The sequence below is a fragment of the Triticum aestivum genome, chromosome 3D (genome assembly GCF_018294505.1).
Source record: "Triticum aestivum cultivar Chinese Spring chromosome 3D, IWGSC CS RefSeq v2.1, whole genome shotgun sequence".
Taxonomy (NCBI): domain Eukaryota; kingdom Viridiplantae; phylum Streptophyta; class Magnoliopsida; order Poales; family Poaceae; genus Triticum; species Triticum aestivum.
In genome coordinates this window covers 150,202,101-150,274,189 of record NC_057802.1, presented here as the reverse complement: position 1 = coordinate 150,274,189, position 72,089 = coordinate 150,202,101, and the positions used below count along the sequence as shown (strand labels likewise).

Below are 72,089 nucleotides of genomic sequence, written 5' to 3'. Positions count from 1 at the left end.
TGAGCCTTGCAAGCAATGTGACTAATGAGTTAGTCATGGGATGATGCATTACGGAATGAGTAAAGAGACTTGCCGGTAACGAGATTGAACTAGGTATGAGGATACCGACGATCGAATCTCGGGCAAGTAACATACCGATGGCAAAGGGAACAATGTATGTTATTATGCAGTTTGACCGATAAAGATCTTTGTAGAATTTGTAGGAGCCAATATGAGCATCCAGGTTCCGCTATTGGTTATTGACCGGAGATATGTCTCTATCATGTCTACATAGTTCTCAAACCCGTAGGGTCCACACGCTTAACGTTCGACGATGATTGTATTATGAGTTATGTGATTTAATTACCTAAGTTTGTTCGGAGTCCCGGATGAGATCATGGACATGACGAGGAGTCTCGAAATGGTCGAGACATAAAGATTGATATATTGGACGATGTTATTCGGACACCGGATGAATTCCGAGAGGTACCGGATAACTATCGGAGTGCTGGAGGGTTATCGCACCCCCCGGGGGAACTAGTGGCCTTCATGGGCCTTAGTGGGGAGAGAAAAGGGCCTCAAGGGGGCTGCCCCCCCTTGGGTCCGAATTGGACTAGGGGAAGTGGGCGGCGCCTCCCTTTCCTTCCCTTCCCCCTCTCCCTTCCTTCTTCCCCCTCTTCCTTAGGTGGAATCCTACTAGGACTTGGAGTCCTAGTAGGACTCCCCTCTCCTGGCGCGCCCTAGAGGGCCGGCCGGCCTCCCCCTCCCCTCCTTTATGTACGGGGGCAGGGGCACCCTAGAACACACCAAGTCTTCTCTTAGCCATGTGCGGTGCCCCCCTCCACAGTTACACACCTCGGTCATATCATCGTAGTGCTTAGACGAAGCCCTGCGCCGGTAACTTCATCATCACCGTCGGGGTGCCATCGTGCTGACAGAACTCTCCCTCGGACTCAACTGGATCAAGAGTTCGAGGGACGTCATCGAGCTGAATGTGTGCTAAATGCGGAGGTGCCGTACGTTTGGTGCTTGGATCGGTTAGATCGCGAAGACGTTCGACTACATCAACCGCGTTACTAAACGCTTCTGCTTTCGGTCTACGAGGGTACGTGGACACACTCTCCCCGCTCGTTGCTATGCATCTCCTAGATAGATCTTGCGTGATCGTAGGTAAATTTTTTGAAATACTGTGTTCCCCAACAGTAACAAATGACAATAAATTTCAGCACACTATATAAATGTTTCCTTACGAAATTCCACTTACCAAAGGCGCTTCACTCCCCGACAATGGCGCCAGAAAATAGCCTTGATGACCCGCAAGTATATGGGATCAATTTTAGCTCTTTTGGATAAGTAAGAGTGTCGAACCCAATGAGGAGCAGAAGGAAATGACAAGTGGTTTTCAGCAAGGTAATGTCTCCAAGTGCTGAAATTATAAGTAACAGAGTAGTTTGATAGCAAGATAATTTGTAACGAGCAAGTAACGATAGTAGTAACAAAAGTGCAGCAAGGTAGCCCAATCCTTTTGAGGCAAAGGACAAGCCAAAACGGTCTCTTATAATAAGCAAAGCGTTCTTGAGGGTACACGGGAATTTCATCTAGTCACTTTTACCATGTTGATTCGATTTGTGTTCGCTACTTTGATAATTTGATATGTGTGTGCACCGGTGCTTAGGTGCTGTTCTTAATTGAACAAGCCTCCTACTTATGATTAACCCTCTCGCAAGCATCCGAAACTACGAGAAAAGTATTAATAATAAATTCTAACCATAGCACTAAACTTTTGGATCCAATCGGTCCCTTACGGAATAGCGCATAAACTAGGGTTTAAGCTTCTGTCACTCTCGCCACCCATCATCTACTTACTACTCCACAATGCATTCCCTTAGGCCCAAATATGGTGAAGTGTCATGTAGTCGATGTTCACATGACCCCACTAAGGGAATCACAACATACATACTATCAAAATATCGAACACATATCAAGTTCACATGATTACTTGCTATGATTTCTCCCGTGACCTCAAGAACAAAAGTAACTACTCACAAATGATAATCATGCTCAAGATCAGAGGGGTATAAAATAGCATATTAGATATGAACATATAATCTTCCACCAAATAAACCATACAGTAATCAACTACAAGATGTAATCAACACTACTAGTCACCCACAAGCACCAATCTACAGTTCCGGTAACAAGATTGAACACAAGAGATGAACTAGGGTTTGAGATGAGATGGTGCTGTTGAAGATGTTGATGGAGATTGCCCTTCCAAAGATGGGAGAGTTGTTGGTGATGATGACGATGATTTCCCCCTGCGGGAGGGAAGTTCCCTCGGCGGAATCGCTCCGCCGGAGGGCAAAGTGCTCCTGCCCAAGTTCCGCCTCGAGACGGCGGCGCTCTGTCCCGAAAGTCCTCTCTTTATTTTTTTCTAGGTCAAAATGACTTATATACCAGAAGATGGGCACTGGAGGTGGGTGATACGTCTCCAACGTATCTACTTTTCCAAACACTTTTGCCCTTGTTTTGGACTCTAACTTGCATGATTTGAATGGAACTAACCCGGACTGACGATGTTTTCAGCAGAATAGCCATGGTGTTACTTTTGTGCAGAAATAAAAGTTCTCGGAATGACCTAAAACTTCACGGAGAATATTTTTGGAATTAATAAAAAATACTAGCGAAAGAATCAACACCATGGGGCCCACACCCTGTCCACGAGGGTGGAGGGCGCGCCCCTGCCTGTGGGCCCCCTGAGGATCCACCAACGTCAACTCCAACTCTATATATTCACGTTCGGAGAGAAAAAATTGGAGAGAAGGATTCATCGCGTTTTACGATACAGAGCCGCCACCAAGCCCTAATCTCTCTCGGGAGGGCTGATCTGGAGTCCGTTCGGGGCTCCGGAGAGGGGAATCCATCGCGGAAAAGAGGTTTCTTGGCTCCCCCCCAATGTTTTCAGGGTATAAGAGTATATATAGGCGAAAGAAGTATGTCGGTGGAGCTACGAGGGGCCCACGAGGGTGGGGGCGCGCCTACCCCCCTGGGCGCACCCTCCTACCTCGTGGCCGCCTCCTGGCTTCCTTGACCTCCACTCCAAGTCTCCTGGATTGCGTTTATTCCAAAAAAAGATCCTCGCGAAGGTTTCATTCCGTTTGGATTCTGTTTGATATTCCTTTTCTGTGAAACACTAAAATAGGCAAAAAAAACAGCAAATTGCATTGGGCCTTCGGTTAATAGGTTAGTCCCAAAAATAATACTCCGTCCATCCCAAAATAAGTGTCTCAAGCTTAGTACAACTATGTACTAGAGCTAGTACAAAGTTGAGTCATTTATGTTGAGACGGAGGAAGTATAAAAAGGTATATTAAAGCCCATTAAACATCCAAAACAGATAATATAATTGCATGGAACAGTCAAAAATTATAGATATGTTGGAGACGTATCACGCCACGCCGTCGTGCTGATGGAACTCTCTCTCGTCCTCAACTGGATCAAGAGATCGAGGGACGTCATCGAGCTGAACGTGTGCTGAACGCGGAGGTGCCGTACGTTCGGTGCTTGAATCGGTTGGATCGCGAAGACATTCGAGTACATCAACCGCGTTACTAAACACTTCCGCTTTTGGTGTACGAGGGTACATGGACACACTCTCCCCGCTCGTTGCTATGCATCTCCTAGATAGATCTTGCGTGATCGTAGGTAAAATTTTCGAAGTACTGCGTTCCCCAACAGATTTTCCACTTCACTCTGAAATTCTTTGAACTTTTGAAATGTTTCAGACTTATGTTAATTAAGTAGATATACCCATATCTGCTCAAATCATCTTTGAAGATCAGAAAATAACGATACCCGCCGCGAGCCTCAACACTCATCGGACCGCATACATCAGTATGTATTATTTCCAACAAGTCAGTTGCTCGCTCCATTGTTCCGGAGAACGGAGTCTTAGTCATCTTGCCCATGAGGCATGGTTCGGAAGCATCAAGTGATTCATAATCAAGTGATTCCAAAAGTCCATCAGCATGGAGTTTCTCCATGCCCTTTACACCAATATGACCTAAACGGCAGTACCACAAATAAGTTGCAGTATCATTATTAACTTTGCATCTTCTGGCTTCAATATTATGAATATGTGTACCACTACAATCGAGATTCAACAAAAATAGACCACTCATCAAGGGTGCATGACCATAAAAGATATTACTCATATAAATAGAACAATCATTATTCTCTGATTTAAAGGAATAACCGTCTCGCATTAAACAAGATCCAGATATAATGTTCATGCTCAGTGCTGGCACCAAATAACAATTATTTAGGTCTAAAACTAATCCCGACGGTAGATGTAGAGGTAGCGTGCTGACGGTGATCACATCGACTTTGGAACCATTTCCCACACGCATCGTCACCTTGTCCTTAGCCAATCTTCGTTTAATCCGTAGCCCCTGTTTCGAGTTGCAAATATGAGCAACAGAACCAGTATCAAATACCCAGGCGCTACTACGAGCATTAGTAAGGTACACATCAATAACATGTATATCAAATATACCTTTCACTTTACCATCCTTGTTATCCGCCAAATACTTGGGGCAGTTCCGCTTCCAGTGACCAGTCCCTTTGAAGTAGAAGCACTTAGTTTCAGGCTTAGGTCCAGACTTGGGCTTCTTCCCTTGAGCAGCAACTTGCTTGCTGTTCTTCTTGAAGTTACCCTTCTTCCCTTTGCCCTTTTTCTTGAAACTAGTGGTCTTGTTAACCATCAACACTTGATGCTCCTTCTTGATTTCTACCTTCGCAGCCTTTAGCATCGCGAAGAGCTCGGGAATTGTCTTTTCCATCCCTTGCATATTATAGTTCATCACGAAGCCTTTATAGCTTGGTGGCAGTGATTGAAGAACTCTGTCGATGACACTATCATCAGGAAGAGTAACTCCCAGTTGAGTCAAGTGGTTATGATAACCAGACATTTTGAGTATATGTTCACTAACAAAACTATTCTCCTCCATCTTGCAGCTATAGAACTTGTTGGAGATTTCGTATCTCCCAACTCGGGCATTTGCTTGAAATATTAACTTCAACTCCTGGAACATCTCATATGCTCCATGACGTTCAAAACGTCTTTGAAGTCCCGACTCTAAGACACAAAGCATGGCACACTGAACTATCGAGTAGTCATCAGCTTTGCTCTGCCACACGTTCATAACGTCCGGAGTTACTCCTGCAGCGGGCCTTGCACCTAGCGGTGCTTCCAGGACGTAATTCTTCTATGCAGCAATGACGATTATCCTCAAGTTACGGACCCATTCTGTGTAGTTGCTAACGTCATCTTTCAACTTAACTTTCTCTAGGAACGCATTAAAATTCAAGGGAATGGTAGCACGGGCCATTGATCTACAACAGCATAGACATGCAAACACTATCAAGTACTAAGTTCATGACAAATTAAAGTTCAATTAATCATATTACTAAAGAACTCCCACTTAGATAAACATTCCTCTAGTCAGCTAAATGATCACGTGATCCATATCAACTAAACCATGTCCGATCATCACGTGAGATGGAGTAGTTTTCAATGGTGAACATCTCTATGTTGATCATATCTACTATATGATTCACGTTCGACCTTTCGGTCTCAGTGTTCCGAGGCCATATATGCTAGGCTTGTCAAGTTTGACCCGAGTATTCTGCACATGCAAAACTGGCTTCCACCCATTGTATGTGAACGTAGAGCTTATCACACCCGATCATCACGTGGTGTCTCGGCACGACGAGCTGTAGCAACGGTGCATTCTCAGGGAGAACACTTATACCTTGAAATTTAGTGAGGGATCATCTTATAATGCTACCGCCGTACTAAGCAAAATAAGGTGCATAAAGGATAAACATCACATGAAATCAAAATATGTGACATGATATGACCATCATCATCTTGTGCCTTTGATCTCCATCTCCAAAGCACCGTCATGATCTCCATAGTCACCGGCTTGACACCTTGATCTCCATCGTAGCTTCATTGTCGTCTCGTCAACTATTGCTTCTACGACTATCGCTACCGCTTAGTGATAAAGTAAAGCAATTACATGGCGATTGCATTTCATACAATAAAGCGACAATCATAAGGCTCCTGCCAGTTGCCGATAACTTATACAAAGCATGATCATCTCATACAACAATTTATATCTCATCACGTCTTGACCATATCACATCACAACATGCCCTGCAAAAACAAGTTAGACATCCTCTACTTTGTTGTTGTAAGTTTTACGTGGCTGCTACGGGCTTTTAGCAAGAACCGTTCTTACCTACGCATCAAAACCACAACGATTTTTCATCAAGTGTGCTGTTTTAACCTTCAACAGGGACTGGACATAGTCAAACTCGATTCAACTAAAGTTGGAGAAATAGACACCCGCCAGCCACCTATGTGCGAAGCACGTCGGTAGAACCAGTCTCATGAACGCAGTCATGTAATGTCGGTCTGGGCCGCTTCATCCAACAATACCGCCGAATCAAAGTAAGACGTTGGTGGTAAGCAGTATGACTATTATCGCCCACAACTCTTTGTGTTCTATTCGTGCATATCATCTACGCATAGACCTGGCTCTGATACCACTGTTGGGGAGCGTAGTAATTCAAAAACATTCCTACGATCATGCAAGAGAGGGTCAAGGCAGAGGAGAGAGTGTGTCCACGTACCCTCGTAGACCGAAAGCGGAAGCGTTTAGTTAACGCGGTTGATGTAGTCGAACGTCTTCACGATCCAACCGATCCAAGTACCGAACGTACGGCACCTCCGTGTTCAGCACACGTTCAGCTCGATGACGTCCCTCGAGCTCTTGATCCAGTAGAGGGTCGAGGGAGAGTTCCGTCAGCACGACGGCGTGGCGATGGTGTTGGTGATGTGATCCGCATAGGGCTTCGCCTAAGCACTACGACGCTATGACTGGAGGAGTAAACTATGGAAGGGGGCACCACACACGGCTAAGAAACAACTGTTGTGCCTTTGGGGTGCCCCCCTGCCCACGTATATAAAGGAGGGGGGTAGGAGGAGGCCGGCCCAAGGGGGAGCGCCAAGAGGGGGAGTCCTACTAGGACTCCGTTCCTAGTAGGATTCCCCCCCCCCCTTTCCTTCCAACGGAGAGGGGGAAAGCGGAAAGGAGGGGGAAGGAGAAGGAAAGAGGGGGGCCGCGCCCCCTCCCCTTGTCCAATTCGGATTGGGCAAGGGGGGGCGCCACCTCCCGTGGCCTGCCTCCTCTCCTCCACTATGGCCCAATAGGCCCATTAACTTTCCCGGGGGGTTCCAGTAGCCTCCCGGTACTCGAAAAATCCCCAAACCTTATCAGAACCATTCCGGAGTCCGTATATAACCTTCCAATATATCAATCTTTACCTCTCAACCATTTCGAGACTCCTCGTCATGTCCGTGATCTCATCCGGGACTCCAAACAAACTTCGGTCACCAAAACACATAACTCATAATACAAATCGTCATCGAACGTTAAGCGTGCAAACCCTACAGGTTCGAGAACTATGTAGACATGACCGAGACACATCTCCGGTTAATAACCAATAGAGGAACCTGGATGCTCATATTGGCTCCTACATATTCTACGAAGATCTTTATCGGTCAAACCGCATAACAACATACGTCAATCCCTTTGTCATCGGTATGTTACTTGCCCGAAATTTAATCGTCGGTATCATCATACCTAGTTCAATCTCGTTACCGACAAGTCTCTTTACTCGTTCTGTAATGCATCATCCCGCAACAAACTCATTAGTCACATTGCTTGCAAGGCTTATAGTGATGTGCATTACTGAGAGGGCCTAGAGATACCTCTCTAATACACGGAGTGACAAATCCTAATCTCGAACTATGCCAACTCAACAAACACCTTTGGAGACACCTGTAGAGCATATTTATAATCACCCAGTTACGTTGTGATGTTTGATATCACACAAGGTGTTCCTTCGGTATTCGGGAGTGCATAATCTCATAGTCAGAGGAACATGTATAAGTCATGAAGAAAGCAATAGCAATAAAACTAAATGATCATTATGCTAAGCTAACGGATGGGTCTTGTCCATCACATCATTCTCTAATGATGAGATCCCGTTGATCAAATGACAACACATGTCTATGGTCAGGAAACTTAACCATCTTTGATTAACGAGCTAGTCAAGTAGAGGCATACTAGGGACACTCTGTTTGTCTATGTATTCACACATGTACCAAGTTTTCGGTTAATACAATTCTAGCATGAATAATAAACATTTATCATTATATAAGGAAATATAAATAACAACTTTATTATTGCCTCTAGGGCATATTTCCTTCAGTTGTTCAAAGAAAATCTTATCTATTTCATTTTTCTCATGCATATGTAAATCATTTCATGGTCTGGAAAATATTGTTCTAAAGGATCAGTAGGAGGGACAACAATAGAAGCAAGACCTATTATTTCATCCTTACTAGGCAATTCTTTTTCATGAAGCTTTCTACTAAACTTAGAAAAATTAAACTCATGAGACTCATCACCAAAGCTAACACCGACAATTTGTTTCTCACAATCTATCTTAGCATTAACGGTGTTCAAGAAAGGTCTACCAAAGATAATGGGACAAAAGTCATCTTGTGGGGAACCAAGAACAAGGAAATCGGTAGGGTATTTTATTTTCCCACACAAGACTTCAACATCTCTAACAATCCCAATTGGTGATATAGTGTCTCTATTAGCAAGTTTAATAGTAACATCTATGTCTTCTATCTCTGCGGGTGCTATGTCATTCATAATTTCTTGATATAAGGAATAAGGAATAGCACTCACACTAGCACATATGTCACATAGACCATGATAACAGTGATCTCCTATTTTAACTGAGACAACAGGCATGCCAACAATAGGTCTATGATTATCCTTTTTATCAGGTTTGGCAATTCTAGCAGCTTCTTCACAGAAGTAAATAACATGCCCATCTACGTTTTCTTCCAGGAGATCCTTAATCATAGCAACACTAGGTTCTACTTTAATTTGTTCATCAGGTTTAGGTGTTCTAATATAACTTTTGTTAACCACGGTTGAAACTTTAGCATGTTCCTTTATCCTAACAGGGAAAGGTGGTTTCTCAATATAAGCAGTAGAAACAACTGGATCAACATTATAAATTATGGTTTCCTCTTTAATTGGTATCGGTTCTTTAATTTCTTATTTAATAGGTGGGTGATATTGGAACCACTTCTCCTTAGGGAGATCAACATGAGTAGCAAATGATTCACAAAAGGAGGCTACTATCTCAGAGTCAAGTCCATATTTAGTGCTAAACTTTTGAAAAGCTTTGGTACTCATAAAAGACTTAACACAATCATACTTAAGCTTAATACCTGACTCTTTACCTTCGTCGAGTTCCCAATCTTTAGAGTTGCATTTAATTCTTTCCAAAAGATCCCACCGGAATTCAATAGTCTTCTTCATAAAAGAACTAGTACAAGAAGTATCAAGCATGGATTGATCATCACGACAAAGCCGAGCATAAAAGTTCTGGATAATAATTTCTCTTGAGAGCTCATGGTTTGGCCATGAATATAACATTGACTTAAGCCTCCCCCAAGCTAGAGCGATACTTTCTCCTTCACGAGGCCAAAAATTATATATATAATTCCGATCACGATGAACTAGATGCATAGGATATATTTTTTTGGTGAAACTCCAATTTCAATCGATTCGAATTCCAAGATCCAATTTATCATCGCATAGCCTATTCCATGCCAATGCTTTTCCCTTCAAAGATAAGGGGAAAACCTTTTTCATAACTTCATCTCTGGGCAAACCTGCAAGCTTAAACAATCCACAAATTTGTTCCACATATATCAAGTGCATATCAGGATATTCGGTTCCATCTCCTGCATAAGGATTCGCTAGGAGTTGTTCTATCATACCCAAAGGAATTTCATATTCAACATTTTCAGTAGGTGCAGTAGGTTGAGGCGTAGCTAATTGTGGTTCCGGTCGAGGTGAAGATACCCCGAACAAACCCCTCAAAGGATTGTTTTCCATAGTAACTAAAGGAAATATGCCCTGGAAGCAATAATAAAGTTGTTATTTATATTTCCTTATATCATGATAAATGTTTATTATTCACGCTAGAATTGTATTAACCGGAAACTTGGTACATGTGTGGATACATAGACAAACAGAGTGTCCCTAGTATGCCTCTACTTGACTAGCTCGTTAATCAAAGATGGTTAAGTTTCCTAGCCATAGACATGTGTTGTCATTTGATGAACGGGATCACATCATTAGAGAATGATGTGATGGACAAGACCCATCCGTTAGCTTAGCATAATGATCGTTTAGTTTTTATTGCTATTGCTTTCTTCGTGACTTATACAGGTTCCTCGGACTATAAGATTATGCAACTCCCGAATACCGGAAGAACGCCTTGTGTGCTATCAAACGTCACAACGTTACTGGGTGATTATAAAGATGCTCTACAGGTGTCTCCGATGGTGTTTGTTGAGTTAGCATAGATCGAGATTAGGATTTGTCACTCCATGTATTGGAGAGGTATCTCTGGGCCCTCTCGCTAATGCACATCATTATGAGCCTTGCAAGCAATGTGACTAATGAGTTAGTCATGGGATGATGCATTACGGAATGAGTAAAGAGACCTGCCGGTAACGAGATTGAACTAGGTATGAGGATACCGACGATCGAATCTCGGGCAAGTAACATACCGATGGCAAAGGGAACAATGTATGTTATTATGCAGGTTGACCGATAAAGATCTTTGTAGAATTTGTAGGAGCCAATATGAGCATCCAGGTTCCGCTATTGGTTATTGACCGGAGATATGTCTCGATCATGTCTACATAGTTCTCGAACCCGTAGGGTCCACACGCTTAACGTTCGACGACGATTGTATTATGAGTTATGTGATTTAATTACCTAAGTTTGTTCGGAGTCCCGGATGAGATCATGGACATGATGAGGAGTCTCGAAATGGTCGAGACATAAAGATTGATATATTGGACGATGTTATTCGGACACCGGATGAGTTCCGAGAGGTACCGGATAACTATCGGAGTGCTGGAGGGTTATCGGAACCCCCCGGGGGAACTAGTGGGCCTTCATGGGCCTTAGTGGGGAGAGAAAAGGGCCTCAAGGGGGCTGCCCCCCCCCTTGGGTCCGAATTGGACTAGGGGAAGTGAGCGGCGCCTCCCTTTCCTTCCCTTCCCCCTCTCCCTTCCTTCTTCCCCCTCTTCCTTAGGTGGAATCCTACTAGGACTTGGAGTCCTAGTAGGACTCCCCTCTCCTGGCGCGCCCTAGAGGGCCGGCCGGCCTCCCCCTCCCCTCCTTTATGTACGGGGGAAGGGGCACCCTAGAACACACCAAGTCTTCTCTTAGCCATGTGCGGTGCCCCCCTCCACAGTTACACACCTCGGTCATATCATCGTAGTGCTTAGACGAAGCCCTGCGCCGGTAACTTCATCATCACCGTCGGGGTGCCGTCGTGCTGACGGAACTCTCCCTCGGACTCAACTGGATCAAGAGTTCGAGGGACGTCATCGAGCTGAATGTGTGCTGAATGCGGAGGTGCCGTACGTTTGGTGCTTGGATCGGTTAGATCGCGAAGACGTTCGACTACATCAACCGCGTTACTAAACGCTTCTGCTTTCGGTCTACGAGAGTACGTGGACACACTCTCCCCGCTCGTTGCTATGCATCTCCTAGATAGATCTTGCGTGATCGTAGGTAAATTTTTTGAAATACTGTGTTCCCCAACAGTAACAAATGACAATAAATTTCAGCACACTATATAAATGTTTCCTTACGAAATTCCACTTACCAAAGGCGCTTCACTCCCCGACAATGGCGCCAGAAAATAGCCTTGATGACCCGCAAGTATATGGGATCAATTTTAGCTCTTTTGGATAAGTAAGAGTGTCGAACCCAACGAGGAGCAGAAAGAAATGACAAGTGGTTTTCAGCAAGGTAATGTCTCCAAGTGCTGAAATTATAAGTAACAGAGTAGTTTGATAGCAGGATAATTTGTAACGAGCAAGTAACGATAGTAGTAACAAAAGTGCAGCAAGGTAGCCCAATCCTTTTGAGGCAAAGGACAAGCCAAAATGGTCTCTTATAATAAGCAAAGCGTTCTTGAGGGTACACGGGAATTTCATCTAGTCACTTTTACCATGTTGATTCGATTTGTGTTCGCTACTTTGATAATTTGATATGTGTGTGCACCGGTGCTTAGGTGCTGTTCTTAATTGAACAAGCCTCCTACTTATGATTAACCCTCTCGCAAGCATCCGAAACTACGAGAAAAGTATTAAGAATAAATTCTAACCATAGCACTAAACTTTTGGATCCAATCGGTCCCTTACGGAATAGCGCATAAACTAGGGTTTAAGCTTCTGTCACTCTCGCAACCCATCATCTACTTACTACTCCACAATGCATTCCCTTAGGCCCAAATATGGTGAAGTGTCATGTAGTCGACGTTCACATGACCCCACCAAGGGAATCACAACATACATACTATCAAAATATCGAACACATATCAAGTTCACATGATTACTTGCAACATGATTTCTCCCGTGACCTCAGGAACAAAAGTAACTACTCACTAATGATAATCATGCTCAAGATCAGAGGGGTATAAAATAGCATATTAGATATGAACATATAATCTTCCACCAAATAAACCATACAGTAATCAACTACAAGATGTAATCAACACTACTAGTCACCCACAAGCACCAATCTACAGTTCCGGTAACAAGATTGAACACAAGAGATGAACTAGGGTTTGAGATGAGATGGTGCTGTTGAAGATGTTGATGGAGATTGCCCTTCCAAAGATGGGAGAGTTGTTGGTGATGATGACGATGATTTTCCCCTGCGGGAGGGAAGTTCCCTCGGCGGAATCGCTCCGCCGGAGGGCAAAGTGCTCCTGCCCAAGTTCCGCCTCGAGACGGCGGCGCTCTGTCCCGAAAGTCCTCTCTTTATTTTTTTCTAGGTCAAAATGACTTATATACCAGAAGATGGGCACTGGAGGTGGGTGATACGTCTCCAACGTATCTACTTTTCCAAACACTTTTGCCCTTGTTTTGGACTCTAACTTGCATGATTTGAATGGAACTAACCCGGACTGACGATGTTTTCAGCAGAATAGCCATGGTGTTATTTTTGTGCATAAATAAAAGTTCTCGGAATGACCTGAAACTTCACGGAGAATATTTTTGGAATTAATAAAAAATACTAGCGAAAGAATCAACACCATGGGGCCCACACCCTGTCCACGAGGGTGGAGGGTGCGCCCCCTGCCTCATGGGCCCCCTGAGGATCCACCAACGTCAACTCCAACTCTATATATTCACGTTCGGGGAGAAAAAAATTGGAGAGAAGGATTCATCGTGTTTTACGATACAGAGCCGCCGCCAAGCCCTACTCTCTCTCGGGAGGGCTGATCTGGAGTCCGTTCGGGGCTCCGGAGAGGGGAATCCGTCGCGGAAAAGAGGTTTCTTGGCTCCCCCCCCCCCCCCCCCGATGTTTTCAGGGTATAAGAGTATATATAGGCGAAAGAAGTATGTAGGTGGAGCTACGAGGGGCCCACGAGGGTGGGGGCGCGCCTACCCCCCTGGGCGCACCCTCCTACCTCGTGGCCGCCTCCTGGCTTCCTTGACCTCCACTCCAAGTCTCCTGGATTGCGTTTATTCCAAAAAAAGATCCTCGCGAAGGTTTCATTCCGTTTGGATTCTGTTTGATATTCCTTTTCTGTGAAACACTAAAATAGGCAAAAAAAACAGCAAATTGCATTGGGCCTTCGGTTAATAGGTTAGTCCCAAAAATAATACTCCGTCCATCCCAAAATAAGTGTCTCAAGCTTAGTACAACTATGTACTAGAGCTAGTACAAAGTTGAGTCATTTATGTTGAGACGGAGGAAGTATAAAAAGGTATATTAAAGCCCATTAAACATCCAAAACAGATAATATAATTGCATGGAACAATCAAAAATTATAGATATGTTGGAGACGTATCACGCCACGCCGTCGTGCTGATGGAACTCTCTCTCGTCCTCAACTGGATCAAGAGATCGAGGGACGTCATCGAGCTGAACGTGTGCTGAACGCGGAGGTGCCGTACGTTCGGTGCTTGAATCGGTTGGATCGCGAAGACATTCGAGTACATCAACCGCGTTACTAAACACTTCCGCTTTTGGTGTACGAGGGTACATGGACACACTCTCCCCGCTCGTTGCTATGCATCTCCTAGATAGATCTTGCGTGATCGTAGGTAAAAATTTTGAAGTACTGCGTTCCCCAACAGATTTTCCACTTCACTCTGAAATTCTTTGAACTTTTGAAATGTTTCAGACTTATGTTAATTAAGTAGATATACCCATATCTGCTCAAATCATCTTTGAAGATCAGAAAATAACGATACCCGCCGCGAGCCTCAACACTCATCGGACCGCATACATCAGTATGTATTATTTCCAACAAGTCAGTTGCTCGCTCCATTGTTCCGGAGAACGGAGTCTTAGTCATCTTGCCCATGAGGCATGGTTCGGAAGCATCAAGTGATTCATAATCAAGTGATTCCAAAAGTCCATCAGCATGGAGTTTCTCCATGCCCTTTACACCAATATGACCTAAACGGCAGTACCACAAATAAGTTGCAGTATCATTATTAACTTTGCATCTTCTGGCTTCAATATTATGAATATGTGTACCACTACAATCGAGATTCAACAAAAATAGACCACTCATCAAGGGTGCATGACCATAAAAGATATTACTCATATAAATAGAACAATCATTATTCTCTGATTTAAAGGAATAACCGTCTCGCATTAAACAAGATCCAGATATAATGTTCATGCTCAGCGCTGGCACCAAATAACAATTATTTAGGTCTAAAACTAACCCCGACGGTAGATGTAGAGGTAGCGTGCTGACGGTGATCACATCGACTTTGGAACCATTTCCCACACGCATCGTCACCTCGTCCTTAGCCAATCTTCGTTTAATCTGTAGCCCCTGTTTCGAGTTGCAAATATGAGCAACAGAACCAGTATCAAATACCCAGGCGCTACTACGAGCATTAGTAAGGTACACATCAATAACATGTATGTCAAATATACCTTTCACTTTACCATCCTTGTTATCCGCCAAATACTTGGGGCAGTTCCGCTTCCAGTGACCAGTCCCTTTGCAGTAGAAGCACTCAGTTTCAGGCTTAGGTCCAGACTTGGGCTTCTTCCCTTGAGCAGCAACTTGCTTGCTGTTCTTCTTGAAGTTACCCTTCTTCCCTTTGCCCTTTTTCTTGAAACTAGTGGTCTTGTTAACCATCAACACTTGATGCTCCTTCTTGATTTCTACCTTCGCAGCCTTTAGCATCGCGAAGAGCTCGGGAATTGTCTTTTCCATCCCTTGCATATTATAGTTCATCACGAAGCCTTTATAGCTTGGTGGCAGTGATTGAAGAACTCTGTCGATGACACTATCATCAGGAAGATTAACTCCCAGTTGAGTCAAGTGGTTATGATACCCAGACATTTTGAGTATATGTTCACTGACAAAACTATTCTCCTCCATCTTGCAGCTATAGAACTTGTTGGAGATTTCATATCTCCCAACTTGGGCATTTGCTTGAAATATTAAATTCAACTCCTGGAACATCTCATATGCTCCATGACGTTCAAAACGTCTTTGAAGTCCCGACTCTAAGACATAAAGCATGGCACACTGAACTATCGAGTAGTCATCAGCTTTGCTCTGCCAGACGTTCATAACGTCCGGAGTTGCTCCTGCAACGGGCCTTGCACCTAGCGGTGCTTCCAGGACGTAATTCTTCTGTGCAGCAATGACGATAATCCTCAAGTTACGGACCCATTCTGTGTAGTTGCTAACGTCATCTTTCAACTTAACTTTCTCTAGGAACGCATTAAAATTCAAGGGAATTGTAGCACGGGCCGTTGATCTACAACAGCATAGACATGCAAACACTATCAAGTACTAAGTTCATGACAAATTAAAGTTCAATTAATCATATTACTAAAGAACTCCCACTTAGATAGACATTCCTCTAGTAATCTAAATGATCACGTGATCCATATCAACTAAACCATGTCCGATCATCACGTGAGATGGAGTAGTTTTCAATGGTGAACATCTCTATGTTGATCATATCTACCATATGATTCACGCTCGACCTTTCGGTCTCAGTGTTCCGATGCCATATCTGCATATGCTAGGCTTGTCAAGTTTGACCCGAGTATTCTGCACATGCAAAACTGGCTTGCACCCATTGTATGTGAACGTAGAGCTTATCACACCCGATCATCACGTGGTGTCTCGGCACGACGAGCTGTAGCAACGGTGCATACTCAGGGAGAACACTTATACCTTGAAATTTAGTGAGGGATCATCTTATAATGCTACCGCCGTACTAAGCAAAATAAGGTGCATAAAGGATAAACATCACATGCAATCAAAATATGTGACATGATATGACCATCATCATCTTGTGCCTTTGATCTCCATCTCCAAAGCACCGTCATGATCTCCATAGTCACCGGCTTGACACCTTGATCTCCATCGTAGCTTCATTGTCGTCTCATCAACTATTGCTTCTACGACTATCGCTACCGCTTAGTGATAAAGTAAAGCAATTACATGGCGATTGCATTTCATACAATAAAGCGACAATCATAAGGCTCCTGCCAGTTGCCGATAACTTATAAAAACATGATCATCTCATACAACAATTTATATCTCATCACGTCTTGACCATATCACATCACAACATGCCCTGCAAAAACAAGTTAGACATCCTCTACTTTGTTGTTGTAAGTTTTACGTGGCTGCTATGGGCTTTTAGCAAGAACCGTTCTTACCTACGCATCAAAACCACAACGATTTTTCATCAAGTGTGTTGTTTTAACCTTCAACAGGGACCGGACGTAGTCAAACTCGATTCAACTAAAGTTGGAGAAACAGACACCCGCCAGCCACCTATGTGCGAAGCACGGCGGTAGAACCAGTCTCATGAACGCAGTCATGTAATGTCGGTCTGGGCCGCTTCATCCAACAATACCGCCGAATCAAAGTAAGACGTTGGTGGTAAGCAGTATGACTATTATCGCCCACAACTCTTTGTGTACTATTCGTGCATATCATCTACGCATAGACCTGGCTCTGATACCACTGTTGGGGAGCGTAGTAATTCAAAAACATTCCTACGATCATGCAAGAGAGGGTCAAGGCAGAGGAGAGAGTGTGTCCACGTACCCTCGTAGACCGAAAGCGGAAGCGTTTAGTTAACGCGGTTGATTTAGTCGAACGTCTTCACGATCCAACCGATCCAAGTACCAAACGTACGGCACCTCCGTGTTCAGCACACGTTCAGCTCGATGACGTCCCTCGAGCTCTTGATCCACTAGAGGGTCGAGGGAGAGTTCCGTCAGCACGACGGTGTGGCGATGGTGTTGGTGATGTGATCCGCATAGGGCTTCGCCTAAGCACTACGACGCTATGACTGGAGGAGTAAACTGTGGAAGGGGGCACCACACACGGCTAAGAAACAACTGTTGTGCCTTTGGGGTGCCCCCTGCCCACGTATATAAAGGAGGGGGGTAGGAGGAGGCCGGCCCAAGGGGGAGCGCTAAGAGGGGGAGTCCTACTAGGACTCCGTTCCTAGTAGGATCCCCCCCTTTCCTTCCAACGGAGAGGGGGAAAGCGGAAAGGAGGGAGAAGGAGAAGGAAAGAGGGGGGCCGCGCCCCCTCCCCTTGTCCAATACGGATTGGGCAAGGGGGGCGCCACCTCCCGTGGCCTGCCTCCTCTCCTCCACTATGGCCCAATAGGCCCATTAACTTTCCCGGGGGGTTCCGGTAGCCTCCCGGTACTCGAAAAATCCCCAAACCTTATCAGAACCATTCCGGAGTCCGTATATAACCTTCCAATATATCAATCTTTACCTCTCAACCATTTCGAGACTCCTCGTCATGTCCGTGATCTCATCCGGGACTCCAAACAAACTTCGGTCACCAAAACACATAACTCATAATACAAATTGTCATCGAACGTTAAGCGTGCAAACCCTACAGGTTCGAGAACTATGTAGACATGACCGAGACACATCTCCGGTTAATAACCAATAGTGGAACCTGGATGCTCATATTGGCTCCTACATATTCTATGAAGATCTTTATCGGTCAAACCGCATAACAACATACGTCAATCCCTTTGTCATCGGTATGTTACTTGCCCGAAATTTAATCGTCGGTATCATCATACCTAGTTCAATCTCGTTACTCGCAAGTCTCTTTACTCGTTCTGTAATGCATCATCCCGCAACAAACTCATTACTCACATTGCTTGCAAGGCTTGTAGTGATGTGCATTACTGAGAGGGCCTAGAGATACCTCTCTAATACACGGAGTGACAAATCCTAATCTCGATCTATGCCAACTCAACAAACACCTTTGGAGACACCTCTAGAGCATCTTTATAATCACCCAGTTACGTTGTGATGTTTGATATCACACAAGGTGTTCCTCCGGTATTCGGGAGTGCATAATCTCATAGTCAGAGGAACATGTATAAGTCATGAAGAAAGCAATAGCAATAAAACTAAATGATCATTATGCTAAGCTAATGGATGGGTCTTGTCCATCACATCATTCTCTAATGATGTGATCCCGTTGATCAAATGACAACACATGTCTATGGTCAGGAAACTTAACCATCTTTGATTAACGAGCTAGTCAAGTAGAGGCATACTAGGGACACTCTGTTTGTCTATGTATTCACACATGTACCAAGTTTTCGGTTAATACAATTCTAGCATGAATAATAAAAATTTATCATTATATAAGGAAATATAACTAACAACTTTATTATTGCCTCTAGGGCATATTTCCTTCAGTTGTTCAAAGAAAATCTTATCTATTTCATTCTTCTCATGCATATGTAAATCATTTTCATGGTCTGGCAAATATTGTTCTAAAGGATCAGTAGGAGGGACAACAATAGAAGCAAGACCTATTATTTCATCCTTACTAGGCAATTCTTTTTCATGAAGCTTTCTACTAAACTTAGAAAAATTAAACTCATGAGACTCATCACCAAAGCTAACACCGACAATTTGTTTCTCACAATTTATCTTAGCATTAACGGTGTTCAAGAAAGGTCTACCAAAGATAATGGGACAAAAGTCATCTTGTGGGGAACCAAGAACAAGGAAATCAGTAGGGTATTTTATTTTCCCACACAAGACTTCAACATCTCTAACAATCCCAATTGGTGATATTGTGTCTCTATTAGCAAGTTTAATAGTAACACCTATGTCTTCTATCTCTGCAGGTGCTATGTCATTCATAATTTCTTGATATAAGGAATAAGGAATAGCACTCACACTAGACATATGTCACATAGACCATGATAACAGTGATCTCCTATTTTAACTGAGACAACAGGCATGCCAACAATAGGTCTATGATTATCCTTTTTATCAGGTTTGGCAATTCTAGCAGCTTCTTCACAGAAGTAAATAACATGCCCATCTACGTTTTCTTCCAGGAGATCCTTAATCATAGCAACACTAGGTTCTACTTTAATTTGTTCATCAGGTTTAGGTGTTCTAATATAACTTTTGTTAACCACGGTTGAAACTTTAACATGTTCCTTTATCCTAACAGGGAAAGGTGGTTTCTCAATATAAGCAGTAGAAACAACTGGATCAACATTATAAATTATGGTTTCCTCTTTAATTGGTACCGGTTCTTTAATTTCTTATTAAATAGGTGGGTCATATTTGAACCACTTCTCCTTAGGGAGATCAACATGAGTAGCAAATGATTCACAAAAGGAGGCTACTATCTAAGAGTCAAGTCCATATTTAATGCTAAACTTTTGAAAAGCTTCGGTATTCATAAAAGATTTAACACAATCATACTTAAGCTTAATACCTAACTCTTTACCTTCGTCGAGTTCCCAATCTTTAGAGTTGCATTTAATTCTTTCCAAAATATCCCACCGGAATTCAATAGTCTTCTTCATTAAAGAACTAGTACAAGAAGTATCAAGCATGGATTGATCATCACAACAAAGCCGAGCATAAAAGTTCTGGATAATAATTTCTCGTGAGAGCTCATGGTTGGGGCATGAATATAACATTGACTTAAGCCTCCCCCAAGCTAGAGCGATACTTCCTCCTTCACGACGCCAAAAATTATATATATAATTCCGATCACGATGAACTAGATGCATAGGATATTTTTTTTTGGTGAAACTCCAATTTCAATCGATTCCAATTCCAAGATCCAATTTATCATCGCATAGCCTATGCCATGCCAATGCTTTTCCCTTCAAAGATAAAGGGAAAACCTTTTTCATAACTTCATCTCTGGGCAAACCTGCAAGCTTAAACAATCCACAAATTTGTTCCACATATATCAAGTGCATATCAGGATATTCGATTCCATCTCCGGCATAAGGATTAGCTAGGAGTTGTTCTATCATACCCAAAGGAATTTCATATTCAATATTTTCAGTAGGTGCAGTAGGTTGAGGCGTAGCTATTTGTGGTTCCGGTCGAGGTGAAGATACCCCGAACAAACCCCTCAAAGGATTGTTTTCCATAGTAACTAAAGGAAATATGCCCTGGAAGCAATAATAAAGTTGTTATTTATATTTCCTTATATCATGATAAATGTTTATTATTCACGCTAGAATTGTATTAACCGGAAACTTGGTACATGTGTGGATACATAGACAAACAGAGTGTCCCTAGTATGCCTCTACTTGACTAGCTCGTTAATCAAAGATGGTTAAGTTTCCTAGCCATAGACATGTGTTGTCATTTGATGAACGGGATCACATCATTAGAGAATGATGTGATGGACAAGACCCATCCGTTAGCTTAGCATAATGATCGTTTAGTTTTTATTGCTATGGCCTTCTTCATGACTTATACATGTTCCTCAGACTATAAGATTATGCAACTCCTGAATACCGGAAGAACGCCTTGTGTGCTATCAAACGTCACAACGTAACTGGGTGATTATAAAGATGCTCTACAGGTGTCTCCGATGGTGTTTGTTGAGTTAGCATAGATCGAGATTAGGATTTGTCACTCCGTGTATCGGAGAGGTATCTCTGGGCCCTCTCGGTAATGCACATCATTATGAGCCTTGCAAGCAATGAGACTAATGAGTTAGTCATGGGATGATGCATTACGGAATGAGTAAAGAGACTTGCCGGTAACGAGATTGACCTAGGTATGAGGATACCGACGATCGAATCTCGTGCAAGTAACATACCGATGACAAAGGGAACAATGTATGTTATTATGCAGTTTGACCGATAATGATCTTTGTAGAATTTGTAGGAGCCAATATGAGCATCTAGGTTCTGCTATTGGTTATTGACCGGAGATATGTCTCGGTCATGTCTACATAGTTCTCGAACCCGTAGGGTCCACACGCTTAACGTTCGACGATGATTGTATTATGAGTTATGTGATTTGATGACCTAAGTTTGTTTGGAGTCCCGGATGAGATCATGGACATGACGAGGAGTCTCGAAATGGTTGAGACATAAAGATTGATATATTGGACGATGTTATTCGGACACCGGATGAGTTCCGAGAGGTACCGGATAACTATCGGAGTGCCGGAGGGTTATCGGAACCCCCCGGGGGAACTAGTGGGCCTTCATGGGCATTAGTGGGGAGAGAAAAGGGCCTCAAGGGGGCTCCCCCCCCCCTTGGGTCCGAATTGGACTAGGGGAAGTGGGCGGCGCCTCCCTTTCCTTCCCTTCCCCCTCTTCCTTAGGTGGAATCCTACTAGGACTTGGAGTCCTAGTAGGACTCCCCTCTCTTGGCGCGCCCTAGAGAGCCGGCCGGCCTCCCCCTCCCCTCCTTTATGTACGGGGGCAGGGGCACCCTAGAACACACCAAGTCTTCTCTTAGCCGTGTGCGGTGCCCCCCTCCACAGTTACACACCTCGGTCATATCATCGTAGTGCTTAGACGAAGCCCTGCGCCGGTAACTTCATCATCACCGTCGGGGTGCCGTCGTGCTGACGGAACTCTCCCTCGGCCTCAACTGGATCAAGAGTTCGAGGGACGTCATCGAGCTGAATGTGTGCTGAATGCGGAGGTGCCGTACGTTTGGTGCTTGGATCGGTTAGATCGCGAAGACGTTCGACTACATCAACCGCGTTACTAAACGCTTCTGCTTTCGGTCTACGAGGGTACGTGGACACACTCTCCCCGCTCGTTGCTATGCATCTCCTAGATAGATCTTGCATGATCGTAGGTAATTTTTTTGAAATACTGTGTTCCCCAACAGTAACAAGTGAAAATAAATTTCAGCACACTATATAAATGTTTCCTTACGAAATTCCACTTACCAAAGGCGCTTCACTCCCCGACAATGGCGCCAGAAAATAGCCCTGATGACCCACAAGTATATGGGATCAATTTTAGCTCTTTTGGATAAGTAAGAGTGTTGAACCCAACGAGGAGCAGAAGGAAATGACAAGTGGTTTTCAGCAAGGTAATTTCTCCAAGTGCTGAAATTATAAGTAACAGAGTAGTTTGATAGCAGGATAATTTGTAACGAGCAAGTAACGATAGTAGTAACAAAAGTGCAGCAAGGTAGCGCAATCCTTTTGAGGCAAAGCACAAGCCAAAACGGTCTCTTATAATAAGCAAAGCGTTCTTGAGGGTACACGGGAATTTCATCTAGTCACTTTTACCATGTTGATTCGATTTGTGTTCGCTACTTTGATAATTTGATATGTGTGTGCACCGGTGCTTAGGTGCTGTTCTTAATTGAACAAGCCTCCTACTTATGATTAACCCTCTCGCAAGCATCCGAAACTACGAGAAAAGTATTAAGAATAAGTTCTAACCATAGCACTAAACTTTTGGATCCAATCGGTCCCTTACGGAATAGCGCATAAACTAGGGTTTAAGCTTCTGTCACTCTCGCAACCCATCATCTACTTACTACTCCACAATGGATTCCCTTAGGCCCAAATATGGTGAAGTGTCATGTATTCTACATTCACATGACCCCACTAAGGGAATCACAACATACATACTATCAAAATATCAAACACATATCAAGTTCACATGATTACTTGCAACATGATTTCTCCCGTGACCTCAAGAACAAAAGTAACTACTCACAAATGATAATCATGCTCAAGATCAGAGGGGTATAAAATAGCATATTAGATATGAACATATAATCTTCCACCAAATAAACCATACAGTAATCAACTACAAGATGTAATCAACACTACCTAGTCACCCACAAGCACCAATCTACAGTTCCGGTAACAAGATTGAACACAAGAGATGAACTAGGGTTTGAGATGAGATGGTGCTGTTGAAGATGTTGATGGAGATTGCCCTTCCAAAGATGGGAGAGTTGTTGGTGATAATGACGATGATTTCCCCCTCCGGGAGGGAAGTTCCCTCGGCGGAATCGCTCCGCCGGAGGGCAAAAGTGCTCCTGCCCAAGTTCCGCCTCGAGACGGTGGCGCTCTGTCCCGAAAGTCCTCCCTTTATTTTTTTTCTAGGTCAAAATGACTTATATACCAGAAGATGGGCACTGGAGGTGGGTGACACGTCTCAAACGTATCTACTTTTCCAAACACTTTTGCCCTTGTTTTGGACTCTAACTTGCATGATTTGAATGGAACTAACCCGGACTGACGATGTTTTCAACAGAATAGCCATGGTGTTATTTTTGTGCAGAAATAAAAGTTCTCGGAATGACCTGAAACTTCACGGAGAATATTTTTGGAATTAATAAAAAATACTAGCGAAAGAATCAACACCATGGGGCCCACACCCTGTCCACGAGGGTGGAGGGCGCGCCCCCTGCCTCGTGGGCCCCCTGAGGATCCACCGACGTCAACTCCAACTCTATACATTCACGTTCGGGGAGAAAAAATTGGAGAGAAGGATTCATCGCGTTTTACGTTACAGAGCCGCCGCCAAGCCCTAGTCTCTCTCGGAAGGGCTGATCTGGAGTCCGTTCGGGGCTCCGGAGAGGGGAATCCGTCGCCGTCGTCATCATCAACCATCCTCCATCACCAATTTCATGATGCTCACCGTCGTGCGTGAGTAATTCCATCGTAGGCTTGCTGGACGGTGATGGGTTGGATGAGATTTACCATGTAATCAAGTTAGTTTTGTTAGGGTTTGATCCCTAGTATCCATTATGTTCTGAGATTGATGTTGCTATGACTTTGCTATGCTTAATGCTTGTCACTAGGGCCCGAGTGGCATGATTTCAGATCTGAACCTATTATGTTTTCATGAATATATGTCAGTTCTTGATCCTATTTTGCAAGTCAATAGTCACCTACTATGTGTTATGATCCGGCAACCCCGAAGTGACAATAATTGGGACCACTCCCGGTGATGACCGTAGTTTGAGGAGTTCATGTATTCACTAAGTGTTAATGCTTTGGTCCGGTACTCTATTAAAAGGAGGCATTAATATCCCTTAGTTTCCAATAGGACCCCGCTGCCACGGGAGGGTGGGACAAAAGATGTCATGCAAGTTCTTTTCCATAAGCACGTATGACTATATTCGGAATACATGCCTACATTACATTGATGAACTGGAGCTAGTTCTGTGTCACCCTATGTTATAACGGTTGCATGAGGAATCGCATCCGACATAATTATCCATCACTGATCCAATGCCTACGAGCTTTTCACATATTGATCTTTGCTTAGTTACTTTTCCGTTGCCACTGTTACAATTACTACAAAACTGCTACTGTTACTTTTGCTACCGTTACCGTTACTTCCATACTACTTTGCTACTAAATACTTTGCTGCAGATATTAAGTTTTCCAGGTGTGGTTGAATTGACAACTCAACTGCTAATACTTGAGAATATTCTTTGGCTCCCCTTGTGTCGAATCTATAAATTTGGGTTGAATACTCTACCCTCAAAAACTGTTGCGATCCCCTATACTTGTGGGTTATCAAGACTATATTATGGCGCCGTTGCCGGGGAGCATAGCTCTATTCTTTGAGTCACTTGGGATTTATGTCTCTTGATCACTATGAGGAACTTGAAAGACGAAAAAACCAAGATTTATCCCTCAACTACGAGGGGAGGTAAAAATCTGCCATCTAGCTCTGCACTTGATTCACCTTCTGTTATGAGTAAACTTGCGACACCTACTCCTGCTATTGATTCTGATATGTCGCATTTTATTGATGATGCCACTTCTGCTTTGCATGATACTTATGATGAAACTACTTATATGCTTGATAATATTGTGCCATTAGGTGAATTTTTTGATGAACAACTTGCTAGGGTTAGAGATAATGAAATTATTGAAACTGATAATATTGATGCGAGTGAGGATGAAGATTCTCCCCCTAGATATGAATTGCCTGATGTACCTGAGGTTTATGTTATGGATGAAGAAACTGCTAGAGACTTTTTTGCTTGCAAAGATAGATATGATCTTAAGAAACTATTAGCTAAGTTGAAAGAAAATTCTTTGAATGCTAGAATGAAATATCACCCTTCTTTTGCCACTTCACCTATCTGTATTTCTGATAAGGATTATGATTTCTCTGTCGACCCTGAGTTAATTACTTTGGTTGAATCTAATCCTTTCTATGGCTATGAATTTGAAGCTGTTGTGGCACATCTTACTAAATTGAATGATATAGCCACCCTATTTACTCATGAGGAAAAAATTTGTTACTACAATATTCTTAAGTTATTTCCGTTCTCATTAAAGGGTGATGCTAAAACATGGTTTAATTCTCTTGCTCCTGGTTGTGTGCGTAGTCCCCAGGATATGATTTATTACTTCTCTGCTAAATATTTCCCCGCTCATAAGAAACAAGCCGCCTTAAGGGAAATATATAATTTTGTGCAAATTGAAGAGGAGAGTCTCCCACAAGCTTGGGGGAGGCTTCTCCAATTACTTAATGCTTTGCCTGATCATCCTCTCAAGAAAAATGAAATACTTGATATATTTTATAATGGACTAACTGATGCTTCCAGAGACCACCTGGATAGTTGTGTTGGTTGTGTTTTCAGAGAAGGAACTGCTGAGCAAGCTGAGTTGCTATTGAATAATATATTGTGTAATGATAATGATTGGACACTTCCTGCACCAACTCCTAAGCCAACTTTGAAGAAAAGGGGTATTCTATTTCTCAGTCCTGAAGATATGCAAGAGGCAAAGAAATCTATGAAAGAAAAGGGTATTAAAGCTGAAGATGTTAAGAATTTACCACCTATTGAAGAGATACATGGTCTTGATAACCCGACACAGGTAGTAGAGGTAAATTCTCTCTAGAGATTTGATGAAGGTGATATCCCTTGTTATAAGTCTGCTAGCCAATGCTTGGATGAGTTTGATAATTTTATTGTTAAACAAGAAAACTTCAATGCTTATGATGGTAGACAATTGAAATGTAATGCTTATATGATTGAAAACTTGAGTGATTATATGTCTAGAGTTAAAAGGGAACTTAAACTTATTAGTAAACATGCTTCTATGGTTACCACTCAGGTAGAACAAGTGCTTAAAGCTCAAAATGATTTGCTCAATGAATTAAATAATAAGAAAAATGATAATGTTGCTAGAGTTGTGACTAGAGGGGGTAAAATGACTCAGGAACCTTTCTATCCTAAGGGCCACCCTAAGAGAATTGAGCAAGATTCTCAGAGAACTAATGTTGATGCACCTAGTCCTTCTAAGAACAAGAAAAAGAAAAATGATAGGACTTTGCATGCTTCTAGTGAACCTGTTGTTGACACACCTGAGAATCCCAATGATATTTCTATTTCTGATGCTGAAACACAATCTGGTAATGAACATGAACCTAGTGATAATGTTAATGATGATGTTCATGTTGAAGCTTAACCTAGCAATAAAAATGATGTAGAGATTGAACCTGCTGTTGATCTTGATAACCCACAATCAAAGAATCAATGTTATGATAAGAGAGACTTTGTTGCTAGGAAGCACGGTAAAGAAAGAGAACCATGGGTTCAGAAACCCATGCCTTTTCCTCCTAAACCATCCAAGAAAAAGGATGATGAGGATTTTGAGCGCTTTGCTGAAATGATTAGACCTATCTTCTTGCGTATGCGTTTGACTGATATGCTTAAAATGAATCCTTATGCTAAGTATATGAAAGATATTGCTACAAATAAAAGAAAGATATCGGAAGCTGAAATTTCCACCATGCTTGCCAATTATACTTTCAAAGGTGGAATACCTAAGAAACTAGGAGATCCAGGAGTGCCAACTATACCATGCTCCATTAAAAGAAACTATGTTAAAACTGCTTTATGTGATCTTGGAGCCGGTGTTAATGTTATGCCTCTCTCTTTATATCGTAGACTTGATTTGAATAAGCTGACACCTACTGAAATATCTTTGCAAATGGCCGATAAATCAACTGTTATACCTGTCGGTATTTGTGAGGATGTGCCTGTTGTGGTTGCAAACATTACTATTTTAACAGACTTTGTTATTCTTGATATTCCCGAGGACGATAGCATGTCTATTATTCTTGGTAGGCCCTTTTTGAATACTGCAGGGGCTGTTATTGATTGCAACAAAGGCAATGTCACTTTTCATGTTAATGGTAATGAGCATACGGTACACTTTCCGAGGAAACAACCTCAAGTCCACAGTATCAATTCTATTGGAAAATTTTCAACAATTACTATTGGAGGTTTTGAATTTCCTCTTCCTGCTGTCAAGAAGAAATATGATATTCTTATTGTTGGGGACGTGCATATCCCCATTGAGGTAACCTAGTGTTATTCGAAAATTCTCCGGTTTCATGCGATTCGGAAAGAGTTTGTTAACAAGACTTGATCAACCTTGTTAGTGGATTCCTTTTGATGAGCATGAGATGGATGAAGTTAGAAAGCACAACTCTTTGTACCCTCCTTTTACTTTCTGTTATTTAGATTAAATAAAGCAAAGATAGTATTTTCTGTCTGTATTCTGAATTATCCTTGCAATAAAAAAATACCCAGAAAATAAAAGTTCTCCAAATGTCCTGAAAATGAAATATGATTTTTGTAGAGTATTTAAGAATATCTGGCACTAAGAACACACCAGAGGGGGCCACCACCTGGCCACGAGGGTCCAGGGCACGCCCCCTGCCTCATGGGCCCCATGTGGACCCCCTCGACTTATTCCTGCACCCACTCACTTCGTCTTCCTCCAGAAAAAAATCCTCCCATAGCTCAAACCCGTGTTCTAGCTCATCTTGCTGCCATTTTTGATCTCCTTGCTCAAAGCTTCATTCACAAAACTGTTTTGGGGGATTGTTCTTCAGTATGTGACCCTTCTAATGGTCCAATTAGTTTTTGTTCTAGTGCTTTATTTATTGCAAATTTTTGCTGCTTAGGTGACCCTGTTCTTGAGCTTGCATGTCAAATTTATATGGTCCCAAGTAGTTCTAATGCATGATATAGTCCCTAGGCACTTATGGGAGTAGTTGCTATTAATCTTGTTGAGTTTGGTTCAATTTTATTTTGAGTCACTAAAAAATTCAGAAATTTTTCAGAGGAAGAAATATGTTTAGGAAAATGTACCAAGGTGGTTCCTCAAGGAAGCAAGGCCCAAGGCTCGCGATATGTGAGCCGGACGATGAACCACCGAGGGAAGCCCAAGTGCGGCCTTGTGAATGACCGTCAGAGGAGTTTATGGTCCAAGCAGGTATCAAGGATGAATTTGACACGTATGTGCGTAATCCTGATCTTGTGGACTTCGTGTCAAATAAGTGCCTGCAATACCGCTACCGAACTGATTCCTTTTTAAATTTACATCCTCGCGCAATTCTCACACTGTTTTATTTGATCTTTATGATAAATCATATACCATGGATTTAGAAAATTTTAATACTGCTTATAAACTCCTGTAGTGGGGCAATGTTAGTGAACCTTGCAAATCTGAATATAAAGACTTTCTTGCTAGTATCACTGTGGTGGAATCTAGAGAAATCGCACAAGCTACCATAGGGAGCATTCATTTTCCTTCCATACATTATTTTGCTCTCTTTATAGGTAGATGCATTAACGGTAAAGATGAAGCTTGTCACATGTGCGTTCCAGATCTTTGTGTCCTCAAAAGTGTGGTATTAGGTGATAAACAATATAACTTGGGGGCTATTGTTGCATGAAGGTTGCATCTTAACAGTACAAGTGGAGATTTGTTTGGTGGAATTTATGCAACTCGTGTAGCTAATTATCTTGATGTACCCATACATAGAAATGATTTGGAGTTACCTCCTGCTTATCTATATTATAATGGTATGGTCAGCCATCAGTTTGTTGAGAGGAATAAACAGTTCCTCCAGTACCGACTAATCTTTGACAGACGGCGCACTGTCCATGTTGCCCTCCCTGCTCCTACTTTCTTTGACTTTCAGGCAAAAAGGATATATGTTATAACCAGGGAGGAGGCGAACGAGTATGAGAGGAGGACGGAGGCAACTCGCCTCCAAGCTGCAGCTCGTCAGGCAGTAGCCGCTGCATCTCAGTACGACCCTAGTTACAAATTTGGATATCCGCTAGGCCAGCAGTGGCCCTAGACCAACTTAGGCCAAAAGCCTAAGCTTGGGGGAGTACGTATTTCTCACCGACATTACATTCATGTTCACACACTCATTCTAGTTGTCGGTGCTCATACTTTTTCATTGTACTATCCATGCTAGTTTATTTTCTAAGCCTTCTTCTTGTGTGTCTGAAAAACCTTAAGAAAAACCAAAAAAATTAGTTGTAGCTTGTAGCTAGTTTACCTTCCATGCCTGTAGTAGTAGTAATTAAAAGAAACCCCAAAAAGATTTCTTGTTCTCCTTTTGCTTGTTGGGAGCTTTCCCGTGTAAATAGCTTTATTTCTTTTCTTTGGGGGTCGAGAGGAGAAGACCATGATGAAAATGTTGAGTGGCTCTCATATGCATTATTGTTGATTTAACAAAGAGCCCATATTACTTTGTCTTCTCCCTTGTATTGAATGCTTGCAGATTCCAGCTTAGTCCAATGCACGTGCACTATTATTATTATCCACACCGTTCGGTCGTGCAAGTGAAAGGCAATAATGACGATATATGATGGACTGATTGAGATGAGAGAAGCTGGTATGAACTCGACCTATCTTGTTTTTGTAAATATGATTAGTTCATCGTTCCTGATTCAGCCTATTATGAATGAAACATGTTTGCAATGACAATTAGAGATTATAGTTGCTCATGCCATGCTTAATTTCCTAGGAGTTTATAATGGTTTACCTTGCGTGCCAACATGCTATTAAAATGGTTGTGATGTGGTATGATAGGGTGGTATCCTCCTTTGAACGATTCGAGTGGCTTGACTTGGCACATGTTCACGCATGTAGTTGAAACAAAATCAACATAGCCTCCACGATATTTATGTTCATGGTGAATTATATCCTACTCATGCTTGTACTTATTGTTGATTAATTTTAATGCATGTTCATGACTGTTGTCGCTCTCTAGTTGGTTGCTTCCCAGTCTCTTTCTAGCCTTCACTTGTACTAAGCGGGAATACTGCTTGTGCATCCACTTTCATAAACCCCAAAGTTATTCCATATGAGTCCACCATACCTTCCTATATGCAGTATCTACCTGCCATTCCAAGTAAATTTGTATGTGCCAAACTCTAAACCTTCAAATGAAATTATGTTTTGTATGCTCGAATAGCTCATGTATCAACTAGGTTGTCTATATCTTCCATGCTAGGTGGGTTATTCTCACGAGGAGTGGACTCCGCTCCTCATTCACGAGAAAATGGCTGGTAACCGGGATGCCCAATCCCATGCTTAAATAAAAATAATTGCAAACAAAACTCCCCCAGGATTGTTGTTAGTTGGAGGCACCCGTTGTGTCGGACAAGCCATGGATTGATGTTTGTTGGTGGTGGGGGAGTATAAACTTTACCATTCTATTTGGGAACCACCTATAATGTGTGTAGCATGGAAGATATCGAGATCTCTTGGTTGTTATTGTCGGCGTTCTGGGAACGGGGGTCCCCAGACTTGCCTGCCTTTGGCCCACGGTGTGGCTCTGCGAGCGGGCCCGTACGGCCCATCTTCACCAACAAGCATTCGAGACCCTCGCGAGGGTCCAAGCCTGATGAGGACATCAATAACATTGTTACACCCACAGCCCCTGCTGCTATACATACTGGACCAATTACTAGAGCTCGCGCACGCCAATTAAATTATCTGGTACTTTCATTTCTTGGTAATGATTCTAATGTTCATGAGAATAGGATGCTACCTAAATTGGATAAATTTGTTTTGCTTACAAATGAAGGGCCTGGCTTGGAGAAGGATGAACATTGGAGCAAGAACAAGCATGGAGTTGATGGCATGCACAAGGGGAACAAGAACGGAGTTACAAGTGATGATTTCAGGACTTTGAAGCCACCAGAAGGAGTGCATGAAGCCTTGGACGAAATATACAAGATGCCACTTCATAAATTTCGTCCAGAGGCTATTCTAGGTGCTGCGTCACCTTATTATTGGGCCAGGCCCATGTAATTTCGAAATACATAAGTATAGGCTGTTTTTAGAGTCCGTATGTGTGGGGAAACAAGAGATAGGGTTGGTTTCGAACCCCTTCCCCAAGGGCCACGAAATTCCCCCCTCTTCCTCCATATATACAGCCCTTAGGGCACCGTTTAGACTTTGGGTTTTGTTTAGATCAAATGTTCGCCATAGCTGCAACTTTGCGTACTTTGTTTGTGTTCAACGACCAGACAAAGGCGTCACAGAATCCCACCTTCATTAAAGCTTTCCTCTTATATTCGCAATATCCAGATTGCAATCTCAGTTTCTTGCTTGTTCTTCGTTTGCTCGCAGGAAACAGACCCTCGTGGTCAGGTTGACCGTGCTCTGGCGTGGTCAATAACCTCTCGGAGTTGGTTTAGCAATTGCTAAGGCGCGACGACCTCGTACGTTCGTAGTCGGATCGTGAAAGTCTACTCCTCCGAAACGATAATCACCATCTCATCGAAAGACAAGACACCTTTGCCTCTATCAAAGCCTCGCGAGGCGGACGACACAAGACCTCCTCGGGAGCGGCCTCACCAGGTTGGCTCGCGAGAGGCGGAGAGATCAAGGCGAGGAAAACCTCGCGAGGTTCTCATGACGCAAGCCATGACGACCAAGGCCAGGCGAGCTCCAGCGCGCACAGTGTCCTTGCTTCCCCTTTGGTGCTAAGGAGGCAAGCGCGGGCGAGGAGTACCGAGGCATCCAACAAAGGATTCCATATCACTGCAATGAGACCAAGACCAGCAGGACGGCAAGACGGAGGTCACCGTGGAGCCCAAGCCGGCGTCACCACCAAAGCCTTTGGCAGGCGAAGACCACCTTTAGTCAGGATAGCTTGTACTAGCTGTCCCCTTTCAAATTGGTCGTTGTTGGCTCCCTTCCCACTCAATATTTGGTGAGAGGACCAGAGCCTCTATAAATAGGGTTATCCACCACAGTAGGAGAGGCAGATCATCTTGGACTAGGTCCAACCCATCCTCACACCCACCAAGCACAAGAACACCTCACCTCAGGAGGCTGTTCTTCCCCTTGGACTGTTCATCCTCAGCCCGAGAGGCAATCCACCACACCACACTGGAGTAGGGTATTACACCACAACGGTGGCCCGAACCAGTATAAATCCTGCGTCTCTTGTGTTGCGAGTTCGTCGAGTTAGCCTTTGAGATCGTGGCGAGGTTGAGGGCGTGATTTGGTAGGGGGAGATCTTCATGCGCACCCCAGTGTTCGAACCTTGAGGGTTTTGCCGGACCCGAGATCAAAATTTGGCGCGCCAGGTAGGGGTGCGCCGGAGCTTTCCTCCCGTCGACCCGCGTCCCGTCTCCTCGTCTTCTCCATGGCGGACGCTCGCCGAGCTCGCGCTGAGCGCCGGGCCGCCCACGCCGTTCAGACGGCTCCCATCGGCGGGCCACCCCGTCATTCTCCGTCGGCTGCCGCCAACGCCGTCACCGGCCCGGCGGGGAACGAGCAGCAAGCGTCCTTGCTGCACCCCACGGTGCGGCGAGACGGCCGCACCGCCACTCCGTCGCTGACCCCGGCCGGTTCATCATCCCATGCACGTCGCGCTCCAATGGACGCGCAGACCGTGCTGTGCATGGCGCGCGAACTCCTGCGCTACGGCCCCATCGACGACCTCTACGAGGACTGGCTCGACCGCATCACCGAGCTTGTCAGCGCCGCAGGGGGCTACCCTGTGTCGTCCCTCTTGCTGCCTCGCCCTCCGCCAGCTGCAGGCGACATGGCTCATGGAGCGCCTCCACCACCTCTGCCACAAGACGGCGCCCTGCCGCCAAGGCGTGCGGCCCCCCAGCGCAATCTACCGCGTCGGGTGCCCGTGCACGAAGAAGGAAGCTGCCAAGAAGTCCCTCGTCCGCAAGAAAACGCTCCTGCGCTCCTGGCGCCGCTATGACAAGCCCGTGCGCCGCCTGTGATGGCGGTGCGAGGGTGTCAAGGCCAGGCTCCGCATCAGCAAAGAGTCTCGGTGGCCACCGCGGGCTGCCGCGCCTTCACCCCCGAGCTGCGTAGCGTCGCCTGGCCGGGCAAGTTCAAGCCAGACCTGCCTCCGCGCTACGACGGCACCCCTGACCCCGCAGAGTTCCTGCATCTCTATGAGCTGAGCATCGAGGCGGCCAACGGCGACGAGAAAGTCATGGCAAACTGGTTCCCCATGGCTCTCAAGGATGGCGCACGCTCGTGGCTCCTGAACCTGCCTCCAGGCTCCATCTCCTCCTGGAACAAGATGCGCGACCGCTTCGTCGCCAACTTCCAGGGCACTCGCGACCGCCCTCCGGCCGCGGGTGATCTGCGCCGCGTCAAGCAACAACCAGGGGAGACACTCCAGAAGTACATCCAGCGCTTCAACAACGTTCATCTCAAGATCCCCAAGGTGATGGACGAGGCCATCATCTCTGCGTTCTCCGATGGCGTCCGCGGCGTCAAGATGAAGGAGGAGCTCGCCATCCACGAGGAGCTGTGCACATCCCTGGAGTTGTTCAACCTGGCGACAAAGTGTGCAAGGGCTGAGGAAGGGCGCCTTTCCCTTCTCGAGCTCCTAGCTGCCGACCTAGAGGAGAAGAAAGCCAAGGCCAAGGACGTGAAGCACAAGGGAGCGGCCGTACTCGCGTCGGAGCCGGACACGAAGCGGGGCAGGGACCAGCCTGAGTCATCCAAGAGCAGCCGACCGTTCTGCGCCTTCCACAATGTGCACAGGCACAACACCAACGATTGTCAAGAGCTCAGGGCCATTCACGATGGACGCTTCGGTTGACGCCCCAAGCGCAACGACCGAGGCTACAGCCAAGGAGGAGGACGTGGCGGAGGTCGCTGGGACGACCAGGGCCCACACCAGGAGTGGCGCGGCCGGCCTCGTGAGGACCGCTGGCAGGATCAGCCTCGCGAGCCTGCCTGGAGGGATCAGCCTCGCGAGGACCATACTCAGGGCAATGCTGGGCTTCCTCCGCTGCCGCCACCACCAAGAAGGAACGACGACCACCATCAAGACGAGGGGGCTGGGGGCTTCCAGGAGCCGCGTGCTATCGTCTGCATCTTGGGCGGAGCTCAAGCCCCAGCCTCACAGCGTATCTTTAAGCAGTTTGCTCGCGAGGTGAACGCGGTCCTCCCCAAGCTCGAGGCCACACGCCCGCTCAGGTGGTCCAAGTGTGCTATTACCTTTAGCTCGGCAGACCAGCTCAAGTGCGCGGCCACCGCCGGCGCTCTCCTGATGCTCTGTTCACCCGTCATCAGCAACGTGCAAGTCATCAAGACTCTCATCGACGGCGGCGCAGGGCTTAACATCCTATCCGTCGAGATGTTCGACAACCTTCAAATGCCCTATGATCAGCTTCAGCCTACCAGGCCCTTCTCAGGAGTGACCGACGGCTCCACAACCCCGATAGGGCAGGTCCGCCTCCCAGTCACCTTCGGACAGCGTAAAAACTACCGCACCGAGCTCATCGACTTCGATGCCGCCCACATCCGTCTGCCATACAATGCCATCCTCGGGTATCCAGCCCTGGCCAAGTTCATGGCGGTGACCCACCACGGCTACAACGTCCTCAAGATGCCAGGAAGTGGCGGCATCATCACAGTCCCCTGCGAAGAAAGAGATGTGGTGTGCTCCCTCGAGCGCGCCTTCCAAGCTGCAGCAATCGAAGACCCCGACAGCAAGGGCGAGTACCCTCCTGAGGCCATCCCCAAGAAGAAGAAGCAGCTGCTCCGCACAGGGCCTCAGGCAAGCGGCGCCTCAAGCGGCGCCATGTCAGGATCGGCGCCCGCACCTGGGGCGCCTCCCTCTATCGCATAGGAAGGCGCGCCCAGTGCCCTCCTCGGGGAGGGCTCGGGGGCTCTCTTCTAGAGGGCCTCAGACCTTGCCCACATAACGAGGGAGGCGCTCGGGCACCATTTGGAGGCGTGCTTCGTGGCACGTTTCCCTCAGGAGGACACATGGCGAGGAGCGCCCAGCACTCAGGAGTTCATTACCAAGACCACTCAGGAACTGCAAGATGTGAGGGCCATGCGCGGCGATCGCCGCTCACCTGGCGCAGCCCCCCATCCAGGCGAGGATGCTGGGCTGCGCGTCTGCATCGACGTCCCAGGGCTCAACAGGGCCGCGTCTCAGGAGCTCTTTTGGCCTTCGCGCGCGGGACGCTGCGAGGGCCCACCGCACAGCTACGTTCACATGCCCTTCTCCTGCTGAGCGTGGCATCCGCCTACCAACGCAACTTGCAGCGCGTCCTGGCAGCTCAGGAGGCCAGGCACCACGCAGTCTTGGCGGAGATGGAGACGGTCCTCAAGGAACCGCCTAGACCCCCAGAGCCTCCCGAGGCTCAGGGCCCCGGTGGCTCGTGAGGAGCAACCCCTTCGCTGCGCACCTTCAGCTGCCTCAACATTCCTTCATCAACAGAGTCAGGTGACATTTTCCAAGCTTATTTAGCTGGGAGCGCCCTCAGGGCTGCATCATTCCCAGGCTGCATGGGTCCATCCCTGTGGCATGTATCCCTTTTTATGTCTTTAGCTTACCTTGCTGGGGGCTCCCCTCGGGCTGCATCATCCCCAAGTCGCTCGGGCCTGACCCAGTGGCATGTATCTCCCCTGCGTTTGTTGGAGCCAGTTTGCTTTCCATGATTAACTTACCTATGACTGTCACCTGCTTGATTGTCACCTACCACGGGAGCTGCGCGCCGATCGTCTTTCTTCAGGACCCTTCACGTGAGAAGGTTAGGCACGGCGTCTGTGCTCGGGCCCGTCCCTGCAGCGTCGATAAATCCAACGGCTGAGCTCTGTCTGGCGGGCCGGTCCCGTTCACGTCACCTCCTGGGGCCGATGGTGCTTGGCCTTCTCACGCGATAACCTCGGGAGATTCGTCCGGCGCAGGTTGTCTAACCACCTCACAGGACCACCAAAGCAAACAAGAATCAAGACTAGGCGCAACCCGCCTTGAGGTAGGGCCTCGTGAGTCCCGCGCTGGCTCACGAGTGCCCAGACACACCTCGTCTAGCCCTGTCGTGCAAGCCATGTGTCAGGGCGGGGCTGTACACGCCCCGGGGGCTCTCCGCGGTAGGGAGTCCCCTCCCACATACCAGTGGAAGCACCATGCTCCATGCTGGCCGTCGACACTGCCGAGGAGCGGCTATGCCCATGCAAGTGCGGATGCACTATGCTCCGCGCTGGTGATAAACAACTGAGGGCGGCCCCACGGCTGTATCAACTTCAGGGAGCCCTTGAGCTCAGTGTCTGGCCTCACTGCAACACCTCCCCTTGGGAGAGTCGCACGAGGGTGCTGGGCACGGGGGCTGCGCTCGGGTCATGCCCAAGCATACGCCACCCAACCAGGTCCCTCGGACCTGGTCGTCGCGCGTCCCTCCCGAGCCGGGCCTCGGCGAGGGCAAAGGTATGAAGGTTGTTTGCACGTCAAGGGGGACTCCTGGGCATCGCTACTCAGGAGCCTAGCTGGTCGCGTAGCCCCTCACTCCTTGGTCTCGTCCTGGTCTCCGAACGACCCAACGACGGCTGAGGTATGCGCGCGGCTGGGCCCTACTGACGTAGAACACTAAGGGCCTGTTCTGATCTCCTCCCACTCCACGCTTCACAAAATTCTGGAGCGAAGCAGAGCCGAACGATTTTGCCGCCAGAAGCTAGCTTCGGGAAGCTCTGGGCGATTCCAGTGCAAAAAACCAGAGCGAGGTCGGCCCAGCTCCACAAAATCGAAAAGATGAAGTTCGATGATATTACGGCCGATGTGCCACCGCTTAAGAAAACGGTTCGCTCTTTCCCTCGTAAAGAAAACGGTTCGCTCTCCCTCGTACGTAAGCTTTCCTCTCTCCCTCGAAATGGGCTGGTTTTAGCCGGCCCAAATGCCACCGAACAGGCCAGATCTTGGTCTAGCTGGGCTGCCAGCCAATGGATCGCTCGAAGAAGCAATCGATCGAGCAGAACGGATTGAGATCGCCAGGCAGAGCGAGAAGCTAGCGTGAGAAGCTGGTTATGTGAAGTTTTGTGAAGTTGGAGGAGATCAGAACATGCCCTAAACCTATCCTCGCGTCTCCTTCCTATAAGCTGTTTGCGCATCAAGGGGGACTCCTGAGCATCGCGACTCAGGAGCCTAACTGGTCACGTGGCCCCTCACCCCTTGGTCCCGTCCTGGTCTCCGGACGATCCAATGGCGGCTGAGGTATGCGCGGGGTTGGGCCCTGCCGACATAGAATGTAAAGCAAATAGGGAGAAAATCACAAAATCTCAAGCAAATATTACAAGACATATTGTTCTCACAATACCAAACGCAAGTTTAACGCCTCCACGAGGCATGATGCATGTTGCAGGAATAAAACAGGAAAGGAGCCGCAAGTCATCCCTGGACACCACCGACGCCCACGAAAGGCGCTCCTCCCCTGATGACGTCGCCTGGGCCATCGGCCGGAGCTGCAGGAGTGGTGGCGCCTCCGGTCGAAGGTGCGGGAGCGAAGGCGCGGAACTTCTTCAGCAGGGCTTCCACCTGACCTTTCACGGCTGCGGCGGCTGCTTCGCAGTGTTCATCAGCCACAGGCTCTAGCAGCTCGTCAAGGCGAGTTGTAGGGTCGCGAAGATGGAGGTGGTTGAAGACACGCGTCAGCGCAGCTGAAGAAAGGACACGAGCCTCTCCCTCTTCCATGGGACCGATGTCGTCTACGACTTCCTCGAGCGCCTTGACCAAGTAGGGGAGCAGCTGAGCGGGGCCGTCCTCGTTAGTGGTTAGCGGCTTCTCCAAGCCCTTCTCATAGAGTCTCTTCAACGCCACGCGAGACCTCTCCTCGAGGAGCGCGAAGGCCGCACGGTCCTCGGCCAGAACCTTCGCCTTCGCGTCAAGTTCGGCTTCCTCCGCCTTCACCTTCCGCTCCATCTCCTCCAGTCGGCCGCGCTCAATGGTCTGCGCCTTCGCCGACTGCTGCAGCTCGGTGTCGCGACCCTTGATGGCGTCCTCCCAGGCCTTCATCTTCTCCTCCTCCGCCTGACGGCTACGGGCTTCCTCTGCGCGTTCATTGTGCAAGGTCTTCAGCTCGGCCTCCAGCGCCCGGCAGCGAATCTTGGCGGCCTCGACGTCCTTTAGCGCCACCTCGCGAGCAGCCGTTGCCTGGGCGGCGTCCTGCTTCTCCTTCTCAGAGGTCGCCACGGCCTGGCTCAGCGCCGCCCGAACAGACATGTCGGAATGGAGCCAACCAGAAGCCAGCTCCAGACGTCCGGCCACCAGGAGGGGGTCGGCGCCTTGAAGATCTTCTCGCAGCTGGGTTATCTCAAGAAGAGCGCGCTCCAAGACATCAGGGGAGGCAGAAGGACCTGGGATCAGCGGCGCAGCAGGAGGAGGAGGAGAAGGTATTGTCACCATAGCCTGGGAGACTAGGGGCTCCTGAGCCTTGGAGGTTTCAACAGCCGAGCCAGACACAGGTGCCTCCGGAGCCAGCAGGGCCACGGGGGCTGACTCCTCCCGAGGATTCTCCCCCATGCCACACGAGGACGACCAGGCCAGAGAGGCATGAGCGCCAATGCTGCCCTTCTCCACGGAGGGAGACGCAAACGGAGCAGGTGGGTTGGTCCCGGGCGGCACCACCGCCTCCTCCTTCCTCTTCTTCGCCGCAGGTGTCGGCCTGATCGCACAGCGGAGAAGCGTCAAGAATCAGCAGCATAATCAAGAACAAGACGGAGCACGAACACTTACTGATCCACCGCGGTGTAGTCCACCTTCCTTTTGCTAAGCTTGAAGCCCAAGAGCCTCCCAGCCCGGGGCGCGGGCGCACAAGCCCCAGGAGCCGAAGAAGGGGCAGCAGGTGGGCCGGAAGCGGCTCCAGGCGGCGCCAGAACAGAAGCAGCATTCAGGGAGATCAGCGCCGATCGTCCCCTCGTCGGGATTACGGGCGGCTCTCCCTTCTCCTGGCGGGCGTCAGCCTCGTCGTCGTCAGGAAGGGTGCAGAGGATGTCGGCCTTGCTCAAGGGGGAGGTTTCCCCCATCCCTTCAGGGGTCACCTCCGAGTCCTCCTCCTCCTCCTCCTCCTCTTCCTCCCCGCGGGACTCACCAGAAGACAGCTCCACCGGCGTCGGCGTCGCAGGGGCCCCGGTGGACGCTGGCGGCACCAGCCCGCGCCCGTCAAAGGTCGGCCTGGCGGCCACGACCTGCGCCCCGTCCTTGCTGCGGAACAAGGGAGTGAAGACACTCGACGGGTACTCCTGGTCGTCCCCGACCAGGAGGCGGAGAGCCACGCCAGCTCACCGTCGGACAAGGCCTCCGGGCTCAGGCGAACCTTGTCCTCTTCGTCCCCAAGCTCCCACAAGGGGCGCGTATGCGCCTGAAGTGGGGCTACGTGCAGCATCAGGAATTCCCTCAGGAGCATGGCCCATGTCACCTTTGCCGCCTTCGCGTTGCCCGGCTTCAGGTCGACGTTCATTTGCTCCAGCACCAACGTCGCCCACTCATCAGTGAGCTTCACGCAAGACCACCCCTTGTCAGACTGGGTATCTCTGTTGGCAGCATCAAGCGTGGGTGGACGCACTTGGCGTCCATCATGGCCCACTTGCTCCTGAAGCCGTCGGCCTTCTTCCCAGTCTTCGAGATCGAGTTGGCCTTGCCAGCCGCGACAAAATTGGCACACCCGGAGGTATGGCCCTTGTTGATGTGGAGGAAGAAGAAGTGGCGCAGCAGAGCCACGGACGGCATCACCCGAGGTACGCCTCGCAGTAGAAGGCGAAGATCGACAAGAGAAGGATAGAGTTGGGATGAAGATGCAGCGCCTGCAGCCCGTAGTGGCCAAGGACCTCATAGAAGAAGTCAGAGAAGGGGGGAACCAGCCCTGCAACAATGCTACTCGTGAAGAAGGGGAAGAAGGTGCTTCCCTCGGGCTCCGGCACGTCAGAGCCGGCCCGGAGCTCAGTCTTCCCCCTCTCGTTGCTTTCCCCGCCGTTAGCAAGCGCGTGGCGGCGAGGTTCTTCTCTGAGACGTTGGGCGCGTCGATAGCTGGCTCATACCAAGCCGGCGACGAGGCAGGCTTGACCTTCCGGGGTGCCATTGGTCGCTGATGCGAAAGGGGATGGGAGCAGATCTGGAGATTTCGGAAGCAGGGAGCAAGAAAGGGGATCTGGAGCAAGGCGAAAGGAATCAATGAAGGCAAGCGCTGTCTACGCCAGCCTTTTGACAGTCGGGAAGTTGCCGAGGCAGCGTGGGGAAGCGGAGACGCACACGTCCAATCAACCGCCACGCGTCGACCAAGGCCGCAGGCTGTTGGGGCCCGCGGTGCTCCGCACTTGCCCTTTGGCTTCGCCTCGAAGCCAAGTCCGAGCGCGCCTTGGGCCCGGGGGCTACTGTCGGTGTTCTGGGAACGGGGGTCCCCAGACTTGCCTGCCTACGGCCCACGGCGTGGCTCTGCGAGCGGGCCCGTATGGCCCGTCTTCACCAACAAGCATTCAAGACCCTCGCGAGGGGCCAAGCCTCGTGAGGCGGACGACACAAGACCTCCTCGGGAGCGGCCTCACCAGGCTGGCTCACGAGGGGCGGAGAGATCAAGGCGAGGCAAACCTCGCGAGGTTCTTACGCAAGCCATGACGACCAAGGCCAGGCGGGCACCAACACACACAGTGTCCTTGCTTCCCCTTTGGTGCTAAGGAGGCAAGCGCAGGCGAGGAGTATCGAGGCGTCCAGCAAAGGTTTCCATATCGGTGCAACGAGACCAAGACCAGCAGGACGGCAAGATGGAGGTCACCGTGGAGCCCAAGCCGGCGTCACCACCAGAGCCTTTGGCAGGCGAAGTCCACCTTTAGTCAGGATAGCTTGTACTAGCTGTCCCCTTTCAAATTGGCCGTTGTTGGATCCCTTCCCGCTCAATATTTGGGGAGAGGACCAGAGCCTCTATAAATAGGTCTAGCCACCACAGTAGGAGAGGCGGATCATCTTGGACTAGATCCAACCCATCCTCACACCCACCAAGCACAAGAACACCTCACCTCAGGAGGCTGTTCTTCCCCTTGTACTATTCATCCTCAGCCCGAGAGGCAATCCACCACACCACACTGGAGTAGGGTATTACACCACAACGGTGGCCCGAACCAGTATAAATCCTGCGTCTCTTGTGTTGCGAGTTCGTCAAGTTAGCCTTTGAGATCGTGGCGAGGTTGAGGGCGTGATTTGGTAGGGGAGATCTTCGTGCGCACCCCAGTGTTCGAACCTTGAGGGTTTTGCCGGAACCCGAGATCTGAAAGTTATGTTGACATTGAAAGTATGCCACTCATAATATTATTTATCTCTGTTTCAGAACTCGAGCTCTGGCACCTCTGCAAATCCCTGCTTCCCTCTGCGAAGGACCTATCTATTTACTTTTATGTTGAGTCATCATCCTCTTATTAAAAAGCTCTAGTTGGAGAGCACCGCTGTCACTCGCATGCATTGCTATTAATTTACATTGAGTATGACTATGAATGGATCTCTTTTACCATGAATTACAGTGTCTAGTAAGTCCTTGATCTTCAGGGATGCTCTGCATTTATGTTTTGCGGTCTCAGAACGGGCTAGCGAGATACCATCTTGTTATATCATATTATGATTGTTTTGAGAAAGTATTGTCATCCGAGATTTATTATTATTGCTCGCTAGTTGATTATGCCATTGATATGAGTAAACATGAGACCTAAGTGTTATTGTGAATATGGTTAGTTCATAATCTTTGTGGAAAACTTGAATGCTGGCTTTACATATTTACAACAACAAGAGCAAACATAGTTTGTCAACTGAACTGCTTGAGGACAAGCAAAGGTTTAAGCTTGGGGGAGTTGATACGTCTCCAACGTATCTACTTTTCCAAAAACTTTTGCCCTTGTTTTAGACTCTAACTTGCATGATTTGAATGGAACTAACCCGGACTGATGCTGTTTTCAGCAGAATTGCCATGGTGTTATTTTTGTGCAGAAATAAAAGTTCTCGGAATGACCTGAAACTTCACGGAGAATATTTTTGGAATTAATAAAAAATATTGGCGAAAGAATCAACACCAGGGGGCCACACCCTGTCCACGAGGGTGGAGGGCGCGCCCACCCCCTAGGGCACGCCCCCTGCCTCGTGGGCCCCCTGAGGCTCCACCGACGTCAACTCCAACTCTATATATTCACGTTCGGGGAGAAAAATTTGGAGAGAAGGATTCAACGCGTTTTACGATATGGAGCCGCCGCCAAGCCCTAATCTCTCTCGTGAGGGCTGATCTGGAGTCTGTTCGGGGCTCCGGAGAGGGCAATCCGTTGCCGTCGTCATCATCAACCATCCTCCATCACCAATTTCATGATGCTCACCGCCGTGCGTGAGTAATTCCATCGTAGGCTTGCTGGACGGTGATGGGTTGGATGAGATTTACCATGTAATCGAGTTAGTGTTGTTAGGGTTTGATCCCTAGTATCCATTATGTTCTGAGATTGATGTTGCTATGACTTTGCTATGCTTAATGCTTGTCACTAGGGCCCGAGTGGCATGATTTCAGATATGAACCTATTATGTTTTCATGAATATATGTGCGTTCTTGATCCTATTTTGCAAGTCAATAGTCACCTACTATGTGTCATAATCCGGCAACCCCGAAGTGACAATAATCGGGACCACTCCTGGTGATGACCGTAGTTTGAGGAGTTCATGTATTCACTAAGTGTTAATGCTTTGGTCCGGTACTCTATTAAAAGGAGGCCTTAATATCCCTTAGTTTCCAATAGGACCCCGCTGCCACGGAAGGGTAGGACAAAAGATGTCATGCAAGTTCTTTTCCATAAACACGTATGACTATATTGGGAATACATGCCTACATTACATTGATGAACTGGAGCTAGTTCTGTGTCACCCTATGTTATAACTGTTGCATGAGGAATCGCATCCGACATAATTATCCATCATTGATCCAATGCCTATGAGCTTTTCACATATTCATCTTTGCTTAGTTACTTTTCCATTGCCATTGTTACAATTACTACAAAACTGCTACTGTTACTTTTGCTACCGTTATCGTTACTTCCATACTACTTTGCTACTAAATACTTTGCTGCAGATATTAAGTTTTCCAGGTGTGGTTGAATTGACAACTCAACTGCTAATACATGAGAATATTCTTTGGCTCCCCTTGTGTCGAATCAATAAATTTGGGTTGAATACTCTACCCTCGAAAACTGTTGTGATCCCCTATACTTGTGGGTTATCAGTGGGCCTGGGTGAGCACAACCCACCAAGCGCGCCCCTGCATAAAAACATCATAAATAACAGTAGGAAAACATGATGCAAAATGGACGTATCACTCCCCAGCGAGGGCTGCCCCTTGCGGCATGCCTGCTCGCGTTCTATAGGCGCATGTGCCTTTGTGATGGACCTTTTGCCGGTGTAGCTTCGGACCTGATGGCCGTCGACCTGCGTTTACTAGTGTCCTTGGGTCGTCGATGCCTCTTCCGGTGTGACGCCGGCCCCGATGCTCTGGAGGTTGTGTCTCCTCCAGCCTTTATGGCTTGCCGGTGTCCTCACGGCCTCGGCCAGAGTGAACCGAATATGTGTCTCCTCCAGTTCCTGGCTCTTCGGCGTCCGGTCACTGTCGTGTCCCCTGCATCGGCCCCATTCGCCCCGCCGTCTCCCCAACCCCGGCCACCTTGTTGCCTCGCCCCTCTTCATGTCCATGGTTCATGTGTTCGGCGTGGCTTCCCTTCTGGTGGTGCCGGTTTTTCGATCTATGTGTGGGTCTGACTCCCGGTTCCTAGTTCGATGGCTTTGCGATTATTTAGACACAAGCCAGGGAGAAAACCTTGCTTGGCTTGCCAGCTGGCAACGGCGACACTGGCGAGTGTCGTCCCCTCCTTGGAGGCGTTGTCGTGGCCTCTCTCCGTGCCCATCTTCGAGCACCAAGGGAAACCCTAGGTCTCCACGGCATCGTTTTCCTTCCTGAAGGTGTCGCTTTGTGTGTTTGCAGCGTCCTTGGTGCTGGACTTGTGGTTGTCAGACTCCACGTTGATTTGGACTGACTCCCTAGTTAGTTGGTTTAGCTACGTCGCTCGCTTGTTCAGGCCAAGCACACTTTGTCTTTGTTCTTTCTCTCGTCTGGGCACCGTGTTCATGCCATCTTGCATTCGTGCATGAGTTGTACCTCATTTGTATTCATTCTCTTTCTTTTATTTATGAAAAGATACGCAAACTTTGCGTATTCACGAAAAAAAAGTCGCTTCCCGAGCCCTGGGCCAAGCACCAGATACCGTCATGAAGTTTGCTGCTAGTGTCCTTCTGGCCATAGCCGACCGCAACGGTGGCTGTCTTGAGGACGGTTTTAAAAGAATGTGATGTCCGATAACAACTATATTTGGATTACCTCCAACTCTATTTGACCTACTTTCAGTAACTCTATCATGTGCTGGAAATCATTTCCCAGCTTCTGCCGATAGAGCAAAATCATCCAAATACAACCCCTTCATCCCACAATATAAGACGTTTTTGCAAGCTATATTAGTTTGCAAAAACGCCTTATATTATGAGACGGAGGGAGTAGTTGTTATCTGACTAATATTCAGTAACCATCCCGAGCGAATGACAGCAAACAAATCCTTGTGGAGACGTGCACCCAGCCATTGTAAGGATGGACAGCTTAACCAAGCACAGGACCAATGGCAACAGTAAGGCATCAACAGTGGCATCAGTAATGACGATGTAGTAAAACTGAAGAAATACGACCACAAATCGACATTTTCTCGATCACCAGATTTGATCTAATGATACTATCCAAGTAGGTGAACATAAACACGTGCAGTATTTTTCACTGAAAATATAATCCCAGTAAGATGTCTGAAAAGAAAGCAGTGAATCCCACTTCTCTAAAAGTGGTCACATCACAAGGAGGAACTGAAGCACCAAGGGACAATGTTTTGCTGTGTTACCCCAACTCTGTATTTTACATGCTTGCTTCAGATATTCTGAGCAGACATTGGGTTGGGGGCTACTCGGCGACCAAATCTTTGATCATTCAATCCCTTATGTATATTGCTGTTATTGGTTACAAGGAAGATGCACTTTCAGGATCCAAGTATTACTACAGTTCTTCCTGAAAACAGCATCAACTTGTGATTTCCAACTAGATACGCTACTTGCTAGTTGCCGCACTACCAATTAAGTATGATGCCATCCAAATGTGTTTCCCATTACAAGCAGTGCAAAATGATGTGCTCTTCAATGTTCTCAAGGTAGTGAGTGTTGGCCTACTAGGTGTATGCTACTACTAATATTTGAATACACATTAAATAATTTTCCAAAACCATTGCAAGATAAAAAGGTTGGGCAGTCATCAACCTTACTACATCGTAGTAAAAAGATGCTTGACTACTTCAGTGATCAACTGTTAAAGGTCCCTAGATCATGCCTTAATAGTGGGAGATAAATAACAATACATGCTACTTGCAGGTGCAGCTATATCTGATATTCTGATTACCAAGAATATTGTTGCCCAAACTCAAACTGAGGCCTTTCATTGCCGAGAAGAATCTCAACTATCTTTCTTTCTTACTGCAACTGGATTTGCTACACAAATTCAAAGTTCCCTTACAGAAATATGGTCCGAAGAAACATGGAGGTTAAAAGGAAATATTGTCTGAATTGAAAGGATAAAGAAAGCACTAGGCGTTAATTGTACGTTTTGACACCGCCTAACACTTGCCTCACCTAAGCGCATTAAGGCACACTTAAGCGCAGACCTGGCATGATTAAGCGGTAGGCGTTTTGTTGCCGCCTAGCGCCTAGGCACACTTTTTTGTATTCACAATTGATCAATACTACTACCAGCGCTATTGCCACACAAAAACTAATATGGTATGGGGACATCCTTAGCACCGTTGGTGCCAGGAATGATGGTTCTAATCGAAGATTTTGCAACCTGGAGAGAATACCTCACCTCTGAAAAAACCTGCCAAAATGCTCATCTTACAATCTGATTTCAGGTGAGCCAAAATATAAAGGCTTCCTCGTAACAAAACAGCAAAAACAGGAGCAAGCTGCTTAATGTCATATAGAATCTGGAGCATTAATAACCTAGATTGTGACAACATAAGTGCATGCACAATCTAGTAGTAACCATAGTTTGCACACCCAACATGAACTAACTTAGAAGATTATCCTCTAAAGTCAACATGGCAAACTACATAGATGTCTCTCTACCAAAGTTAAACACAACGAGCTACTTAGATGTCCTCCAGATTGCCTACTGCTTTGCGGATGTAGTCAGTAGGAGGGTACTGAAGATAATATAAAGCTTCGATTTTGCATTTTAAGCCCCTGTTCATCATGAAATGTATGTTCTCCCTCAATTGTTCATCACCTATTACATGCTTTTGGGCACACAATCCCTTAAGAATCGATCTGTCGCGCTTGGCCAGCGGTTGAAGGTGACTCAAATGAAGGGCATCATCACCTATATACGCAATCAACTTGATATCAGGAATGGTAAGACCCACATTGTCAAATGGCATCTCTGCTGATCCAAACTTGTAGGTACAAAAGATCGAAATTCCCTCTGGATCTGAATCGGTGAGAGCATACACAGGGACAGACAGACAATCCTTGAGTTTGCGCAAGAAAGCCCGTGTCATGACATTTGGTTCCCCATCGCCGCCTGTCATGACCACACAATTCAATTCGTGGCGGAGTTGCGACCGAGCAAAATCCCAAAAAACATCATCCCTCTGGACTAGTAGGATGAAATTGACCGTTGCGCCTTGTTCGACAGTAATATTAGAGATCCCCTCATGTACCCGGGCTCCACTCGGACCGAATGACCTGCAATGGTTCTCTGCCCCATCTTCCATTGTGAATATCAGTGGCCCAACGACCGTGCCCGGACCAAGTTCAAGCATTTTGAGAGATGCCCTTGGGCACTCGAGTAGGCAGCAGATGTCCAGCAGGGCATCATCCACGGTCTTCTTGTCCTGCTTGAAGACTTCATCGCCGTAGCGCAGACCGTCGCTAAACGAGCGATGGCCACTCAGGACGGTCTTCTTGACCAAGGATAGCGTGGCCGTGATGATCTCGGCCTTGCGCGAGGTCCTGGGGTCGCCGACCGTGCAAGTTTCGACCTTGCCGCGGCGCAGGCAAAGCTGCCGGAGTGTGGGGTCGTACTCGTGCTGCCCCGGGTCACGGCACGGAAGCTGGTAGGACAGCCCTTCGTAGGGGACGATGCTGGCTTCGCTGTGCCCCACCAAGTGGTGGATCTTGGAGAGCACCGTGGCGGCGTCGAGGTCCCTGGCGATAATGTACTTCTCGTCCAGCGCCTTGAGGGTCTGGTCGTCCAACGCAGCAAGATCGGCGGCGACGCCGCGCGTCGAGAAGAAGGAGCGCAGGTCGCTCCCCTCCGCAGCGGTTCCCACGGCCGTTTCCTCCGCTGCGGCCATGGCTGCGAGAAATCGAACCCAACCCAATTGTTCAGTGTTCCAATGTGGGGAAGTTGGAACAAATGTAGAGGCAAGTTCAGATGGAGCAGGATGCCTACCTCGCCTCCGCCGGAAAACTCGGCTCGCCACAGAAGCCCGAAGAGGTGAAGGGGCTGGCTAGGAGTCCACGAGACGCCGCTGCCGAACCCCCGCCTCGCCTCGCCGCCGAAGAGGTTTCTTGGGTTTTTCTCTCTCCTGGAATTTCCTATTTATTTATTTATTGCCTCTAGTAAAGGAAAGTCTTCTTTTTGGGGGGAGAGAAGGAAAGTATGCATCTTTTTTTTTTTGAAACAAAGGAAAGTATGCATCTGTTTTCGTTAGGGTTCCAAATTTACGCACCCCACGGGGCGACATGGGCCAGCCCAACTCCTAGACGTGGGCATACCGTTTTTTCACCACATGTTTCCCCTTGTTTTCGTTCTGCCGGTTTTTCTATCTCGATTTTCATACAGGCGTGGATATTATTATTATGTTTTCTTTATAATATTTTTTTAAGAAAATCCTGTATGCATTCTTTATTTTATGAATAATTTAAAATTCATGGTAATTTCCCTAAATTTATGAATATTTTTAAAAATTGCAGACATTTTTAAAACACACAAAAAAACAAAAATCATAAACCTATGTAAAAAATAAAATTACATGATTGTTTTTAAAATCTTGAGAACATTTTTCGAATTTTATGAACATTTCTGGAAATAAAGAAACTAGATGAAAACCAATACTATATAAAACGTATAGAAGGCTGAATGTCCCGCCATTTGACCGAAAATGTTGGAAGCGCGGGATAGGTTGGCCCACCCGCACTTTGAGGGCTATTATCTCTACTATCAAAGGGTAGTCCATAGTCGTTTTCATTTTATTAGTTTCGCGTGCAACAATTAATGACTAAGAATCGGTCGAGTTATCTCTTACACAATACTAGTAGAATGCCCGTGCGTTGGTACGGGCTATAGTGCATATAAATGAATCAAACAAATGATTAAGTTTGTCCTCAAGGTCGAAGCTCATTTCTCCCAGTCTGGGATCCCCAAATCCAGACAATATGTGGGGAATAAATGTGGTTGTCTGGATTATCCACCATGTTATTTCCAACACGTGGGCCCAACCCAGAAACCCTGCCCCATGACACACCCTTTCCTTTTCCTAATAGAGCCCTCTCCTTTAAAATTGGGTGATGCCCACCGCTCTCCGCCCTAATCCCCTCCCCTTGTGTATGTGTCGATCCACCACCAAGGTGTGTGCCTAGTCCGTGCGGATTCCTAGTTCTTTCATCTCTATGTTTGATCAGACGTTCATACAAAGATCCATCGTGAGTTGTAAGAAGGCAATTAGCAAGTTTAAAAATGGACCAAAAGTGAATTTATTCACATCGTTGGATGCCCATGTGTTGCCACATGCTAAAAAAACTATATGTACAACAAGAAATGTGCTAACAAAATGTTTTTGCAAAGAGAAAAGTCGTGTGATATGAGTCATATACTATTTACATGTGATGATATCTCATGCTCGTGATGTGGTAGATAAATGCATCTCCTCGTCATCTTCATGCCCCCTCCCTCTTCTCAGCCACCACATGACACTCCATTTCCTCCCACGAATCCTTCTTCTCGTTGTTTTCTTCCCGCACCTCCACCTTGCATCAAAATATTAAGTGGCTTGTCAAACTTTCACAATTTTCAAAGGTTGGCCATCCCCTTAGATTATAGATAACTTGTATGTGCACCGAATAAGGATAATGAAAAGGCATGCCAAATGTCCTACGAGAGATAAAATTCAGGGTGATATCTCATACTCTATGCAATCAATTTTTAAGATAATCTCTTTGTAGCTTTTGTCAAGATTGTGACGCTTGCACATTCCACAGAATAAACATCCAATGCTGACCACATAATTGATTTAATAGTTTTTCTAAGAAAGCCAGATAATTTACTTAAGTGATAAAGGAGAGATTTGGGTTCATCTCAAATTATTGCATATATTAGAAGCAGAGGGTCACAAAACAATTAACACAATAGCAAATCCATGTTATATGTACTCCATGATGGCCTTTGTTTGTATGGCTACAATAGTTTTGTGAAGGAAACAGTGAAGACTCAATAGCATCAACTTACCGTATTTTTAGAAATTGTAGTCACATATAACCTAGAAAAATTGTGCTATTCTGTATAGTGGCAAGAAATATGACTACAAACTTCTACTTTGATCAACCATGCTCAACGACCGGTACGAATATATAGCTATGATATTGTGCGAAGACCAAAAATGGAGAAAATATGCATGCAAAAGGAGATCAACAATAAAAAAAACTTGATGCATAACTACCCAGAGAAGAGGGTAGTACAAAAATTCTATTGCGTCCAGTGAAGATTGTAACTAAGAGCAAGTAATTACAACAAAATCGCACCATTTTTACTATTTCATGTAGAAAAGAACACAAGCTATCATGTTAGCTTTCATCCAAGAAGTCAACATTATTTATTTCCTGCAAACAAAATATGCACATCAGAATTTAGTCCAAAGATGAAGGGTAATTTTGAAAAAATAATGCTATCATGCATATCTATATACCATTGACTCTATAAAAAAACCTACTTGATAACTACAAAGAAATAATATTGGAACTCTTTAACACAAAACTGGCAGGGGGTTCATTCACAATCTGTATATTGAAGGCAAGATCATGGTCCCAACTTGAATAAGCAATGTCAAGAGTGGATTAGCTATAGAGCCATTAGATCATTAGAACACAACCACGAGGAACGTGTCTGACACTTAAAAATAGTATAGTAGATGTACACTAACAATAAGTAATAGTCACATGGTAACCTCACGGGAGACAACAATATATGCATAGTCTGGTTTTGATGCGGCCATGTCTATCCGGCTTTGGGAAAGAGACAGACTGGGGGTATTAACTGAGTGCTGAAAGAGTATAGGTAGCCAATGGATAACCGTGCTTTGTGCCCCAAATAATTGTCGGTTAATACAAATGTCAAAAGAATCAAGAGTACCATGAGGTTGTAACTTGAAAGAAGTGAACACGGGAGCAAATAAAACGTGTAGACATTAAGATTGATTAATTTGTATGTTGTCTTGTATAATTTAAGTGGTAAATTTAAAATTATTGCCCTTCAAACATTGTAGTACTCGACTTCAAAAAGTTGACACTAATACAATTAGGCATGTGCAGTCTGGATGAACACCAACTGTGTTTGATTAATCATTTAATATCTAATCAAGATAAAATTAATACAGACCTAGAGCTTAAATAAGATTAATTAGAACGGTGTGTGAGCACAGCACCAGCGAGCTGCACAACGGCATACTTAATGTCTAGTTCATCTAGGATAAAGTTTTGATGTGAACTCTAGTATAAAGCTAAATTGGTCCCATTTTTCCCTGTTGCAAACAGAACATCTCTATCATAGGACATATATAGAGGTAGCAAAAGCATAACCGTGTTGCGTAATGGTAAAGATTATGCAAACATTAAAAATCCCAATTGTATACCAACCAGATTATTTCTTTTATTTCCCACTACAACTACAAACATGAAAAAATGGTAGCACCCTATGAAATATGGTAAGATTATGTGTTTTTGCACGCAATTGTTGTGATATATGTGCGATTTTTTTGTTAATATGATTTCATACAAACAATTATAGTGAATATATACTACTACCACTACCAACTACAACTTGTGACCGATCGCATAAAGATATATATTTAGAAGGATGTGCATTGCTACGACTTCTAAATTGATATATCATTACTGTATTTAGTCTCTTTTCACTCCTTTCCTCTCCTCATCTCGTTGGCTAGTCTTCTCTAAGTATTTGTTGTCAATTCTTTTATCAAGGCTATGCAAAAAACAAAGTTCAAAATGCTCAGATCAAAGATAAATCTCTATGAAATCTAATTATCCAAGAGCGACGATGCAAATTAAAAGATGAGACAACACCTTGATGAAAAAATGCAGATCCACTTGTATGGCGTCCAAATATGTTAACCAGTGGGTTTCTTGTTCACTGGAGCAAAGTTCGGCACTTTCATGGAATTAATCAGTAGAATTATTGTAACACCAAGCATGTACAAGTATCCCAAGATGACCACGAGTGAAATTTCTACTATAGTGCATACTAAACATACCTGACCTTTTTCTTCTTGAATCCATCAAATTTTCATTTCATTTAGAGCATCATGATGTCGTGAATACAACTTCAAAACTATTTAGAGCATCATGACCTCAACACTTCTAAGTCTGGAATCATCTCTATAAATGATATGTGGAGCAATTCATAAATTGCAGCCAGTAGACAAATTAATTAGATTGTGCATGCATGTGAGGCCCGGATAATTAAACTACAGTAATTCCCTGCTAATGATGTCACGTCATCATGATTACTGTTATTAAACTCGCGTTGATTCAAACCCCGTTCAAATTCTAATTTAAAATCAACTCAAACTCAAAAGTTTTCAAATGTCTAAAATAAAATGTTCTTCATGTGGAAAATTTTCATTTGTTAATATTCGTGGTGATCCAACATTTTTGCAAAGTGGTTTAATGCCCTAATCTAAATAAAACAGAAATATAAAAAGTTAAATAACAATAAAATGAAAAGACCCCCCCCCCCCCCGGCTGGGCCAACCGGCCCAGCTAGCCAACCGTCCAACCCAGCTAGCCAACTGGCCGACCCAGTCAGCCAGCCCACCTACCCCTCCCCCCCACCGGTCTCCTTCTCCCTCTGTTCCCGTGGCGCGGTCGCTACAGGGGTGAGGTCGACCCCGACCACCTCGTCGGCCTCGCCGAGAGGATAAGGCCGCAACACCTCCCTCCCTCCCTCGGCCGCTCGTCGCCCAGATCCCCTCTCGCCTCCCAGATCCCCCTCGCTTCCTCTCCCTTCTCCAGCGCAGGGGAGAACCGCCCAAAGTCGCCGCCCGACGCCATCGTCGTCATGTCCTCGCTGCCCACGTAGCCACGGTCATCCACGCGCCGTGAGGGCGTGTCCGGCCACTACGACGTCGTCCACTACACCGTCCTCGAGGATCAGATCAAGCAGGAGAGCACTTCATCGCCGGATCGCCGTCGTCGTCTACCTTGGGACGCCGGAGCTCCTCGCCATCGACCCGCCGCCCGCTGCAGCTCCTAAGCCTCCCGCCGGCCATCGTGTGCCTCTCGGTGAGCTCCTCCCTCGGTCCTCCCTTTTTTCCCCTTCGATTTGGACGTCGTAGGCCGCCGACTCCATCATGCCCGAACCCCGCGTACGCGTACATGCGTGCGATTGTTGCTGCTTGTCCTACTGCCGCTAGCTGCCTCGCTGCTCACGTTGCCACTGCTATGATGCTCCTGCGTCACTGCAGGCACCGCGCCGCTCCGCTCCTGTCCACTGCTACCTCTTGAGCATGCGTTGGTTTTCCCTTAAAGAGGAAAGGGTGATGCAGCAAAGTAGCGTAAGTATTTCCCTCATTTTTTGAGAACCAAGGTATGAATCCAGTAGGAGACCACACGCAAATCCCTCGTACCTGCACAAACAATCAAGAACCTTGCAACCAATGCGATAAAGGGGTTGTCAATTCCTTCACGACCACTTGCAAAAATGAGATCTGATAAAGATAATAAGATAAATATTTTTGGTATTTTTGTTGTATAGATTGAAAAGTAAAGATTGCAAAATAAACAACGATAGAAATAGCTAGTTGATAAGAAAATAATATGATGGAAAATAAACCCGGGGGCCATAGGTTTCACTAGTGGCTTCTCTCAAGATAGCAAAGTCTACGGTGGGTGAACAAATTACTTTCGAGCAATTGATAGAAAAGCGCATAGTTATGAGAATATCTAGGCATGATCATGTATATAGGCATCACGTCCGTGACAAGTAGACCGAAACGATTATGCATCTACTACTATTACTTCACACATCGACCGCTATCCAGCATGCATCTAGAGTATTAAGTTCATAAGAACAGAGTAACGCATTAGGCAAGATGACATGATGTAGAGGGATAAACTCAAGCAATATGATATAAACCCCATCTTTTTATCCTTGATGGCAACAATACAATACGTGCCTTGCTGCCCCTACTGTCACTGGGAAAGGACACCGCAAGATTGAACCCAAAGCTAAGCACTTCTCCCATTGCAAGAAAATCAATCTAGTAGGCCAAACCAAACTGATAATTCGAAGAGACTTGCAAAGATATTAAATCATGCATATAAGAAATAAGAGAAGAATCAAATATTGTTCATAGATAATCTTGATCATAAACCCACAATTCTTTGGATTTCGACAAACACACCGCAAAAAGAATTACATCGAATAGATCTCCAAGAGAATCAAGGAGAACTTTGTATTGAGATCCAAAGAGAGAGAAGAAGCCATCTAGCTAATAACTATGGACCCGAAAGTCTGTGGTAAACTACTCACACATCATCGGAGAGGCTATGGTGTTGATGTAGAAGCCCTCCGTTATCGATTCCCCCTCCGGCGGAGCGCCGGCAAAGGCTCCAAGATGGGATCTCACGGGTACAGAAGGTTGCGGCGGTGGAAATAGGGTTTCGTGGTGCTCTTGGATGTTTTCAGGGTATATGAGTATATATAGGCAAAAGAAGTAGGTCGGTGGAGCCACGAGGGGCCCACGAGGGTGGGGGCGCGCCTACCCCCCTAGGCGCGCCCTCCTACCTCGTGGCCGCCTCGTTGCTTCCTTGACGTCCACTCCAAGTCTCCTGGATTGCGTTTGTTCCAAAAACGATCCTCGCGAAGGTTTCATTCCGTTTGGATTCCGTTTGATATTCCTTTTCTGCGAAACACTGAAATAGGCAAAAAAAAAACAGCAATTTGCACTGGGCCTTCGGTTAATAGGTTAGTCCGTAAAATAATATAAAATTGCATAATAAAGCCCATTAAACATCCAAAACAGATAATATAATAACATGGAACAATCAAAAATTATAGATACGTTGGAGACGTATCATCCACCTCCCCGGATGCACCGCTGTCTGCCGCCCCCCCCCCCCCCCCCCCCCCGCGCGCCTCGCGTCCGCCCGCTCCCCTTACCCGTTGCGTTCCCCCGCTCGCAGTCGTCACCACCCCGGCTCTGTCCCCGCGTGTCCACACATCCATGGCTGCGGGCTGCGCGCGTGCTCACCGGCGCCCACAGCTCGCTGTTGCTGCCCCCACACCGTCGCCGTGCCGGGGCCACCGTCCTACCTCTCCCGCTCGCCCCTGCTCGCCGTAGCGGCTGCCCCGCCCCCCCCTCACGCGCTACTACCTTCGCCGCTATGCCCCGCCGCTCACTCTGGTGTCCGTGCTCCTCTTCGCCAGCCGACGTCTACCGCCTCCCCTGTCACATCCCTAGCTTCTCGTATTGCACTAGGCTAGCTTCATGTGTGCATCATGTTTGAATTTTTGCAGAAAATTGAAATGGGGATTGCCTAAACCCTAGCATCAAAGGAATTCACTAGGTTCAACTAAAATATTCTCAGTGTTTCCAAATGGCTTTTAAAAATGTTCATCATTTCTGGAAAATGCATGTAACAATAACCAGAGGTGCTGCACATTTTTCCATGACATATTTGGGCTCTGAATTAAATCATATAGTATTTGCATTTGGGCATTTAAATGCTATTAAATATTTTAAATGCTCAAATAATCATAGACTAAAATGTTTACTGTTGGATATATTCTAAACAGTAGCCATGATTAGTTTCATGATTTTTGGAAATGCCCTGGCATTTTTAATAAAGCCCAGAACAAAATAACAAAATAGAAAACAGGAATTAAAAGAGATAAAAAAAGCGAGGACTTACCTGCACCCACCTGTGGCCTGCTACTGTAGCCACCTGGCTGGCCCAGGAGCTGGCCCAGCCCACCAGAGCCAGCCCACCGCAGCCGCCACCGTCTTCAACCTCCTGCCAGTAGGCAGGAGGGCGTGTGCCCGACCCGCGCGTGCACGCGCCGGCCACCTCCTGCTTGCCTGCTCGCCCTGGATCTCTCCCTTGTCGCCACGCACCCCCCTGGACCGCTCTCACTCTCTCCCGTGTCTCTCCCTCTCCTGCCCTCTCTCCCGAGCACCACCGAGCGGAGCCCGTCGCCGCCGATCGCCGTACCCATAGCCAGAGCCACCCCCTCGCCTCTCCGATGCATCCCCGAGCTCTTCGACGTCGTCCTCAACCCCTTCACCGAGCCACGCCCCGCCGGAAGCCCCGCAGCGCCGTCCCCGAGCTCATCTTCAATATTCGGCCGCCGGCAACTTCATCGTCGATTCGCCGCCGTCCGTGCTTCCCCGACCTAGCTAGCTTGCTCGTCAGAACCGCGGTGAGCTCTACCACCGTTTCCCCCTGACCCCATGGTGTATCCCTCGCCGTAGACGTCGTCCCCATGAGCTCCGAAGCCCGCCGGCGACGTGCTTCATCGCCGTCATGGCTACCGATGTCGTAGCCTGCGCCTGGGCGCGTCATCCTGCTCGGGTTGCTCCTAGGAGACGATCCCGACCACCAGCTGGTCCTGCCGCGCACCGGAACATCAAACCCGTGCGTGTCCGAACTCCGGCCGCCGCTGTCAAGCTCGCCGACGGCGTTTCTGGCCTCCCTGCACCCAACCGCCTGCACCACTAGATGCGGCACACCTCCAGCTCGCCGTAGGAACAAGCCGCATGCTCAGCCGACAACCGCAGCGCGATTCCGGCGCGCCTCCGCCGCGTTGGATGGTCGTCGCCGGTCAAACTCCGGCGTGCCGACGTGGACGTCATTAGTGCTAACCACTACCAGCTAAGCACCCCCTAATAGGCACTGACAGTGGGCCCAACCACTGGTCAAACCCCAGTCAATGATGGGTTTGACCGGGATTAGCCCTGTGTCACTGACATGCGGACCCCACTGGTCAGGTTTGACCTGGACCAGCCGCTGTTGACCTGCTGACATCACCACGATGTCATGCTGACGCAATTAACCTTTTTCTAGACTTATTCTTATTCAGGAAATTCCAGAAAATAGTGCTAACTTCTAAAATTCATAGAAAATTATCTATAGCTCAGAATGAGATAAATTATATATGAAAAATGATCAGAAAAATCCAATCTATCCATATGTACTGGTTTCATGCATGTCTAAACAACTTAACCTTGCTGTTTAGTTCAAAACATGATAAGGCACTATTTAAATTCATAATTTGAGTTTGGGATTGAACCTTTGGTTCAAAATGACCCAAACCCATCTGTTTGTAGTTGCATTAGCCCAAAACACATTCATATTGCCATGTCATGATCATGCATCATATTGTGCATTGCATTGATTGTATTTCTTCTCTGTTGCCGGTATTTGTCCCCTCTCGGTAGACGATGTTCCGGCGTTGTGATCGTTGACACTAATGAAGACTCAATGCTATCTTCAGAAGTGCCAGGCAAGCAAAACCCCCTTGTTCATCCCGATACAAACCCACTCTCTCGCTCTGCTCTATTTTACTGCACTAGGACAACAACGATGCAATTGTTTCATGTTGCGGTAGCTGAACCCCTTTATACTCTGCATGACCTGTCATTGCCACAGTAAATAGATGAAACCCACTAGCATGAGTAGGAGTTGTTTGAGCCCTGATGTGCCTACTCATTCATGCTTGTTTGTCATGCCTGCTATTGCTTAGAGTTGAGTCAGGTCTGATTCATCGGGAATGAATTGGAATGTGGTGAACATGTCCTAATGTTGAGAGCTAAGTGTGTGAACACGATTTGGTAAAGGTAGCGGTGAGAGGCCATGTAGGAGTACATGGTGGGTTGTCTCATTGCAGCCGTCCTCAGGAACTGAGTTCTGTGTTTGTGATCCATGAACAGTTACTACCACACATTGGAATGCTTAAGTGCCCCTCTCGACTTATTAATAACTTGATCTCTGTCCAGGAGTTGCAACTAGTTTCTGGTGTTTGTAGGTTGTGTTAGTAGTCTACCAAGTGGTACCCGGTACAGGTGGGCTTGGGACAGACTAGGCACCGTGGCACGGTGTACCAAGCGTAGATCCATCCGTCGAGGTGGGCTTGGGAACCCTGCACACATCGTTTGGGGCCGTGAGCGACACCCCGGCCGGATCTCCTTGCGGATGGAACCCGAATAGGCGATAAACCTGGACGAGAGACTTGTGTGGTTAGTCAGGTCGTGGCCGACTCCCTCGCCAGGCTTCCGCTTGAAGGTTGCCGAGGTACACGACGTGTACATGGTGGTAAGTGGCGAGAGCGTGTGTGACGAAGTACACCCCTGCAGGGTTAATATGATCTATTCGAATAGCCGTGTCCGCGGTAAAGGACTTCTGGGTTGCCTATAACAGTTCATAGACAAGTGAAAGTGGATACTCTAAAATGCGCAAGATAAGCGTGAGTGCTATGGATGGCGTTCTCGTAGGGAGACGGGAGCGGATCCATAGTGGTGTATTGATATGGTGAATATGTGGACTCGTGTGCGCCACCTCAAAAGAGTTACTTGCAGTCGTAGTTCAGGATAGCCACCGAGTCAAAGCTGGCTTGCTGCAGTTAAACTCCACCACCCCCTTTGTTGATACCGATGCATATGTAGATAGTTCTGATGTAAGTCTTGCTGGGTACATTTGTACTCACGTTTGCTTATTTTATGTTTTGCAGAGAGACGTCAGTCTCGCTAGTAGTTCCGTGTGGACTTCGACGTTTAGCTTGATACCTCAGCTACGATCTTGTGCCCTCGGCAGGGTCTTGTAGATAGTCAGGCTTCGCAGCCTTTTTCTTTGTAGATGTCTGTACTCAGACATGTTAAGCTTCCGCATGTGCTTTGACTTGTATGCTCTGAATGTTGGGTCATGAGACCCATGTTTGTAATATCTGGCTCTTCGGAGCCTAATGAATAAATACTCTGAGTCGTAGAGTCTTGTTGTGATGCCATGTTGTATTTGCACATATCGAGCATATTGTGTGTATGATTGAAATGCTTGGTATGTGTGGGATCCGACAACCTAGTTGTTTATCCTTGGTAGCCTCTCTTATGGGGAAATGTAGTCTTGTGCTTCCATGAGCCATAGTAGTCCGCTACAGCCCGGTTCACCGGAGTCCTGCTAGCCCAGCACTACTGCTCCGGAACACTTGACTGGCCGGCATGTGATTCACTTCGTTCCTGTGTCTGTCCCTTCGGGGAAATGTCACGCGGTGACATCCGGAGTCCTGCCTAGCCTGCTACAGCCCGGGTTCCCGGAGTCCTGTTAGCCCAGAGCTACAGCCCGGATTCGCACGCTGCTGACCGACATGCTCGATGTTGATTCATGTATGCCTGTCCCCGTAAGTTAGTGCCACTTCGGGTTCACGACTAGTCATGTCGGCCCGGGTTCTCTGTCATATGGATGCTAGCGACACTATCATATACGTGAGCCAAAAGGCGCAAACGGTCCCGGGCCATGGTAAGGCGACACCCGTGGGAATACCGTGCGTGAGGCCACAAAGTGATATGGGGTGTTACCGGCTAGATCGATGTGACTTGGAATCGGGGTCCTGACAGCTTTGGTATCAGAGCCTGACTGCCTGTAGGATTACCAAGCCAAACTGGTCGAAGTTGAGTCTAGAAGTGCTTTAGTTATATAAGGGAATTGATTGTGGAAGGGAACGTAAGGCTCTTTTTTACTTCTTTACCTTATGCCCTTCTAATCTGAGTCATTCTCTTCTCATTCTACGGGGATTAAGAACTAGGCTTCTCACCTTTCTATCAGGATCACGTGTTACTAGTCCATAGACTCGTAGGATTGTTGGTCTGAAGCCTCAGTTTAGTTTCTACTACTTCCATGTGTTGACAGTTGATCTCGGAACCTTGATATTGTGATTCCGAATGGTTATGCCACCATTTTTGCAGGATGTTATGTTGTCCGAGTCATCCCAGGTTTCTAAATAGTCTGATGCATTTGCAAACCCCTTCTTTCTGTTCCCGATGTTTCTCTGGGCCAGTTTAACCACACTATTCGGTGAGTTGAGGTACTCTGTTGCCTCGACATATATGTTGGAGCTATTATTATGACCCTAGGTGTTTTAGGGAGTCACCTAGTAATCTAGCCATGTTTTGTGTTCCCGGTGTGATGATTCTGGCCATTATTCTCGAAAGCATCCCATATGATGCTATTTAGTAGTAGGTATTCTACTCCTGGGTTCTTGAACCCAAGATTCACTGTACTTAATTCGTGTAGGTAGTGTTTGCTAATTCCCTTAGGATATTAGTAACCTTTGCAATAGTCCTCGAGGTCCGTGGTATCTCAATCTTCCAATACCATGAACCATCATGGCAGAAGTTCTTTTGAACCAAAAGATCACAACCAGGGTGCTCTTGAGGAGTACTCCATCCATATTGTGAATCTGCCAGTCCTACATTTCTGCATGGATTATCCGGAAGAAATATGTTGAGCTTTGTTCGACATACTAATCTATGCATCCACAACTCAGAAAGATATATGCCCCTTCGAGTTGTCTCTCTTTAGTTGTATTCTGACCCCCGTCTATCAATTGATAGTCAGGACTAGTTGTGCATTTGTGCTATCAATGCATACTATTCTTGTGGTCCGTCAAGCCATTCTATTCCGGAATGACTAGGAGAAACAAACTCCGGTACCTCGTCCATATCTAGGATTGGGTCAAAGTAGTTGTATTCCACAGATCAAAATGCCAATCCAGTTTTTGTTCTGTTCTACCTTGGAGTGTTACCATCTTTATGTCAAGAGTGTCATGAGAATTGCACCACCTCTTATGAATTCTTGACGCAGTGATACTTCTCGCCATCATTATTCATTCCTCGGTCCCGTGTTGTCACAACCGGAATACCGACAAGTGAACCGTGATGTGTGAAATCAATACTTTGAGCAACTCGTTGCTTGGTAGTTAATGGAAATACTCTCATTCTTAGCGTGCTGGTTATTGAATCATCATCCTAAGATTGATCGTGCTACCTAGTCCTTATTTTTTGTGCACTCTTCAATCAATGAGTTAGGATTTTGTCAAACCCTTGCTCAGTTGATCATATCGTCTTGCCCTGAAAAGCAAGATTGTTCTCGAGCTTAGTAACATATCGGTGGTTCGTGATTTTCCGAGTACAGAAGTATCACCAGGTTGCCACCTGACCGCTATGTTGAGCTCGTGATTAAATGGTTTTCCTATAAACCACTCTTTCTCCAAGGATCTGTGTTGGATACCTTGAGCTAGTTGGTTAAGCTAAACAACAACTTGGAGAGTTGGAAGATAAAAGCTTGCCTGACTTAGTTCTTTCCAAAGGATATCTCTTGTGTGTGTGTTTGTTATAGAAAGATGATTTCTTCATCGATTGGTCCTCGTGATCAATTAATGGACCTATCATCTTAACCAAACTTTGATTTGAGTATGGGCTATTATCAAATCAAATCAGAACCAACGATGTTCGTAACGTTGTCTAACTCGTGGTTGATTCCTCGAGCATACACCATTACATCTTTTGGGTCTGACCAATGCTATCACTTGTTCACATAATTATGGAATTCCATCTCCATGGAAACCTGGATGAATTGTTGTTGAGCCCATCAGCAACACTGCTACCTTCTCCATGACTCGTGTTGAACATCCAGCTAGTGTTGGAAACTTGTGTAAGCATTTTCTTCATGCCCCGTTCATGAAGTATATGTGTGGATGAAAGTAGTGACTTCCTCTAAATTCACGTGCAATCGATGCAAGTTGCCGCCGTGAATTCGAGGGAGCTTGTTTTTGCTTCCTTTGGAATCATCCCAAGTCAGTCATGCATTCGTGCGAAGTATTCTATGGTTTGGTAGATTAATTACGTACACTCCATATGTGTTCCTAGCACATCAAGCCACTAACTGATTTGTTCAAGGAGAAGAAGTTCCTTCATAAGAGCTAATCATATGACTTATGCAAGGACTTCGTTATCCACGATGATGGTTCCCAACCAGAACTCGGTAGTGTTTTATTATAAGACTACCATGTGGTCATGCTTGTCTAGGACGGTGTGTTCACAGGTGTGTAGCAGAACCAGCTCATGTTTTGGAGCTTGCTATCGTAGTTCATTTTCCGAGAATCTCGCAACATCATCTCGTCGGTTTGTGTTGCAAAATTTCTTTTCCAGACATGCTGTCTGAATTGTTCCGTTACCAACCAGATCTGAATCTCAGGCAGATATGATGGTTGGAGCTATTCCAAGATCTATGATGTAGGTCCCGACAAGGTTGATGTTCTGGCCGACACACCTAGCCGGAAGATCTAACATTGTAGTATCTTGATTGAGCTATTTGACCATCTTCTCCATGAGGATTTCGTGTGACTTATTCTAGAAGTTGTTCCTTATGGATCCTTTGTGCTCCCGAAGTCAGACCTTTACTTGATGGCCATGTTGATGCTTTTAAGCATGATCGTGGTACCTAGAACATCAAGGAGAACATTAGAAGCGGAGTGCTAAATGTCTCTCGGTCGATCATCCAGATTTGCTTCTTTGGCATTGCTAAGGAAAAATCTGAGAAAGTGTTATCTTCCTTTGCATCTGCATCCTCCATCACCGTTCATCATGGTAGTATGATGTGTTGCCAGGATCCTCGGCACGGATGTTGGTAAAACCTTGATGAATATGGAAATGCTCAAGTTCTTGAAAGCACGCTCAGTCACTAGGTTATATCCTTGGTATCAACTGGAATGTGCCTTCCATTTGCCGAGTTGTTCTATAACGATAGTTTCCTTTCCAAATTGAGTGTGCCATTCTTTTAAATTCTTTCAAACGATCATCTGTAAATTGCCTTAGGCTGGTATGAAGAGTTTCAATGATCTCTGAATCAAAAGTAATTCTTTTTGCCACTTAAGGGAATATTCCTATGAGCCACCCTCCCTAAGGTGCCCCATTATGGAATGATGGCAGACAACTCCTCGTTATCTTGAAACCATGCACCGTCTTATTCAGCGTGGGATTGTGCTTATCAATTTGAATCTTCATTCTCTGTTTCACTTCTTCCCTCTGGATGTATGTTCCGTGTCTTGGCTCGAGAGATGTTCAACATCTCATTCCGTGAGTTGATCGTGAGTTGCTCGATCTTTAAGAAGATCGATTCCTATAGGGTTTCTTCTGTCGTCATCATGTTGGATGAAGATCCCGAAAGCAAAGACGAAAAGATCAATTTGAAGCAATGAGTCAACATCTTTGATGAGGGTGTTGGATCGAGAAGATTGTGTTGGCTTTTGTGTCCCCTTTTCCTCTTACCCTATGCTTGAATCTCGGGACGAGATTCTTGTTTAGTGGGGGCGAGTTGTCACATCCCTAGCTTCTCGTATTGCACTAGGCTAGCTTCATGTGTGCATCATGTTTGAATTTTTGCAGAAAATTGAAATGGGGATTGCCTAAACCCTAGCATCAAAGGAATTCACTAGGTTCAACGAAAATATTCTCAGTGTTTCCAAATGGCTTTTAAAAATGTTCATCATTTCTGGAAAATGCTGGAAACAATAACCAGAGGTGCTGCACATTTTTCCATGACATATTTGGGCTCTGAATTAAATCATATAGCATTTGCATTTGGGCATTTAAATGCTATTAAATATTTTAAATGCTCAAATAATCATAGACTAAAATGTTTACTAATGAAGACTCAATGCTATCTTCAGAAGTGCCAGGCAAGCAAAACCCCCTTGTTCATCCCGATACAAACCCACTCTCTCGCTCTGCTCTATTTTACTGCACTAGGACAACAACGATGCAATTGTTTCATGCTGCGGTAGCTGAACCCCTTTATCCTCTGCATGACCTGTCATTGCCACAGTAAATAGATGAAACCCACTAGCATGAGTAGGAGTTGTTTGAGCCCTGATGTGCCTACTCATTCATGCTTGTTTGTCATGCCTGCTATTGCTTAGAGTTGAGTCAAGTCTGATTCATCGGGAATGAATTGGAATGTGGTGAACATGTCCTAATGTTGAGAGCTAAGTGTGTGAACACGATTTGGTAAAGGTAGCGGTGAGAGGCCATGTAGGAGTACATGGTGGGTTGTCTCATTGCAGCCGTCCTCAGGAACTGAGTTCTGTGTTTGTGATCCATGAACAGTTACTACCACACATTGGAATGCTTAAGTGCCCCTCTCGACTTATTAATCAACTTGATCTCTGTCCAGGAGTTGCAACTAGTTTCTGGTGTTTGTAGGTTGTGTTAGTAGTCTACCAAGTGGTACCTGGTACAGGTGGGCTTGGGACAGACTAGGCACCGTGGCACGGTGTACCAAGCGTAGATCCATCCGTCAAGGTGGGCTTGGGAACCCTGCACACATCGTTTGGGGCCGTGAGCGACACCCCGGCCGGATCTCCTTGCGGATGGAACCCGAATAGGCGATAAACCTGGACGAGAGACTTGTGTGATTAGTCAGGTCGTGGCCGACTCCCTCGCCAGGCTTCCGCTTGAAGGTTGCCGAGGTACACGACGTGTACATGGTGGTAAGTGGCGAGAGCGTGTGTAACGAAGTACACCCCTGCAGGGTTAATATGATCTATTCGAATAGCCGTGTCCGCGGTAAAGGACTTCTGGGTTGCCTATAACAGTTCATAGACAAGTGAAAGTGGATACTCTAAAATGCGCAAGATAAGCGTGAGTGCTATGGATGGCGTTCTCGTAGGGAGAAGGGAGCGGATCCATAGTGGTGTATTGATATGGTGAATATGTGGACTCGTGTGCGCCACCTCAAAAGAGTTGCTTGCAGTCGTAGTTCAGGTTAGCCACTGAGTCAAAGCTGGCTTGCTGCAGTTAAACTCCACCACCCCTTTTGTTGATACCGATGCATATGTAGATAGTTCTGATGTAAGTCTTGCTGGGTACATTTGTACTCACGTTTGCTTATTTTATGTTTTGCATAGAGACGTCAGTCTCGCTAGTAGTTCCGTGTGGACTTCGACGTTTAGCTTGATACCTCAGCTACGATCTTGTGCCCTCGGCAGGGTCTTGTAGATAGTCAGGATTCGCAGCCTTTTTCTTTTGTAGATGTCTGTACTCAGACATGTTAAGCTTCCGCATGTGCTTTGACTTGTATGCTCTGAATGTTGGGTCATGAGACCCATGTTTGTAATATCTCGCTCTTCGGAGCCTAATGAATAAATACTCTGAGTCGTAGAGTCTTGTTGTGATGCCATGTTGTATTTGCACATATCGAGCATATCGTGTGTATGATTGAAATGCTTGGTATGTGTGGGATCCGACAACCTAGTTGTTTATCCTTGGTAGCCTCTCTTATGGGGAAATGTAGTCTTGTGCTTCCATGAGCCATAGTAGTCCGCTACAGCCCGGTTCACCGGAGTCCTGCTAGCCCAGCACTACTGCTCCGGAACACTTGACTGGCCGGCATGTGATTCACTTCATTCCTGTGTCTGTCCCTTCGGGAAAATGTCACGCGGTGACATCTGGAGTCCTGCCTAGCCTGCTACAGCCCGGGTTCCCGGAGTCCTGTTAGCCCAGAGCTACAGCCCGGATTCGCACGCTCCTGACCAACATGCTCGATGTTGATTCATGTATGCCTGTCCCCGTAAGTTAGTGCCACTTTGGGTTCACGACTAGTCATGTCGGCCCGGGTTCTCTGTCATATGGATGCTAGCGACACTATCATATACGTGAGCCAAAAGGCGCAAACGGTCCCGGGCCATGGTAAGACGACACCCGTGGGAATACCGTGCGTGAGGCCACAAAGTGATATGGGGTGTTACCGGCTAGATCGATGTGACTTGGAATCGGGGTCCTGACATCCCCACACCGTCCATCGTGGCCCCGCCCCTGGCCTCGTCTCCGGCCGCCGTGTCCACCTACTACTCTGCCTAGCGCCGTGCCCGTCTGCCGTTTGGCCGCGCCGGCGGTCGTCCTCGTCGGCCCTGCCCGCGGCCTTTGCCCGCTGAGGGAGTCCTGGACTAAGGGGTCCTCGGGCGTCCGGCCTGTTGGACATGGGCCGGACTAATGGGCTGTGAAGATACAAGACCGAAGACTCTCTCCCGTGTCCGGATGGGACTCTCCTTGGCGTGGAAGGCAAGCTTGGCGACCAAATATGAAGATTCCTTTCTCTATAACCGACTTTGTACAATCCTAGTCCCCTCTAGTGTCTATATAAACCGGAGGGCTTAGTCCGGAAACGGAGACAGTCATACAGGCTAGACTTCTAGGGTTTTAGCCATTCCGATCTCGTGGTAGATCAACTCTTGTAATACTCATATTCATCAAGATCAATCAAGCAGGAAGTAGGGTATTACCTTCATAGAGAGGGACCGAACCTGGGTAAACATTGTGTCCCCCGTCTCCTGTTACCATCGACCTTAGACGCACAGTTCAGGACCCCCTACCCGAGATCCGCTGGCTTTTACATCGACATTGGTGCTTTCATTGAGAGTTCCACTGTGCCATCCCCAAAAGGTTCGATGGCTCCTTCAATCATCAACAACGATGCTATCCAAGGGAAAACCTTCCTCCCTGGACAGATCTTTGTGTTCGGCGGCTTCGCACTGCGGGCCAACTCGCTTGGCCATCTGGAGCAGATCGACAGCTACGCCCCTGGCCATCAGGTCAGATTTGGGAGCTTGAACTATGTCGCGGACATCCGCGGAGACTTGATCTTCGACGGATTCGAGACCACGGCAGCCGCTCCCTATCCCTACGATGAACATGACTTAAATCTGTCATCGGACCATACTCAGGAAATTGCACCTGTAACTGCTCCGGCCTTAGATCCGGAGCAGATCGCGCCATCCGAGGATGTGAAGCTCAACCCCGCAACGGAAGCCGCAGACTCCGCGGCGTTGGAGCCGCACACAGACCTAATCTCGGGTGATATCTGTGTCTCCGGAACCTCGGACTCGTTTCCGGTGATAAGTTCCGAACCATGTGCGTCCGCTTATGTCGAGCCGGATCAGTCATCGATCGCTGAATTCAGCGCAGCGGACATCTTCCGGCACTCACCTTTAGGGGACGTGTTGAACTCATTAAAAAATCTGTCCTTAGCGGGGGGACTCATAGCCGAACTATGTCCGGTTCGAACTGGAGGCTGATGACAAGGAATTTCACTTCCCACCCGCCACCCACTACATAGCCACTGTCGAGGACTTAACCGACATGCTCGATTATGGCTCCGAAGACATTGACGGTATGGACGACGATTCAGATGAGGAGCATGGCCAAAACCCGCCGTTTACCGGACGCTGGACGGCCACTTCTTCATACGATGTATACATGGTGGATACACCCAAAGAGAATAACGGCGAGGACAAGGAAAATCGAGTTGAGGATGAGCCTCCTAAGACACAACCAAAGCGCCGGCGTCAGCGGTGCCGCTCTAAATCCCGCCGCAGCAAGGACAGCAACACCGGCACAGGAGATGATCACACTCCGGACGGTGTCGAAGACAGAGAAGATCCCGACGAACAAACGGCCGAACAGGACGATCGGGAAGATGGGAAGTTAGCCCTAATGAATAGTCCATAAACAATGACTCGGAGGGTAGCACTTATCTTCCACCCTCCGAAGATGAGGCGAGCCTTGGCAACGAGGATTTTATCATGCCTGAGAAACCCCTCGAGCAAGAGCTCTTTAAGCACCAGCTAATAGCCACTGCATGGAGCCTGAAAAAGAAGCAACAGCAGCTTAAAGCTGATCAAGATCTGCTCAACGATAGATGGACTGATGTCCTGGCAGCTGAAGAATACGGCCTTAAGCACCCAGCCAAAAGTTACCCGAAGCGCAAATTGCTACCTCAGTTCGATGACGAGGCGCCAAAGCCCGTACCATCATCGCGCAATGCGGCTGACCGACCACCACGCGGTCGGGATAAAGCGGCAACTCAAGCCGAACATCAGACCGCCCCACCTCGCCGTAAAGGCAGGGATAAAATAGCTCGGGGATACACATATGACCTTCGGCAGGACCTGGATAGTAAAGCAGGACATACATGATCGATCTATGGATCGCGAGGACGTGCCTCAACACGCGACGACGGCTACCTATTGGGACATGATAAACCTAGTCACGCCCGGGCCGAAAGCCGCAGACGGACTCCATCAGAGCTACGTTGTGATGCGGCCCGATATAGAGGCGTCGCACACCCTCTTTGCTTCACTGACGAAGTAATGGATCATGAATTCCCAGAAGGGTTTAAACCCATAAATATCGAATCATACGATGGAACAACCGATCCCGCGGTATGGATCAAGGATTTCATTCTCCACATCCATATGGCCCGCGGAGATGATCTTCACGCCATCAAATACCTCCCACTAAAACTCAAAGGGCCAGCTCGGCACTGGTTAAACAGTCTGCCTGAAAATTCTATTGGCAGCTGGGAGGACTTGGAAGAAGCCTTCCTTGACAACTTCCAAGGTACATATGTCCGGCCACCAGATGTCGATGACTTAAGTCACATAGTTCAACAGCCTAGAGAGTCAGCCAGGAAATTCTGGACTAGGTTCCTAACTAAAAAGAACCAGATCGTCGACTGTCCGGATGCCGAAGCCCTAGCGGCCTTTAAACATAGCATCCGTGACGAATGGCTTGCCCGCCACCTCGGCCAGGAAAAGCCGAAGTCCATGGCAGCCCTCACGGCGCTCATGACCCGCTTTTGTGCGGGTGAGGATAGTTTGCTGGCCCGTAGCAAAAACACAGCAAGTGAAATGGGCACCTCCGAGGTCAAAAATAGCAACGGCAAGCTCCGACGCAGCAGACACAAACGCCGAAGCAATGGTGACAACACCGATGACACGACAGTCAACGCCGGATTCAGTGGCTCCAAGTCCGGTCAGCGGAAGAAGCCATATAAAAGAAACAATCAGGGACCATCCAGCCTGGACCGCGTACTCGATCGTCCGTGCCAGATCCATGGCACCCCAGACAAACCAGCCAATTATACCAACAGAGATTGTTGGGTTTTTAAACAGGCCGGCAAGTTAAATGCCGAGAACAAGGAAAAGGGATCGCAAAGTGAGGACGATGACGAGGAGCCCCGGCAACCGAACACAGGGGGACAAAAGAAGTTTCCCCCTCAGGTCAAAACGGTGAACATGATATATGCCACACACATCCCTAAGAGGGAGCGCAAGCGCGCGCTCAGGGACGTCTATGCGATAGAGCCAGTCGCCCCAAAATTCAATCCATGGTCGTCATGCCCGATCACCTTTGATCGCCGGGATCACCCGACCAGTATCCGTCATGGCGGTTCAGCCGCACTGGTCCTCGACCCAATCGATGGATTCCACCTAAGGCGAGTCCTCATGGACGGTGGCAGCAGCCTCAATCTGCTCTATCAGGATACAGTGCGCAAAATGGGCATTAACCCATCACGGATCAAGCCCACAAAGACTACCTTTAAAGGAGTCATACCAGGTGTAGAGGCCCGCTGTACGGGCTCAATACGCTAGAGGTTGTCTTCGGATCTCCGGACAACTTCCGAAGCGAGGAGCTAATCTTCGATATCGTCCCTTTTCGCAGTGGCTATCACGCACTGCTCGGACGAACCGCATTCGCTCGATTCAATGCGGTGCCTCATTATGCTTACCTCAAGCTCAAGATGCCCGGAACACGCGGCGTCATAAAAGTTAATGGAAACACGGAACGCTCCCTCCATACCAAGGAGCACACCGCTGCCTTAGCAGCAGACGTACAGAGCCTTTTCAAGCAGAGCCTTAATTCGGCGGCCGAGCCCCCGGACACTATCAAGAGGGTCCGGACTATTTGGCAGCAGGACAGCTCGGCTCGTCAAGAGCTCGACTAGCAATTTGGCCTCCGTCCCAGTCCCGATGAAGTGGCGGCATTCGCATCGCGCGTACATAACTACACACTCAAAATACCATGGGCACAGACGGAGGCATAACTAGCTTGTGATCCACAATACGGCTTGACCGCTCCCGGACACATATACTTTCACTGTTTCTTTTCTACTTTTCAGGGTTCTTTTCCACAGGCCTTCCCTGATGGCTTGATCGCAGGCCCTCTCAAAGGACAAATACACCAAGCTGGCAGTCAGCTTGGACGTAGAGGGGAATTTCTAGGTGGTTTCTTTAATGACCACTCTACCCGTTTACAGGGCCCACACGCAGCTCTCCCTTTGTCGTGGCATGTTAAATAGCATGTTGCTTATCGCACTATTTGTATCAATGCGCTTTGACATATTAATCAAATCATAATGGAAACAGTTTGCGGCCCAAATTTTAGGGCCCCTGCTCATTGCATGTGCTCCTTTTCTGTTTTCCTTCTTTTTTTAACAAGCTTATCAGATAGCACCTGTACACTGTGGTACGTTTCAATTTTTCAGGGGCTTCATAGCGCCCCACATTATGGCAACAAAGTCCGAACACTTTTTACAGTATAGTTCGACACCCCAAATTTAGCACTATATGCATTGGCTCCGAATCATGTCTTTGGTCAATAGTTGGGTTGCCCGGCTCCTGTGCTTGCTACCTTATGTTCCGCTATATCGGCTAAGGTAGTAAAGGGAGCACTACTACGATTGTGCCCTGGTTTACCTGAAGGAGCACCTCAATAGAGAAAGCCGAAAACTAATTGTCATGATGCGGCGAGAGCCGGTCAGCTCTTCGGAGGTTTCAAATCGTTAAGAGATTTTTTCCGCATTACGCGAAGCATCGGTACTTACCCGATCAGGTGCTTATAACATTCTAGTTCGGATACTAGGGGCTGCCCACATTTTTATTGTCAAACTCCTATGGCTAAGTGAGAGTGCTAAAGCCGCATAGTCTGATTGCCTGGTTCATTGCGCTAAACACCTCCTTCAAGGACCAAACAATTGGATCAAGAGTGTTTAGATTCCATCCCGAACACCCCCGTACTACCTACATGGGGGCAGAAGCCGATGACTGGTCAACTCTTAGATTTCATACAACACGGCCACACAAGAGGTAAATTTTTTTTAAAAAAACATAACAAAAATAATATTACACAATGCTACCTCTTGAGCACTGCGTTGGTTTTCCCTTGAAGAGGAAAGGGTGATGCAGCAAAGTAGCGTAAGTATTTCCCTCAGTTTTTGAGAACCAAGGTATCAATCCAGTAGGAGGCCATGCACGAGTCCCTCGCACCTACACAAACAAATAAATCATCGCAACCAACGCAATAAAGGGGTTGTCAATCCCTTCACAGTCACTTACGAGAGTGAGATCTGATAGATATGATAAGATAATATTTTTGGTATTTTTATGATAAAGATGCAAAGTAAAGAAAGCAAAATGAAAACGGCGCCAGAAATAGCTTGTTGACGGGAGATTAATATGATGGAAAATAGACCCGGGGGCCATAGGTTTCACTAGTGGCTTCTCTCGAGAGCATAAGTATTACGGTGGGTGAACAAATTACTGTTGAGCAATTGACAGAATTGAGCATAGTTATGAGAATATCTAGGTATCCTTCCTGCATCTACTACTATTACTCCACACATCGACCGCTATCCAGCATGCATCTAGAGTATTAAGTTCATAAGAACAGAGTAACGCTTTAAGCAAGATGACATGATGTAGAGGGATAAACTCATGCAATATGATATAAACCCCATCTTGTTATCCTCGATGGCAACAATACAATACGTGCCTTGTTGCCCCTACTATCACTGGGAAAGGACACCGCAAGATTGAACCCAAAGCTAAGCACTTCTCCCATTGCAAGAAAGATCAATCTAGTAGGCCAAACCAAACTGATAATTCGAAGAGACTTGCAAAGATAACCAATCATACATAAAAGAATTCAGAGAAGATTCAAATATTGTTCATAGATAAACTTGATCATAAACCCACAATTCATCGGTCTCAACAAACACACCGCAAAAGAAGATTACATCGAATAGATCTCCACAAGAGAGGGGGAGAACATTGTATTGAGATCCAAAAAGAGAGAAGAAGCCATCTAGCTAATAACTATGGACCCGAAGGTCTGAAGTAAACTACTCACACATCATCGGAGAGGCTATGGTGTTGATGTAGAAGCCCTCCGTGATCGATGCCCCCTCCGGCGGAGCTCCGGAAAAGGCCCCAAGATGGGATATCACGGGTACAGAAGGTTGCGGCGGCGGAATTAGGTTTTTGGCTCCGTATCTGGTAG

At 46.8% G+C, this 72,089-nt stretch overlaps 1 protein-coding gene across 1 annotated transcript; it reads right to left on the bottom strand.

The window, feature by feature from the left end:
- Window positions 1–46,578: 46,578 nt before the first annotated feature.
- Window positions 46,579–48,241, bottom strand: LOC123074392 (DNA topoisomerase 6 subunit A3). The gene is made up of 2 exons (XM_044497255.1): window positions 48,083–48,241; window positions 46,579–47,986 (listed from the first exon to the last, which is right to left on the bottom strand). Exon 2 carries the CDS (start codon window positions 47,982–47,984, stop codon window positions 46,779–46,781), a length of 1,206 nt encoding a protein of 401 aa, XP_044353190.1. The 5' UTR covers window positions 47,985–47,986; window positions 48,083–48,241; the 3' UTR covers window positions 46,579–46,778.
- Between the last annotated feature and the right edge of the window lie 23,848 nt (window positions 48,242–72,089).

Bases quoted from the DNA above. Each gene is read 5' to 3' on its own strand.
- LOC123074392 (XM_044497255.1), bottom strand. From the start codon at position 47,984: ATGGCCGCAGCGGAGGAAACGGCCGTGGGAACCGCTGCGGAGGGGAGC.